Source organism: Dryas octopetala, chromosome 1 (genome assembly GCF_963921425.1).
Source record: "Dryas octopetala chromosome 1, drDryOcto1.1, whole genome shotgun sequence".
Taxonomy (NCBI): domain Eukaryota; kingdom Viridiplantae; phylum Streptophyta; class Magnoliopsida; order Rosales; family Rosaceae; genus Dryas; species Dryas octopetala.
In genome coordinates this window covers 30,434,252-30,505,931 of record NC_141366.1, presented here as the reverse complement: position 1 = coordinate 30,505,931, position 71,680 = coordinate 30,434,252, and the positions used below count along the sequence as shown (strand labels likewise).

The window sequence follows — 71,680 nt, the reverse complement described above, 5'->3', positions numbered from 1 at the left end:
ATGTTTTTCAGGTAAGATGACATTTAGGGTTGATTATGTAATCAACAATGCTTTTGCAAAGTTTACATGATCTAATTTCTATTGATTTTAAACATGGAAAATATTAAATTATTCTATCTTAACCATCTGGATACCTTTGACCTCTTCAACATGAACAGGAACAGGGTAGGCCTGAATGTGAACCAGATGCAGATTTTTAAGTTCAGACACAGAAAAAAGACAACCACAAAGATGTCATAAAATCATTTTTTAAAAAACATCATCCATACAGTGTTTGGCCTATTTATGCAATCAAATATGTTTCCAGCTTCTGAGAACCTTATCCAGCCCATTACCAACCTATAATGAGATAAACAGGGTCAATTAGCATTATGAGTTAACAACACATAAATCAGGATCATAGTGATCAAATAAATAAAAAAAGTACAATCGACTTGTTAACAATTTTGCCAACATCCAGAGAAAATTTGAATCATACTGAAGTAAGAGGGTGCAACAATGCTACCAGAGGGAGGCAGTAGATCTACCCAATATTAGTAAAAATGTCTTTTTAACAGACCAAGAACACACATGATGATTAGCATTAGTCATTTTTATGCAAAATCAATAAGCAATGTACACCATTATCTTCTTGTCGTTGAAGAATCCAATGAATTTTTCATGGGGTACTCAACAGACCAAGAACCCACATAATTCAATGTGAATGATGATTAGCATTAGTCATTTTATGCAAAATTAAACAGCAATGTACACTATGATCTTCTTGTCTTTGAAGAACCAAATAAATTTTTCATACGTACCCCTTTCCTACAGACACCTGCCAAAAAGAGGCAACATGAAGTAAATACCACAAAATATGTATGCAGCCTTATAAAATTGTTAAAAGGTCATGTTGCAATTTAACAAGTTTATAGGATACTATTATTTATCATACAAAAGTTAATTTCTACTATTTTCACCTAGAAATCATGCAGGGTTACCTCCACCATGCATAACACATTGGAGCATATTAATATACATAAAATAGCTATGAAATTAGAAGAGGCAAAAATAGGAGTACCCACCACATTCAGATTGTGGCGACTACACTGCAGAAGGATGCATATGTCATTGACTGCACGGTCTACAACTGACTGATCTGCATTGTAAATTAAGTACAGAATGTTTACTAATTTCTTGGAGATGCCAAGGACATAATGCCCCAATTAGAAAAGATCACATATTAACAGAAATACTATGTTCTCCATAAAATATTAGCATAAGCCATAGGCCCCAATTTCTCTACCCATGATAATTTGCGAAATATATTGCACTGCCACTGTTTAATTAATTTACAGAGAAGGATATCAATTATCATAATCCAAGTTGGAGGTCGCATAACAAACGATACCTTATAACCAATATAACAAGATTTTGTTCTGTTTTTATATTGAAAATGAAGAATAACTCAGATTCACCTGAAAATGTAGAAGGGTGCGTGTAATAGATATCTCTCTTAGACCCATGTCTATTTTCTTGCAGAAGTTGCTGAACAATTAATAGAACCCTAAGGAGAATATCTGAAACAGATTCAATGAACCAGATAAATCATTAACTCATAAATCAAATGAACCTCTTAGATAATTATGACAATGTTTTTACTATCCATGTTATGTAATCAGACTGTGAATTAGAACCACATGTTTACCCGACTTTCTAGCTTGTTATGTTGTAAATGATTGTCGATAAAAAATGCAAGATCAGTACTTATTTCAGTTCATAAATAATAATGCTGTTTGTTTATCATTAATAAAAAAAAAAATGCAAGATGTAAAACAGGAAAAGTTAGGTACCAAGCGAACACTAACCTACCTAATCTATGTACATGGCTTTCCCTTCGAAGTGTGAGAGTCTCCTTCCATTTTGGCAAATCAGAGCTACAATAGCTGCACATGACAATGTACCCGTTTGTATAACTAGTTATATCAATACTTAAACTTGGTCTTTTTGATATATAAAAATGAATGTGTTTGGGAAACTAGTTCTTATACAGAATCACGGTAAACTAAACATTTTCACGGAAAATCCGACCAAAAAAAAAAAATTGGAAAATAATGTTAAGAACTCTATGGCACTTGTTTGGTTGCTGAGAAAATTGAGGAAAGTCCGACCCGATCAATGAAATTCGAGAAAGTGAGCTTATAATCTAACCAATTTGCATTGGGATTCTTGCAGTAATTTCTGAAGCGATCGATGGGAATCTCCGGAGAGCGTCCGTTGCTGAGATCTTCAACCATAGCTCGAGTAAATTCTGGGCACCAAAAAAAAAAATTATCAAAATTAATAACTTTCAAATTATAAATTACAGGCTACTTTAGAAATTGAATTCGAATTGGCTTTGAATAATTTGATGCAATTAGAACCTCTGATTTTTCGTAGCAAATCGCGAGGCCGTGGCTGTGAGCTCAATCTTGAGTGCTTTCCCTCCATAATTCCTGCGTTAATGGAACTTTTTGAAAATACAATTTGGTTTTTGGGTATATTTATAAGGTTGTTAGTGAGTGGCCAAAAAAACAAAAGGTTTAAATATAAAAATGATCCATGAATTGTACAATGAATCTCAATTTAGTCAATTAACTATAAAAAGTGTCAATTTGGTCCATGAATTTTTCAAATTGTACCAAAGTAGTACAAACGTTAACTTCTATCGAAAATTTAACAGAAACTGGTTATGTGCACAACAAGTGACCACATTTTCAGGGACATTTTAGTCCATTTATCACATTTTCATGTAACCAATTCCGTTAATTTTCCGATAGAAGTTTACGTTTGTATTATTTTGGTACAACTTGAAAAATTTGTAAATCAAATTGACACTTTTTATAATTAATGAACCAAATTGAAAATTAGTGTAAAGTTCGTGGATCATTTTTGTATTTAACCAAAAAATAAGGTTGTTAGTGGGCCGGGTTAATTTTAGTTGGGTTTGTAATAAATTCTATTGTTATGTTCATAAAACTAAGATTGTTAGTGGGCCGGGTCAGTTTGGTTGGGTTTATAATAAATTCAATGGTTGTGTCTATAAAACTTGGGCATCCTAAATCAAAGGTTGTTACTATTCAGATCCAGCTATTTTATCACTAGCACTAACGCACACACTACCTTTTTCTATTCTCTACACCCAAAACCATCACCATCATCATAACCACCACCACCCACTCCTGCAGCCCTCCACCTCCTTATCACACACACACTCTCTCTCAAAGAAAGGCATAAACGAAAAACCCAAACTCATTTTCCCCTTCCACAGAAATGCGACATTAACCAGAAGGGATTGATAAACGAGACCAATTTGATTGGAAAAGCTCAAATTTCAAAAACGGTGATGTGGGTATTTGGGTATGACTCTTTTATCTGGAAGGCTGGGTTCAACTAAGATGACCGCCTTGTCGGTTTCATTAAACTGAATAAAATACAACTATACCCAACTTAAACTAGACACCTATATGACACCTTCATACGGTGGGAATATAAAATACATATTTAAAACTAGAGTGCAAGTGTAACACCCCAAATCTTGTTGATTTTGGTTTAGGAAGTGTTACCAAATTAATCACTTAGTTTAGAATGTTTACTTTTTACAACCATCAACATGGATTTGATCCACATATTTAGAACTATGGGAAGTTATTTTCTTTTATATACTTATTATGACTTAAATTAATTGCCTATGCTTACTTTCCATATTTGGTTAAATAGTTATGCATGCATGAATTGTCTTGTGGAAACAATTAGATTGTTTAAGTGTTTTATTGAGTATTTCCGGATCACATGTGCATTTGTACTTATGCACATGTGTAATTTTTACACTTGAATTAGGTTTAGAATGTTAAGGAGTTGACCAAAGGAATACCAAATGACCAACAAGTTTGACTTAGAAACTCTAGCAATGACCGGCCTACTAAAACCCTAGGTTATTTGATCATTTGGAAAATAGGATGAACCCTAGGTAAGGTGTAATGATGTTCATGGTTTAAGAGAGGTTGACTGTATTTTCAACAAAATGAAAATAAAAAGGAAAATCTAATGATGGTTTTTAATTAAGTGAATTAAAACGGGAAATGTTATGGATTGGTTAATGGGCTGCTAAAACCTAGTTCAATAGGCTAAATATTCACTTAAGGAGACCTTGAGGGATTAGTCAGCCAACCAAAGCCCTCTTGAAAAACTAAAAAGCCTGACAAAAGCCCTTTGTGAAACCTTTCCCACGCAAACCAAGAAGAAACTGAAGAGATGACTCTTCACTTTCCTTCCAACGACTACCACTCTTGCCCTATAAACCAACTTCCATTCAGACAACCTCTTTCCACATTTAATTCAGACTTCAATGAGAGAAAGAAAGAAAGAAAGAAAGAAAGAAAGAAAGAGGGACACAGAAAGAGAAAGACTTGGAGTGAAAGTTTGTATTAGGTGATTTATCTACCTAATTAACTTGATTAAAACCACTGTCAGTAATCGGATCCCAATTTTTGTTTTATATGATCACTCAGGGACTAATCAAGCAGACAAAACTCTGACGACACAGTGGCTAAAATCTGAAGACACGGATTAACTTGTAAATCAAAAATGACTTTTGTAAACAACACAAATCAAACACACCAAAGGATTAAGTGACAACCTATGCACTCAAAGGATCCATCAGTGTAGGCATCCCAGTGCTATCAACAACTAAAGTTGTGTGTGAGCAGATTTCAAACTTTCATTTAGCATTCAAAAGGTTAAGTTAACATGATAAAGTGAAGTGTGTGATCTTGTGATAGAATTTACAAATTAATAATAAGCAACACAATAGAAATAAACAACGAATAAGGCACAAGATAGTTCACCCAGAAAAACCACTAACGGTTAAAAAACTGGGGATTTTTTTCAACTGACCAAGCAATCCAATATCAAGGGTTTCAATACAAGCAATCACACAACAAGCTTAATCACTCTAATCCTAATACTAAGTGGCAGCTTCTTACCATTGTGTATCCTTGTGCAAACACCTTGAAGCTAGCAATCAGTTATTCATGTCATTGGCAGCTCCTCTTTGAGCTCTTCAACACACGACACTGATCGCAACTAAGCAAGTGGATTCCAATGATAATGTTGTGAAATGATATGCAAATTTGAATTCTTTAAAAATCAGTCTTCTCAAGCAAAAGACATGAAAAGGCTAATGGAGAATCCTTAATCTAAAATCTAAATGATAGTATTTATGAATATGTGAAAAGATTTAGAACAACACTCAAACTCATTCAGATTTTAGAGGGTGAAAAACAAGTTAAGAAATCATTTAGTTTTTGAAAATCAAAAGCATTTTCTTACTTGAAAGGATGAGCACACACCCAAAAAGCCTAAGCTAGAACACAGCAAGAATATCCACAGAAAATATGCTCCACAATTCACACAGAAAAAACTGGACCGATACACCCATATACACCGTACAACACACACACGCACTCACCATGTCTGCCCGTGCCACGTGGAAGCCAATTAATGGCTGTCCGTAAGAGACAAATAAAGGGTATATTCCTTTTGTCCTAAAGAGGTATCCTAGTACAGCTAAGGATAAAGATGTGGAGCTGTAAAATCAGATATTTCTTTATTTTGCAAAATTCAGAAAATGGGGAATAAGATGAATAGTGCTGAGGTGTGTGAGTGAGTGGCGTGAAAATGATGAGAAGCAAAATCTGATCTGATTGATTCAGTGAAGGAACCAATTCATGTGTTGTGCACATGCATGTTTAGAAAAACAGAAAATGGGCTTTAAATGAAATGAGCTTTAAGAAACAAATCTCGAAATGGCCCACTGAAGTGACACAATCATTTAAGTGTTAATACTGTATGTGAAGAACATTGTCCTTATGATCAGTGAATGACTAGTCAAATAGACACAAAACTGTTTTTTCATAAAATGCATGAAGTGCAGTATACTTTGAATCTTTTTGCATTGCAACTTCATTCTTGATTTTTTCAGTACAATTGATCTTACCCTTAATTCTAGCCTAGAGCTTGTGAGTGAATAATTAAAAATAAATACAATAATTTTGACAAGGAAAAAGCCAATATATCAAATCATAGAAACTAACATGGAGGATTCAAGAAGGAACAAAAATTAAAGAAAGAGGATGGAGGAGTGCATCCTACACTGCCTTCGAAGGAATTCCTGGTAAGAAACTCCAAACCAATCTTTCAAGTTCCTTAATATCAGTTTCTAGGATTAGAATTTTGATAAAATGGCTAGGATAAGTTGCATTTCGAAAATCAATAGGTTTCCATGTTTTAAATTCTTGTTTGGCTAAATTTCAAGATTTTGACCTCATTACCTTGTTTTCAATGTCTGCATTAATCCTTTTGGAATTTGGTAAAACTGTTATGAATTTATAGTGAATTTTACAAGTTATTACCATTTTTTGCATGTTTTCAAAAGAAAAGCCTTAGGTTTTTATGCACGAATTTTGATACATTTGAAATTTTGATTTGAAATTGTTACAGTAATTTTTAAATGTGATTTCAAATCTTTTCCAATTAGTTTTATTCGATTTTGTTCAATATACACAAAAATGAGTTTTTTGACCATATGAACAGTGATTATGCAGAAAAATCAGTTTCTGATGTGAGTTTTGGCTCTTCCCACTTCCAGAACTCCAAATTCTTTGAAAATTTTTGTACATGAGTACCAATGTGTCTTCTAACATTCTATGAAAAATCGTGTTCAAATAATTTTTTTACGATTTTATAAAAATCACAGAACAAGTGCTGCTCTTTTGGTATTTTCAAGAAAACAATGAGGCATGAATTTGACCTATTTTGATTTCAAGCTTTTTGACCTATACTTTTAGTTTGAACAAGTCACAAATCACTCTTGGGAATATTCTAGGAACAGGAGGAAGTCCAATTAACCTTGGATAAAGTTTTGGGTAGTCAAATCTCTTGGTTTTGAACTAAAAATCAACTTTCAGCTTACCCTTTTTATTATTCTGATGTCCTTTTGAACTTTTGGCTTTGAAAAAGATATTTTGTTATTATTTAAAACTTGTTTGAAGTAAAAAATGGTTATCTATGGATTTGAGATCTCAGATGCAACTTAACTTGTCTAATAAGTCATTAAACCCTAGAAAACCCAAATTTTATTTAAAGGATGTCATTTTTTATTTTGTTATGTTATGAATTAAGGAAACAACTTGTTGGGACAGCAACAAGGACAAAGACTACATTTGAGGTAGGGGGAGCTAGTCCACTTAAAACCATATATCTTCTTTATTCATATATGTATCTATATGTATATGTGTTTGTGTTTGTGTTACTAGTGCAATGAATTCTATATGTTCTGAAAATGTTATGTTATGCTTTGTTCACATCATCAATTGCTTTACACTAGGATAACCAAGTTACTAAAATAGGAAACTCAACATTACCTAGCCTATTTGGTTGTTGTTAGAATGTTAGTTGGTTTAACTAATTTGGTTCTGTGTAAGAGGAATTCAACATGTGTAGACATGTTGATGCCTTTAACATGTGTAGACATGTTGATGACTTCAACTTACTCTAAAATATAAACATAACATGAACTAATAATGCTCACGATTAGAATACACTTAGGTTGAATTAAGTGTAACTTGCAACCTTCTATATGCCTGAACCCGAGAGTAGTAACTAAATCACATACCTCATAATGAATTGTTGACACCCTACACAATTAGAATGGTTGTTTAAACCATTTACGATAATTGGTTACTTAGTTTTATTATTGGCCTTAGAGTTGCATGCCTTTAGGAATGAAAAACCAATTAGGCTAAGGATTAAGGAAACTAAAACAAGAAAGGTATTAGATATCTATCCTACTTTGCCTTGGAATGAAAATAATATAAGCCTGCTACTTTTGTGTTTTTGTTAGTGTGATTTAAAGATTTTTTATTCTTCAATTAAGAGCATGCTTGTATGATTTATCTAATGAACTAAACATGCATGTATGAAACTGTCATCACTTGATTACATATGTATAATTGATATATGGTTCATTAAGGGCAGAATCGATCACCTTTATGGAAACTATCATTGCATTACATTAGCATTCATGTATATTGAAGCAAGAATGTGTATTCTAATGTGTTTTGAGTGTTTAGACTTTCTAATTAAAGATGAGAGGGTAAAATGAAACTTTATCCTTGGGTTCAATCCCCTGAAAGTATGCATACAGGTTTTATCTAGAGTTGGTTATCTAGTTTAAGAATATGCTAGAGGGAAAGAGATAAGATTTTCTACTTTCAATGAAGGAAATCTCACTATCTAAACCTGCTTATTAATAGGATATGAGGATAGAGGTAATGAAAATTACAAATTAGGGACAAGTCCACTGTTTTTTAATCTTCACAAGTTTGCTTTGTCATGAAGATTAAAAGGTACGCATTACATTGTACTTTACTTTTAAACATACATTTGCATTTCATGAAATGATTCATAATTGATTATGATATTTGTTGAAATATGCAAACTATTAAGGTAACCCGAGACCAAGAAATGCCTCTTGAGCTAGAGTACAATTGATTTCATGTGACATTGGCCTAGGGGGAGGAGAAAGGGGTGGTGGCGGGGCTGGACTGTTGGTGGTGGGGATGGGACAAAACAATGGGTTTTGGTTGCATTTTTTTTATAAAAAAAATGAATAAATCTTAAAATATTAAATAAATATAAGGTTTGTTTATTAACTAATATGTCCTTTTTAGTCAATTTGTATTAAGATAAAGTGGGAGATTGTATTTAATTAAAGTGTTAGGGCTACTGATAAAAAAGTTGGTTCTAAATAGTGGCACCCTAAATTAAATTGGTACATATATGAATATATGATATATGGAGGTCATTACCAAAAACTTTTGGCCAAAAACAAAAATTACCAAAATTAACAATTTTAAAAAAAAAATGGTCTCTATTTGAATACTCCTCCATTTCTCACTACACACCATTTACTAACTACACACCCTTATAAATTTTGTTTTTATACAATTTCTCATTGACACCCATAGAGGTGGGTATCAACTCACCAAACCCGCCCGCCCCGCTAAACTCAAGTCGGGTCCAACACGCATAAATCAACATGTTGGATCTAACTAGCTCCACCCGATTATAAACGAGTCGGTTATGGGTTGAGTTCTTTCCCGCTCGTATGTAACCAACCCGCCCACTAATATATTTAATATTTTTTTTTTATATTTTTGATGATTTCTTTTGCCAACTTCCCACACCCCTCTCAGCTCACTTGTCGCACCCCAAACCACGGGCATGACACAAAGGCACCTTTTTTGAATTTCCCAATAAATTAATACCAATAATCCAACATTAATTCTCCAGGAAACTCAAGGCGAGTTAAGCTTTTTGTTTAAAATAGACCGGGTTAGATCATAGTACCCATTGCACAATAGGATCTTTTAAGTAAATAATAAGATCAAAATAGATAAATGAAATTAACCAACCCGCTAGGGTGAAATAGTTAAATCAACACCCCAAAAAGGGAATTACCAAAATATAGCGAAACCCAAATAAGTTTACAAATCTCATTTGCAATTTTTAGCAATTAGATGTAGGGCTGGATCGGTTTGACCGAAAAACTGGGAACCGGCCAAAATCGGGTCACCCGATACCGAAAATAACTGAATCTAGTGTGAACCGAAACTGAGACACTGGTTTGTCAACCGAACCAAGAAAGTCGGATCGGTTTTGATTCTCAAACTCCATAACTGTTGATAAACCAAACAAAGTATATAAATATATAATAAAATTAATAAAATTATTTTAATTGAATCATATATTTATTATGTAAAAATGTTGAATGATATAATTTTATAAGTTGTTATACCTTATTTCAATTGAAGCTCTAAACCCCAAACCCCAAAGCTCTAACCCCAAAACTCCAAACCCCAAACACCAAACTAGTAATGGGTATAGAATATACTAGTAAATGTAATGGGTATATACTATATATAGAGTATAATTGTATAGGGTTTAGGACTTTAGGGTTTAGGGTACTTTCAGTGCATATAGGTATAATAAAACTCTAAAAAGGCTAAAACTTTAAGGGTTTAATTAAACTAATTTATATATATTTTAGTTTGTTTAATTAAATTTTTAATACCCAAAAAAAAAAAAAATCCTTTTCTTTTCTTTTCTCTTATGCATTTTCTTTTTATTTTCTCTGTTCTCTTTCTTTTCTTTTCTTCTCTCTCATTTCTTCTTCTCCCCGACATTTCTCTCTTTCTTCTCTCTCTCTCGCGTGCGACTGCGAACTGCCATCCTCACCGGATTTTCTTTTCCGGCCACCCAGCAGCGACCCGAGACCATCAATCTCTTCCTCTTCGTATTCTGAGCACGATGGTGGGCTCCAATCGTCCATTGGAGCCTCCACGGCGATGAATCGACGTCGAAAAGCCGGCGGCTTCTCCGGCGGATTTTAGCCGATTCCGGCGGCTTTTGGCTATGACCCAGGTATCAATATTCATCCTCTCATCGTGCTCTTGCTGCTGGTTGGATTTGTTTGGTCCAATTGTTGAGAATTTCGAGAAACCAGATCGAACCCACCCCTGATTAGATGTATTTTTATGGTTACATTTAGAATTCTTTGTAGCAAGTCTGCTGTCACAGCTTAGGCTCCATCTGGTAGAAATTTGCATTACCCGATGATAGTTAACCATTGAAATTTTAAAAACAAACTTATAATCGTTAAGCTTCAAATCTTGCTAGTAAAGCCTGTAGGTTACATTTTCCAAGCCTTTATTTTGAGAACTTAGAAATATTAGCTTGTCCATAATCTTTCAGGTTGTTTATGACAGCAGGAACTATCTTTTGTAATGAATTATACTGAAAAACTCTAATTTTGTCAACCTTAGCTTAGTTTTGCAGTTGGATTTATTCCAGTTTACATCTTGCTATCATATTTGGATCTCCTTTTATAGCAACTAAGAAAAGTATTAGTTACCTTTGAGTTTTTTTTTACCCCATCAGATTATTTCTCTGAGTTGAATGTGCTAACTTGGAGAGTATTGGCTGGTAGTCTATTTTGGTGTTTTTTAGTGTTTAAAAGCTAAACTAGTAATCCACTTTATGTTGGCAAGTCTACAAATTTTGATAATTGTATATGAGAAATTGGGGACCTCTGCCATCTCACTTCTTCAAAACGAGAAGCTCGTGCTTCATTCACTGTAGTTGTTTCTTTATTGCCAATTTTAATCCTTTGATTTATCAGGGCAGTATATTTATTCTTCATGATGCCGTGTTCCCAACTTGATTTCTATTTGATTGTCTGATATTTTTCTTTTTATTCAAGACCATGCTTAAAATCCCAGATCATCAAGTTGCTGGCCACCAAGCCAGTGATGGGATACTTGGCCCTCTCATAGATGATTCAGGGCACTTTTACAAGCCTCTCCAAAGTGATGAACGTGGAGCCATTGAGGAGGCATTCTATACATCATTCTCTTCTGACACTAGGATTCCAGACCACATCCGCAACTTCTTCCCTGTCTTTTATGGAACTCAGCTTGTAGAGGCATCTGACGGTTCTGGCCTACAGCCTCACCTTGTCTTGCAAGATATTGTCTCAAGTCGAATCAATCCATCTATATTAGATGCTAAAATTGGTGCCAGAACATGGTACCTAGAAGCTACTGAGGATTATAAAAAAAAGTGTCTTAAGAAAGACAAAGAAAGCACGAGCCTGGCACTGGGGTTTAGGTTATCTGGACTTCGGGTTTATGGAAACAAAGAGACTGGATTTTGGAAGCCTGATAGGGACATTATTCGAAAGTTTACTGTTGAGGATACTAGGTTAAGTCTAAGGAAGTTTGTTTCTTCTAATTCAAATTCAGATATCAAACCAGATTGTTCTCTTGCATCAACTGTTTATGGTGGCTCTGATGGGATATTGGCACAATTGTTGAAACTGAAGTCATGGTTTGAGGAGCAGACCATTTTCCATTTCTATTCTAGTTCAGTTCTGATGGTTTATGATAAGGAGTCAATTCTGAAAGGGGGGAATCCAGGTGCTGAAGTTAAACTGGTTGATTTTGCACATGTCATTGAAGGCAAGGGTGTTATTGACCATAACTTCTTGGGTGGGCTCTGTTCCTTAATAAAGTTTATCAAAGACATCATCACCAGTCCTAATGAATAAACAATTGAACCAAAGCTTGTCTACAGCTCTGTGAGAAGTTACATTGATAACAGTATGGAAAAAAGAATGGAATGCCCTTAATGGCACCTCTCTTTTTTTGTTTTTGTTCTCTATGTCTCATCTACAAAGCTTCATTAGGGGATTCTGGATTCTATAACATCAAATGTATTCAATTTCTCTAACCATTATGATTCATTTTCTTTTTACTAAAATAATAGATTCGGCTGATCATTGCAGTTGTTGATTATGTTTGTTTCAGAACATATATTGATCATAAATTTATATGCACCATGTTTATTCTGAGAGCTGTGAAACATAAAACTGCTGGCAAACTTTAAAGTTGAGAAATTTTGAATTTAATTGCCTCCATACAGTACTATTACCAAGATCTTTGCAATCATACTATACTCTTGGTCTGAATTCCTGAGCAGCATTAGAATCCAATCAAATGGAAACAGAGCCCTCCCTTAAAAATTGACAGCACATCTTTATTTAAATTGAACTAATATGAATAACGTACTTGAAATGTCCCTTAAGTTTCATAAATTTTTTATCAATGTCAGATTGCTTTAAAAACCAGTGCAGCCATTTCCTTTCCTGTAATGGCAAGGAAGATTTCGGATTCAGGAAATGTATTAAACACAAAATAATGTCAAACACTTGTCTGGGGTCCATTATGTAATTTTCCATTGCCGACCTATGAGCTAAAAAGCATAATCCAATAATTGTCTTTTAAGCAATGCACTTCTTACAAGTTACACAACATAATCCATTCCAGAGCTCTATGAAGCTCGAGCGTGTTTCTTCGCCAATTGACTTCAATGTCATTGAGAGGACTCACTTGGGGTCTCTAAGCGAAGGTAAATGTTAAGCTTGAAGCTGAACATTTAATAGTTAGAACCTGAGCTTGTGACACTTTATATGAGGCTAATGCTTGATTATTCTGTTACTTTTCCATATTAAACCTGTTTTCTTTTTTATTTTTATCCTTTTTTTGTTTTTGTTTTTATTGGGTGACAAGAATATCTCCATTGCTTTGGTGTAGTACATTTATTTGTTGGACAATATGCAACAATGAGATGAATATGCATAACAGAATTAGGCACATTGAATTATAGCACTTCCCTACTAGGGAATTATTGACAGCCTGATTAGTCCTTTTTGTTTTTGCTTTCAGCATTGACCAAAAATGGGGGCATTTTTTTCACAGGTGTTGTAATGGGGGCTTCCTATGTTGTCATTCCGTCAACTTGCAATGAGATAGAAACTACTTCAGATGAGATTGATCAGTCAGAATTGAATACTCAACGTGCGTTGAAGGCTTCTTCTGAATATGTGGTTTGGGGTGTGTATGTCAGTAAGAGTTATTACCACATTAATCCAGGACAACCAAATTCAGAAACTTTGTGAATGTCTAATCAGAGGCCTTACATGAAGTCTCCGAGTTTGGTTTTGTTCTGGATTAATGTGTCAGTAACTGTATGAAGTCCATGTTTCTTCCTTTTCCTATTCAGGCTACAAAGTTTGCAGTTTTCCAAGGGCTTTGCAGTGCTCTACATTCAGTGGACCAGGGTTTGGTATGCTCTTCGAATTGCAATATATGAAACTGTCCCTGCTTGCATTCTTCTTCTGGAACTCTTCTGTGAGTTTTTTTTTTTTCTTCTTTTAAATGTTCCCTTTCATGAGAGTATGATGTGAATAAATATGTCTTTAAATAACTATTTGACAAGATTGTCCAGTTTTTCCATTGGATTTGGGCCATACAAAGCTGCATGCTATAAGCCAGAACTTACACCAAAATTTTCTTGAATAATTGATTGTTGCTCAATATCAATAAATTTCTTAATACACAGTGTTGGTGAAGAGATCAATGTATAGTACCAGATTCATGAAAGAGTGATTACAGACTTTTCTATCACAAAACATCTATTGTCAAGTGCATGAATTTAAGTAATTAGATAACAGTATCAAATTGTTGAATGACGGGGGTGACTTGACCTTTCCTTCTCTGATTTTTCTGCAGATTGATTTAAGAGACTATAATCCGATGCTGCATGAGAGGGGATTCCATCAGAAATTAAACTTGCTTGTAAAAGACAGCTTACAGTACGGGTAATTATTCTATTCATCTACCCTGACCTTGCATAACATAAAAAAATAATGATGCAGATAGATAGACATCAATGGATTCTCAACTTTTAGTGGCCTCTGTGAAAAAGGAGAATATGCTAAACATAGAAAATGCTCTTTGTGAAGCTTTTTAAACTTTTGTTAATATGCTATAATCCATTTTGTCTATCGTAGCATTCAAGTTGAGTGTATTCCATTGCAATTTAGGATAATATAAATGCAGGTTTCATTTTTTCTTTATTGTTATTTGAGAATTTAGGTACAATCTATTTTTCATGAACCAATTCTAGATTTTATGTACAAGGATAGCCTCTTTTTCATAAATGTTTATGCCTGAAACAGTAACTTTTTTGATTGGTTAGAGAATCTATTGTATATTTTGAACATCAGAACAATTAAGTTGAGATGAATCCCTGGGCTCTTGCACATCTCTAGGACTGAGTTTTTAGATTCGTTATTTGTGAATCAAGGTGTGTAGCACCCTTTGCTGAACTGATGGTGAAAGTTTCCTCTGATGCTTGCTTTGTTGATGTGAATATTCCAGGTCAATATCCCCTATATTAGAAGAGGAAACCTATGAACCAAAAGCAACCCAACCAAAATTTTGAGATGTTGGAGTCATCAGAGAGGAAACCCAACAGTTGGATCTGGCAGTCAGAGAAGACAAAACATCTGCATGCATTACAGAAGAGTGGGAGCAGCTGGTTGTCAATGAAGTACCCAAGATATATTCTCCAGCTTTCATTTCCAAGCCCAAGCTAGATCAATCACCTCTATCGCCACCAGATGGTAACCGGCAGCTTGATGCAAAAACCTCAAGGATTTTGGAGAGACTCGAGGTGCCAAGACAATTCAAAACAGAATCAGTTTCTCCAATCGCCACAAGCAATGTCATGAAGGATTCAAGTGTTCAGGTAGAGAAGCCTTTGATTCCGTCGCAGACTATTTGTGCTCCGGACCAATGCATGACTACCAGCCAACTAATGAAACCAAACTTCCAGGGGCTAAAAAGGAAACAAAAATAAAAAGAAAGCTGCCCTGTACAAAACATGGACTTAAAACCTCAAATATGTGTCTTTTCCTACAAGTTTGAAGTTGCAGGACCTGGTTGCTAGTGTCTATAGGTAACGACTGATGTGATCAATGCTACGTTGTGTTATGGGCATTTCCTGAGATTTGGTATACAAATAATGCAGAACAACTCAACAAGAAATGATAGCAGCTTTTTAGCTAGACTCTTTAGATTGCATGATAACATCGTTTATAGTTGTCATACACTTCTTACATGACACTATGATAATCATATAATGTATTAGCTTAAAAGAAAATAACTGGTATACAAAATTTATGCTAAACAGGTTGTCTAATAGTAATTGTAGATATTAGGGAACATAAAGGATTGTACTATATACTGATTACAAGACTTAATGAATAACACCTGTTAATTACTTAATTGATTATAGATAATACCTAAAGTTAACAGGTGTCCGGAAAAAGTAAAAAGGCCAAATTTTGTTTTTGGTCTATGAAGTTTGAGTCAAGTTTTACTTTAATCCATATAGTTTCGATTGTGTCAATTTGGTCCTTGTAGTTTTATAGTTGCAATTCAAAAATACATGCATAACTCGGAAATTTATCAACAAAAATAGTAAATAGCAAATCACACGATTGAAAGTAGCCATCATCTCTTTTTTTTTTTTTAGTTACATTGGTGCTTTTAGTTCTAGTAATACTAAACTCAGATCATCAAACTAAATTCAGGTTGTAAATATATGAAAGTCAATGCTTGGCTACACCATAGCAATTAGACCTCCCAAGGTGCAGGAGGAAGATTTACAAAGGCTCAAAATCCATCAAAAGAAATTGAGTTAGATGTAAGGCAGCATCACTTGAAACCTTTTCCATGCCTGCCCAAAAATGAAAGAAAAAGCAATTCAATTAAAAAAACAAAATTGGTAAATAGAAGTGACAATTGCTAAATTCTTCAAGTATAAAATGCCTTACAACAAAATTAATGCTGATACAAAGCATAAATCAATCAAGTTTCCCAATTGATTTGAGAAATTACTTTTTTGGCAAAATATTAGAGCTAAAACAAGCAAGAAGTCCTAGCTAACTGCAGCTCCTAGGTCCAAAAAAAGAAGACATGGATGAAGGTTGAGATATATATACATATACAAGTTCAGTCAGATCATGGTGGGTCCGGATACCCCGGCCCACCACGAACAATGATATTGTTAAGCTGGAATGTTCGGGGTCTCCGGAATCCCCGGACATTCGCCTCTCTCAAGCATCTATTGAGGGAAAAAAAACCGGACGTCATTTTTCTAATGGAGACAAAAATGACGAATAAACAAATGGAAAATTTATACTCCAAGCTGGGAATGAAAGGCTCAATTTTTGTGGGGCGTACTGGACTAAGCGGAGGTTTGATTTTGCTATGGCGTGTTGGCTTAGACATGAAACTTCTCTCCTACTCGCAGGGACATATTGACATGCAAATATTTCAGGATAGCGGCCCGCACTTCCGCCTTACTGGGTTCTATGGTAACCCTGTGGCAAATCAAAGAAGACATTCATGGGAGTTGTTACGGCGGCTTGGCGGGGCCCAAGATAGTCCATGGCTGGTCCTTGGAGACTTCAATGAAATCCTCAGACCGGAAGAAAAATGGGGGGGTAGGGAGAAGTTAGCGAGTCAAATGAGGGATTTTAGGGAGACCCTCTTGGACTGTAATCTTTCAGATGTGCCTTTTGCAGGGGATCCTTTCACTTGGGAATGCCGACGAGCTGGGGTTTGTTTTGTTAAAGAACGTTTGGACCGGGTGGTGGTGAACCGTGGTATGTTTGATTTATTTGGGGAAGTGACGACCCAGCACATTCAACTCCCTGGTTCGGATCACATCCCAATTCTGGCCAGTTTAACAACTCGCACCTCTAATTTTCAGCTGATACAGCGTCGACGCAGGTTCCACTTCGAACAAAGATGGTGTCGTGAGATGGGGTGTGAAGATATAATCCGAAATGTCTGGGAGGATCCAACGATGGAGGGGGCTGGCTTAATGCAAGGAATAAACAATTGTGCTAGTAAACTGAAAACCTGGAGCGCCAAGCTCTTCCGCAGCCGCCAAAAACAAATCTCAAAGATTCAATTAGAGATCGAGAAGGCCAAGGCGTCTGCCAACCCCACCATACGTTGCGGCAAGTTAAGGGAATTGGAAGTTTCACTGGAAAAACTGATAGAAGAGGATGAAATCTACTGGCGGCAGCGCTCTAGAATTTCCTGGCTGCGGGAGGGCGATAAGAACACCCGTTTTTTTCATGCTCATGCCAGGGAACGGGGCCGACGAAACCATATATCTGGCCTATTTGATGATCATCACGAGTGGATTACTGATGACACTGCAGTGGGTAGTATGTTTTGTGACTACTTTAACTCCCTTTTCACTTCGACTGGTGGCATCGAAATGCAAAGAATACTGGACACAGTGATGCCGAAGATTACAGTGGAGATGAATGCCCAGCTATTGCTCCCTTTCACACGGGAGGAGGTGGAGCGAGCACTTTTTCAAATGTTCCCAACAAAATCCCCTGGGCCGGACGGCATGCCTGCACTATTTTACCAAAAATATTGGCACATAGTGGGAGATCGTGTGGTGGATTTTAGCCTATCGGTTTTAAATGGTACTTGTAGTGTGGGCTGTGTAAACGACACTCTTATTGCGCTCATTCCCAAAGTCCCTAAGCCAGAACGGACCACGGACTTTCGGCCTATCAGCCTGTGCAATGTTCTCTATAAGCTTGTTGCTAAATCTTTTGCAAACAGGTTGAAAGGGGTGCTCCCACATGTGATCTCTGAGAACCAAAGCGCCTTTGTTCCAGGCCGCCTAATAATTGATAATGTGGTTGTTGCTTTTGAGACCACCCACACGATTAAGACACAGAATGTCACTGCATCGCCCAAGATGGCGCTTAAACTCGATATGGCTAAGGCGTATGACCGGGTGGAATGGAGTTTTCTAGAAGCAATAATGCTGAAAATGGGTTTTCATGAGCAATGGGTTAGAAGAATCATGGATTGTATCACCACTGTACAGTTTTCGATACTTTGGAAGGGGATTCCTTTGGGCAACATTATTCCACAACGGGGCCTGCGTCAAGGCTGCCCTCTATCCCCCTATTTATTCTTGCTATGTGCAGAGGGGTTTAGTGCCTTGCTCCACAATGCAGAACAAAGGAAGCTCATCCAGGGAGTTAAGGCGGGCATCTCCGCCCCCCCATCACGCATCTGTTCTACGCTGATGATAGCCTTTTATTCGCGGAGGCGACAATCGCGGCTGCTCGGGAAATCAAACAAATATTACAGGTATACGAAGAAACCTCCGGACAAGTGGTGAACTTCTCCAAGTCGGCTATCTGTTTTAGCAAGAACGTTGAGCATCTATACCGCACAATTATTTCCCAAATATTGGGTGTCCCGATCGTCCAATGCCATGGAAAATATCTGCGGTTGCCTACAGTTGTGGGTAAAGGAAAAGAACACCTGTTTCACCCATTAAAAGACCGTGTGTGGCAGCGGCTGAATGGGTGGCAAGAGAAATTACTTTCTAAGGCGGGGAATGAGGTGTTACTGAAGTCGGTGATACAGGCCATCCCCACTTACTATATGAGTTTCTTCCGCCTATCCAAGAAGACCTGCAGAGAACTCACTTCTTTAGTCTCGCGGTTCTGGTGGGGAAATAAAAACAAACAAGGTGTGCATTGGCTAAAATGGGGGAAAATGTGTGATTCGAAGCTAGAGGGAGGGCTGGGTTTCAGGGAAGTGGAGAGCTTCAACAAAGCTCTGTTAGCAAAGCATGGTTGGAGGCTGTTAACAACACCGAATGCATTGGTATGCCGGGTTCTCAAAGGAAAATACTTCCCGTTGGATCAGTTCGCAAATGCCTCCCTGGGGTCCAGGCCTTCATTGTTTTGGAGGTCCCTGCTATGGGCTAGGGAATTACTCTTGGCTGGTATGAGATGGAGAGTGGGCACGGGTGAGACCATTTCAGTATATGTGGATGGATGGCTACCCTCCCCGACCACTTTCTGAGTACAGTCGCCTCGCCTGCTTGCCACTGACCTCCGCGTAAGCGACCTCATCACCGATGGGAGCAAGTGGAACTATGATCTCATTTATGCGCACTTTGCTCTCCATGAGGCTGACATGATGGTCAGCATCCCTCTCAGTCGAATGAATGTGGCTGACACCCAAATATGGCATTATTCGAAGAATGGCTGCTACTCGGTTAAAAGTGGGTATTGGTTGGCAGTCAATGAGAAGCGGAGGGCAGGGGGTGCAGAAGGATCCTCTCATAACTCGCAGGAAAGTTTCTGGAGAGGGGTGTGGAAGCTCAAAATTCCAGGAAAGGTGAAGCTCTTCTTGTGGCATTGGTGCTCTGGAACTCTTCCTTGCAACGCTATTTTGTTCCAGCGCAAGATTCGGGCTGACCCTTCCTGCCCCTGCTGCCATCATCGGGCTGAGACTCCCTTACATGCTATATGGGAATGCAAAGGTGCCAAAGCCATCTGGAGACAATCCTCTTTGAGTGAGGCTGTAGGTTGGCCAATGGGGGGGTCGGTTCTCGAATTCTGCCAATATGCCCAGCGGGTTCTCTCCATGGACGAGCTGACCCTCTTCGCCTTTCTTTGCTGGGGTATCTGGAATTGGAGGAATAATTGGGTCTATAACAACATCAGAGAGGCGCCTGAGGATTTCTATCGCCGTTTGGTTCAATTTGCATTGGAGTTCAAGGATGCAAACTCAAGTTTGGTGGAGCAGAGTTGTGCGAGACCTGAGCCAGGCCGATGGGAAAAACCGCCAGAGGGGATAGTGAAAATTAATGTGGACGGGGGAGTTCTGAGCGAGCGCCGGCGCTGCGGACTGGGCGTCGCAATTCGTGACTGCTCGGGAAAACTTCTGGTGGCAGCGACCAAGCAGGTGCCGGGATCCTTCTCGCCACAAGCCACTGAACTTCTAGCCGCGGTGATGGGGCTCACACTGGCATTGGATTTGGGCGCTCAACGTATCATACTCGAGATGGATGCCGCGTATGCAGTCAGGTGCATTAATATGGAGGGCCCTTGTATGCATGCAGATGGTGTTTTAGTCACTACAAGAAAAAACACTTTGGGCGACGAACCTAGTTCCTCTCCCAAAGTTGATTTTCATCGCCCAAAACTTTGGGCGACGGAATGTGTTCGTCGAGTATTTGGTCGCCCAAAACTTGACGCCCAAGAGTTTGGGCGACGAACTTATCAATTTGGTCGCCCAAAGCTACCTAAGGGAGACGAATTTAGTTCGTCTCCTAAGGCATGTGGTTTGTCGCCCAAAGCATGTTTAGGCGACGAAATAATTCGTCGCCTAAACATACTTTGGGCGACGAATTAGTAGTTCCTCTCCCAAAGTATATTTAAGCGACGGAATTATTCGTCGCCTAAACATTCTTTGGGTGACGAATTAGTAGTTCCTCTCCCAAAGTATATTTAGGCGACGGAATTATTCGTCACCTAAATATGCTTTGGGCGACGAATTAGTAGTTCCTCTCCCAAAGTATATTTAGGCGACGAAATTATTCCGTCGCCTAAACCTATTTTATTTAAAAATTAATTAATTTTTTTAAATTTAATATTTTATATATCCAAAATATATATAACACAAAATTAATAAATTTATACAAAACCTATTTTATTTAATTTTATTTAATTTAATATTTTTTATATCCAAAATGTATATAACACAAAAATTAATAAATTTATACAAAATGTATTAATAAATTTATTCACCCGCTTCGACTTCAGTCCTCCGAATTGCGTAAATACGAAAGCCACACCGCATGACGCAGGAGCCGAGGTGCCTATAACTTGACTGTAGTGGTGAGCCGAAGAGGGTTGGACTATAGCATCGGGAGCCGAAAAGGGAGTAGCCTAGACTGCTGCATCAGGAACGGGTGAGGGAGTGGGTTGGACTGCGGCATCAAGAGCGGGTGAGGTATCGGGATCGGGAGTGCATGCCAGCTCGGTGGTCCTAGATGCATGCATTCGCCTTCCACCTTATAATCAAAAAAATTAAATATAACAATTTAACAATTAAACTAAATTCAACAATTTAACAAATTAACTAAATTTTATAATTACTCTAAATCACATATTTTACACACGGTGTTGTGCTGCCATCTAAGAGTACATTTTCAAGCTTAAGGTCTCTATGGCAGATTTGCTGCCACAAATGAATTAATTCCTTACTACAATCAACGCTACCAAAGATCATAAGGAAAAATAGCAGTATAACAACAAATTAACAGAAGAGTTCCAATTTACAGTGGTTCTACAACCAATTAACAGCAAAAGAAAAGGTTGGTTAGTTCTACATTAGTAATCTACATAGAAGAGTAGCATTTATGGATATACACATAATTCATTAGTAACCTCTTTGAATTGAATAATATTTGGATGCTTCAATGACCTGTGGTTCATGATCTCCCTTTGCACATGTTCGACTATCTGCAACACCAACGAAATGAAAAACAAAAAAACCCAATTCCCAGAAAAATTCAAACATCAAAAACAAAGGAAAAACAAAGTGAGAGAATTGACAAAAAAAAAAAAAAAAAAAAGAAGATAAGAGGTGAAGGAGATGAAACAGTCCTTCTGGCCTCTCTGGTCCACTTGTCTCCGACCAGCCTTGCAACCCCAAAATTTCCAGACCCTATATCCTTCAAAATCTCATAAATAAAACCATAAATAAAATAAAAAACAGAAAAACCCACAATTTAAAAAAACAAATTAGAAAACCCACAATCGGGTGGGTTTGCTGCAGGTGGGTTCCGGTTGGGTTGCTGGCCAGGGTGGGGTGGGGGTTGATGATGGGGATAAGTTGCTGGTGGGGAATCAAGGGAGGCGGAAGGGAAAGGGGAGAGAGAAAGAGGAGGCCGAGGAAGGTTCGATAGGGGTGGGGATTGGTTTCGTGGAGAGAGAAAGAGGAGGGGGTGGGGATGGGTTTCGGGGAGAGAGAAAGAGGAGGGGGTGGGTATGGGTTTCGGGGAGAGAGAAAGAGGAGGGGGTGGGTTGGGTTTCGGTGGGGAGGGCGGCGGTCACGGAGGGAGAGGGGAGAGAGAAAGAGGAGGCCGAGGAATGTGAGGATTGGTTTCGTGAAGAGAAAGAAAGAGGAGGGGGTGGGTATGGGTTTCGGGGAGGAGAAAGAGGAGGGGGTGGGTATGGGTTTCGGGGAGAGAGAAAGAGGAGGGGGCGGGGATGGGTTTCTGGGAGAGAGAAATAGGAGGAGCTGGGTTGGGTTTCGGTGTGTCGGGTGGGTTTCGGTGGGGAGGGCGGCGGTCACGGAGGGAGATGAGTGGTCGGGGAGGGAGAGAATGAGAGGTGGTCTGCGTTGAAGCAGGGGAGAGGAAGAAGACATTAGCAGGGGAGAGAAGGAAAAAAATAAATAAAGAAGAAGAAATACCAGATCTGGGGAGGGTTAATCGAAAAGACTTTAAGCGAGGAAACTAATTTTGTCGCCCAAAGAGAGTTTGGGCGACGGAATGTTCTATTTCGTCGCCTAAACTCTCTTTAGGCGACAAAATTAGTTTCCTCGCCTCAGTTTGTGAAATTTTTTGCGCGAGTTATCCCCGCCAATTTTTTAAGTAAAATTCAGAAAAAATTGAATGAACTGGACTTTGGGCGAGGAATATATATATTCGTCGCCCAAAGTGACTTTAGGCGAGGAATAGATAAATTCGTCGCCCAAAGTATGGCCCTAATGCCATTTTTTACAAATTTATAATTTATATTTAGTATTTAAAATTTATATATAATAAATCATTATAATAAAATTGTATACTTAATTATATACAATAGGATTCTAAATTTTAACTTAATCACTAAATTATATTTATAATTTTACATATTACAAATATAAAAAAATTTCATCGTTATTTAACTTCTACATCTCTGATTAAGCTAATTTTTTGCATGTATGATCTTTGAGTGTGAAACTAAAAATGAACGTTCCAGATCATTGAAAACACATCGAGATGTGATCATCTACATATAAATGAACGGTTTCGACAATTGAAGAGTATAATTTTATCAATTCTTTCATTGAAACCTTGTCATTTCAATAATTGTGAAGAACAATCAGAGCTGTTCATTTTCTATGTTCATACTCAAAGATCATCTCTGCAAAAAATCAGCCAAATCGGAATTCAGCTAGTCGTTGAATTATCATTATAAAACTCACGATCGTTCTTTAATTTGACCACTGTTACCTCATTTCTACATCTTCAATTGACCTAAATTTTTGCAGGGATGATCTTTGAGTAGGGTACTAAAAAATGAACGGTTCTGATCGTTGTAAACACGATCAAGATATGTCCATCTACATATAAATGAACGGTTTCAACACTTGATTAGTATAATTCTATTAATTATTACGTTGAAACCTTGTCGTTTCAATAATTGTGAAGACCACAATGTGATTTCAATGATCAGAGCTGTTCATTTTCTATGTTCATACTCAAAGATCATCTCTGCAAAAAATCAGCCAAATCGGAATTCAGCTAGTCGTTGAAATATCATTATAAAACCCACGATCGTTCTTTAATTTGACCACTGTTACCTCATTTCTATATCTTCAATTGAGCTAAATTTTTGCAGGAATGATCTTTGAGTAGGGAACTAAAAAATGAACGGTTCTGATCGTTGTAAACACAATCAAGATATGCCCATCTACATATAAATAAACGGTTTCAACACTTGATTAGTATAATTCTATTAATTCTTTCGTTGAAACCTTGTCGTTTCAATAATTGTGAAGACCACAATGTGATTTCAATGATCAGAGCTGTTCATTTTCTATGTTCATACTCAAAGATCATCTCTGCAAAAAATCAGCCAAATCGGAATTCAGCTAGTCGTTGAATTATCATTATAAAACCCACGATCGTTCTTTAATTTGACCACTGTTACCTCATTTCTATATCTTCAATTGAGCTAAATTTTTGCAGGAATGATCTTTGAGTAGGGAACTAAAAATGAACGGTTCTGATCGTTGTAAACACAATCAAGATATGCCCATCTACATATAAATAAACGGTTTCAACACTTGATTAGTATAATACTATTAATTCTTTCGTTGAAACCTTGTCGTTTCAATAATTTTGAAGACCACAATGTGATTTCAATGATCAGAGCCGTTTCATTTTCTATGTTCATACTCAAAGATCATCCCTGCAAAAAATCAACCAAATCAGAATTCAGCTAGTTGTTGAATTATTATTATTAAACCCACGATCGTTCATTAATTTGAGCACCGATACCTAACTTCTACATCTTCAATTGAGCTAAATTTTTATAAGGATGATCATTGAGTAGGGAACAAAAAAATGAACGGTTCAGATCGTTGAAAATACGATCACATCGTATTCTTATACCTAAATATAAATGCACATAAAAAATAAATTGGACTTTGGGCGAGGAATCTATAAATTCGTCTCCCAAAGTGAGTTTGGGCGACGAATTCATGTATTCCTCGCCCAAAGTCACTTTGGGAGACGAATTTATAGATTCCTCGCCCAAAGTATAGGCCTAATTAATACCATTTTTTGCTAATTTATAATTTATATTTTAGTATTTAAATATATATAATAAATTATTATAATAAGATTGTATACTTAACAATATATAATAGGATTCTAAATTTTAACTTAATTACTAAATAATATTTATAATTTTAAATATATACAAATATAAAATAATTTCACCATTACTTAACTTTTACATCTCTGATTAAGCTAAATTTTTGCATGAATGATCTTTGAGTAGTGAACTAAAAAATGAACGGTTCGGATCGTTGAAAACACGATCAAGATATGTTCATCTACATATAAATGAACGGTTTCAATACTTAAAGAATATAATTTTATTAACTCTTTCGTTGAAACTTTGTCGTTTCAATTATTGTGAAAACCACAATGTGATTTCAACAATCAGAGCTGTTCATTTTCTATGTTCATACTCAAAGATCATCTCTGCAAAAAATCAGCTAAATCAGAATTCAGCTAGCCATTGAATTATCATTAGAAAACTCACGATCGTTCATCAATTCGACCACCGTTACCTAACTTCTACATCTTTGATTGAGCTAAATTTTTGCAGGGATGATCTTTGAGTAGGGAACTAAAAAATAAATGGTTCAGATAGTTGAAAACATGTTCGGATTGTATTTTTATACCTAAATATAAATGCACATAAAAAATGAACTGGACTTTGGGCGAGGAATCTATAGATTCGTCTCCCAAAGTGACTTTGGGCGAGGAATTAATATATTCGTCACCCAAAGTAACTTTAGGCGAGGAATATATATTCGTCGCCCAAAGTCACTTTAGGCGAGGAATAATTTCGTCGCCCAAACTCTATTTGGGCGACGAATAATATATTCGTCACCCAAAGTCACTTTAGGCGAGGAATATATATTCGTCGCCCAAAGTCACTTTAGGCGAGGAATAATTTCGTCGCCCAAACTCTATTTGGGCGACGAATAACATATCCGTCGCCCAAAGTAACTTTGGGCGACGAATATATAGATTCCTCGCCCAAAGTATGGTCTAAGAGTATTTTGGGGCGTAATTTGAGGCGACGAATACAATATTCGTCTCTCAAAAGTGCTTTAAGCGACGAACACTGTATTCGTCGCCCAAAGTCACTTTGGGCGACGAAATTATTCCTCGCCCAAACCTTTATTGGTTTCGGCGACAAATGTTTGAATTCGTCGCCCAAAACCTCTTTGGGTGACCAATTTGAGTTCGTCGCCCAAAGTTTCGTCGCCCAAATATTTTTTTCTTGTAGTTAGTGGAAGAGATTAAGCTCCTTTTGGCCTCCTTTGCGGGAGCTACTTGCCAGTTTCGCAGTCGCAAGACCAATTTGGTGGCTCATCAATTAGCTCAATTTGCTAAGACCCACATGGGTGTTTATTTTTGGACTGATGTAATGCCTTTATGGCTTAGTGAAGCAGTGTACACTGATCTTTGAATAAAAATTGGCACAGCTTCTTCTCAAAAAAAAAAAAGTTCAGTCAGATCATGAGCTGGAACTCAACATAACTAGCTAGGCAGGCATAGCATGCTCAATGTATGCAATTCCAAACCCAAACCCAACTGCTACTTTTGCAGTAAAAATAGATAATTTCATAGGATAACAATATATTACCTACAAATATCATTATATTTATATTAAAAATTATATTAAAAATAAAATAAAATAGTCATAAATATTACAATAGGAAGAGTGCTCTAAAACTAATTGGTTAGCAAGTTATTATGAAGCTAATCATGTTTTTGGGCCCACCACATAACTAATTTCATAATCCGAACCGTGTACATCGCATATCATATATGTAAGTCTCTAGTTCATCGTCGAGTTCTAAGAGTTGGGATAAAGTTGGGCAAGGCGAATCAATTTTTCTTTGTTGAAAGCAGAGAAAGTATCTAGTAGACTCAAACACGCCATACAAAGAAGCAGCTCAGTATTACTCTCCATGAAGCGACTATTTAGCTCTTGAAGTTGCATATCTATGATAGCATAAAATAACTCAACCTTATAATTATGCAAATTTGTGATTTTTGGAGCTCTACGTCGTGATTTTCCTGGAGGTACATAAAAATCATCCATGTAAGGAACATCAATGTCATGTTTTCCAAAAAAGAAGCAACCTGATCGAGTAAAGAATCTCATCCACTGTCTCTCATCTTTTGCAGTTGTTGCTAATTACACAATGTAACCAAGGTCATCATGCGGGCTCTGTGTATAGCTGCTTTTGATTCTGAATGCTTTCTTTAAATTTGAATTGGGTTCTTATTAGAACTCAGATTTTCTAGAATCAAGTTTTGTGAAATTTGATAGTACCATGATAAGTAGAGTAAGCTTTTTCTTTAGCTTTTTGCCCCCTTGTTTTGTGTATAAAAATCATGTCAAGTTTAGGAATTTTGAGTTCTGTTCGTTGGTGAATTGTTTTACACCGCTTTGCAGTAATTCACTTAGCGGTTACTCTATGTTCTTCTTTTTTCTTTTACAGAAGCTTTCCTTTTTGGTTTGTTTAGATTTGATTACTTGTTTGAGCAATTGTTCGGCCGAGAGAAAACCAAACTCGGCCTAGGTTCTTTCTTTGCTTAAATGATCTTAGGACTTCATTTTGTGTGTGGGAAATAATCGAAATTAAAAATACTTGGTAAACAAAAAATGAACTAAAGAAAACGAGAAAACTAGATCTGGAATAAAGGGGAAAAGAAATAACTAGGAATAGTGGATTTATTCATGATAAATGTTGGAAATAGACTTAATCTCGAAGAAATCGAAAAGAAAATGACATAACCTGAGACATAAAGATTTAAAAAGTAAAAATCCTACCAATTGTAGAAGTAGAATCTTTGGCAAGCAATAAGCACTTAAATAATACAATTCGAGTGTACCATCTTTTTTCTCATTTCGAGAAAAAGGTGCGGGAGGAAAAGGAAACAATAGAGGGATCCGAATCAGACCTAAATGTAAAAAAATGCATAAACAAGAAATAAATGCTCAATAATGGAAATATCGGGATCTTGGCCCATAAACCATGATAAACAAAGCACTTTTGAGGTAATTAATAGTCAAAATAAAAAAACAATTCAAAATGCATTAAATAAAGCCAAAAGACTCATATTGATGGAGAAAAGACAAGGAAATACAATAAATAAAGTTGAGAAAAGTACCAAAGCATAGAAAAGTACCTGATGACTTTGTACAAGAACAATTTCTAGTCTAGAATGGAAATTGAAAGTTTAGAAACAGTACAAATCGATGACGAACAATACATGAATTGTAAATATGAAATTGGAATAAAACTCTGGGTTTTTGTGTGGAGGCGAGGGCCTTTTGTACTGTACCATTGCTTGCTTTATATAGTCATCAAGGCTGAGCTAGGGTTTTGATCTTTGACATCCACGTGTAAGGCCTAGATACATGATGCCAAGATATTTTGTTTTGTGCTATTGTCAGCTCTGGGTTAGGTAATGAGCTGTCCTTATCTCCAGATGATGCTTTGTCCTTATCCATTGCTATACTGGTAAGGATAGGAGTGGATTGAATTGATTTGTTCCGGCCACCAATCTCACTATTTTCGACAATCGTATGTAAAATGATTTGCTTTCTGGTGATTATCTTTCCTTCGGTCTAAAAGTATGTTGGGCCGAAAGTAAGTAACAACTTTGACTTGTGTTGAATTGGCATGGCACGTGGCAGCTTGTGACTGGTAATCCAATCAACACGTGGAATTTTCAAAAAGGGTACCAACAAGTACCATGATAAGTAGAGTATGCTTTTTCTTTAGCTTTTTGCCCCCCTTGTTTTGTGTATAAAAATCGTGTCAAGTTTAGGAATTTTGAGTTCTGTTCGTTAGTGAACTGCTTTACATTGCTTTGCAGTAATTCACTTACGGTTACTCTATGTTCTTCTTCTTTCTTTTACAAAAGCTTTCCTTTTTGGTTTGTTTAGATTTGATTACTTGTTTGAGCAGTAAATGGGTATTTCGTTCAGGTCCTTGAGAAGCTTCTTGGGCGCAAATGCTTTAAATGGTTATGGTGAATTCATGATTGCAGACAATGAAATCTTTGGATTGATGATATGGACTGCTGTGATTATGTTGCTACTACACTTCTTCATCTGCTTCTATGAGTTGTGCTTTGTTGTTTGATCTAATCTTGATCCAAATGTAGAACTTATTCAAAAGGATATTATAACTTTTGTCATACATGGTTTGCTGAAATAGAGATTTATTTCTTTGTCGAATAGATGGCAATACTTCCCCTGTTTTCTTTCTATAACTGTCTTTGCAGTTCTTTAGGCAGTAATATATGATGCTAGCGGTTTTATTTATGTGATAATTTGTGGATTTACATTTATAATTTGTTCATGATAACTTCTACTTTCAATCATTATTTACAGTAATTATTGCATCTCACTCGTTCTTGAATTTAAAATATTTATATTTATTTGGAAAAATATTGAGAAGTAGTTCATTTTCACTACAGCCACTAGTTTACCTTCTAGATACATAAATCAAACCTTGGTTCTTTTTCTATATAGCCCATGACTTCCTTGTTTGTTTCATGATTTGGTTTTATTTGTTGTCAATTCGATAGTCCAAACTGAAAAAGGCTGCAGCTTAAGCAATATTTGATATTAAGTTTACATTTTGTTATGGAATCTTTTAGTATTGTACTTTGGATTATAATCCCTTTGTTTTTCTTCTATCCATTTTAGTTTCTTGGAGGAGTTTTTTTGTTTCTAATACTATTTATTAATGAGCACCTTTTTGAGATATTCTAATATAATTTTTTGAACTTGAGGTAACAAGTTAAAAAGTGGTGTACAATTAAAATATATAAATATAATTAACCCTAAAGAAAAATATGGAAAGATAAAAAAATTTAAGGGCAAATTACAATTTAGTACCTCAACTTTACCTCGGATTTTAAGTTAGTACCTCAAGTTCAAAAAGTTTCAATTTCATACATCAACTTCGATTTTGTCACAATTTCATACCTCCGTTACTGAAACCGTCAATGGCTCCGTTCTCCGCCTATGTGGCCACCACATGTCAGCGTAAGGTTGGTTCCCGCCCAATAGAGCCAAGTCAGCGTCGACCATGTCATTTCCCTCCAAGACTTGGACTGACACACATCCACATGGCATAAAAATAATAAAATAATAATTTTTTAAATTGAAAAACTCTGATTTTGTAATTTACCCTTTTAATTAAAAAGACTTCAATAAATTTCAAAACACAAAACCCAAAGAACATAATGATTAAATCCAACAATAATTCTCATTTTCCATTTTCATTATCGATTTGAAAACCAACCCATCTCTATCTCCTGAAAACCCTAAAACTCCATATCCATATATCCTGAAATTGATTTGAAATCCAGAAATAAAGAAGTGAAGAACGTGATAACTTGAAGATTGCGTACCTGATTTTGTCACAATTTCATACCTCCGTTACTGAAACCGTCAATGGCTCCGTTATCCGCCTACATGGCCACCACATGTCAGCGTAAGGTTGGTTCTCGCCCAATAGAGCTAAGTCAGCTTCGACCATGTCATTTCCTTCAAGACTTGGACTGACGCACAGCCATCTAGACTGACACACATCCATATGGCAAAAAAATAATAAAATAATAATTTTTTAAATTGAAAAACTCTGATTTTGTAATTTACCCTTTTAATTAAAAAGACTCCAATAAATTTCAAAACATAAAACTCAAAGAACATAATGATTAAATCCAACAATAATTCTCATTTCCCATTTTCATTATCGATTTGAAAACCAACCCATCTCTATCTCCTGAAAACCGTAAAACTCCATATCCACATATCTTGAAATCGATTTGAAATCCAGAAATAAAGAAGTGAAGAACGTGATAACTTGAAGATTGCGTACCTGGTTTGGGACGGAATCGAGATAGTATGGCCTGGAGAATTCGTGCCGACGATGACTTTGATATTCCCATATATGGTAAGTAGCAAATCTGTGTGTATTGATAATGAGTTTCTGTGGGTTTCTCTCTTTTGTAGTTGTAACGAAAAAGTTGTTGGTTGGAATGGGTTATTTGTATGGGTATTGAACTATGCTTTGAATCACTTATTTATATTGTTAGTTTCAGTGAAATGGGATGGGTTGTTTGTATGGGTGTTGAACTCTGCTGTGAATCTTATTTATACTGCTAGTTTTAGTGGAATGAAGGGTGTTTGTCTGGAAACGGGTGCATTGTTTGGGTTTTGTGTATTAATAAACTAGTATGTTTGGTAGTGTGATAAATTGTTTGTTGAATGTTTGGTGGTCCACGAAAGTGTATGCATTTTAATATGTATGTGTGGTCCTAACTGTTCCCTAGAAAGACAAATGCACAAGTGGTTGAAAATGTCAAGAATACGTACTGCTCAATATTAAAGTGCATGTGTGTGTGTGGTCAAAGTAGGAATTTCAACATTGGTTCTCACAGTGTGTGTGCATGCCTTAAATTTATATGTCTTTTTCCTTTTTGTACAGATATTCCTGAAATATTCTCAATCCGTTTACATCATGATGAGGAATTGACAAGTGAATCTTATAAAGGTGGGAAGGTAACATGGATTGATAACCTGGACAAAGACTTTATGTCTTTAGAACGAATTGCTGCCATAGTTGATAAATTGGGTTATAAAGGTACATTTGTTTTCTACTATTACAAAGAACCTTTGGTTGAATTTGCAGAAGGAGTTAAGTGGCTGGAGTGAGATAGTGATGTTATTGAGATGTGTGAATTTGTTGGGGACCACTCAATTATTGACATGTTCTTTGAACATTTGGACCCAATGGAGGCCTATGAGAGGCATAAAGAATATGTTGATAGAACTACAAGGGTGCCTAGTACTGTAAATATTGAAATGTTGGAGGAGGATGAAGATGGACAAATAAGAGGGACTAATGTGACAGTCAATACAAGCCAATTTCAAAGGAAGTCAAACAGGCCAAGTGGCACATTTACAAAGATACAAGTTAAAAGATGCCCTGATGAAGAGGTGCAGGACTCTAGAGTTGGCCTAGAAGCCTCTAATGTTCAACAAGCAGCCACTGAAGAGAATGTTCAAGGTGGTCAAGGAGATGGTCAAGGTGCTTCTAAAGAGAATGTTCAAGAAGATGGTCAAGGTGGTCCTGAAGAGAATGTTCAAGAATTTAATGAAGAACTAGCCACTGACATTGAACCACCTGCCCATGATAATGACTTAAATGAAGCAGGTGGCGAAGGAGATGGTGACTTAAATAGAGCAAGTGGTGAAGGAGATGGTGTCTCTGCTGCAGCCAATGAATTGCCAGATGACTTTGTTGATGAAGACTATGGCCCAGATGATGATCATGTTACTTTCAGGAGGTTTGTTGAAGAGAGTATATAGGTGCAAGACAGGGCTGAGGTGCAAGACAATTCATCACACAGAGATGGAGATGAGAGAAGCCAACAGAGGAATCAATCAAGATTTGAATGTTGATGAACTAGCAGATGAAGATGAAGAATATAATACTGAAGAGTTGGACAGTGACCATGGTTCTGATGATGAAGGAAACCGTCAAAAATGGCTTGTGTTCAATGAAGAGATAGATATGCAGGATCCTAAGTTTGTTCTTGGGTTAATATTTTCTGATGCTGTTGTGTTTAGGAAAGCTATCAGGATGTATTCAATAAAACATGAGTTTGGGAATATGAGGTTTGTCAGAAATGAAGCATGGAAGTTGAATATCCTGTGTGATAAGGGTTGTCCTTGGAAAGTCGGGGCTAGAAAGATGCATAAAGAGGATACCCTCCAGGTGAAGAAAATCAATAGAAAACATACATGCACATTCCTTCATGACAACAACAATGTTTTCAGCAGGTGGATTACAACGATGTATGTTGAAAAGATCAAGATGAACCCTACTATTCCAATGGATTCCTTCTTACATACAGTTGAGGCAGAATGGAATGTCAATGTTTCAAAGATGAAAGTATATAGAGCATTGAAACAGTCTCAGAAAATCATTGAAGGTACTTATCGTGAGCAATACTCAAGAGTTAGAGATTATTGTGCAGAGATCTTGAGGAGCAACCCAGGTAGCACTGCTAAAGTTTCTGTGGATGATGGAAATTTTCAAAGGTTATACATGTTTAAGTGCTTGTAAAGAGGGATTCAAGAAAGAGTGCAGACCACTTTTGGGACTGGATGGTTGTCATTTGAAGGGAGTGTTTCGTGGCCAATTGCTCTTTGCAGTTGGAGTTGACGCTAATGAGGAGACATGGGTTGTGGCATATGCAGTAGTTGAAATTGAGAATAAAGACTCGTGGACATGGTTTCTCAATTTGCTGGCAGATGATCTGGACATTGTGAGCCATCCTAGATTCACCTTTATCTCTGATCAACAGAAGGGTTTACTTCCAGCTTTGAGGGATGTTCTTCCCAATAGCCACCACAGGTTCTGTGTGAGGCACATGTACACCAACTTCTGCAAGGACTACAAAGGATTGGCTTTAAAGAATGCCTTGTGGAGGTGTGCAAGATCAACCACACCTGCATACTTCAAGTTGGCTATGGAAGATCTGAGAAGGCTGAATGACAAGGCACATGGATGGTTGGAGGAAAGACCATCAGAGCATTGGAGTAGGGCATTTTTTAGTACATATCCTAGATGTGATATGCTACTAAACAACTTTTGTGAGTCCTTCAATGCAGTGATAGGGAAGGCCAAAGACAAACCAATATTAACAATGTTGGAAATGATTAGAACTATGCTCATGAAGAGAATTCAGGTTAGGAGAGATAAAATGGGGAAGCATGTGGGAACCATAATCTGCCCCAAAGTTATGAAGAAAGTTGAGGCAAATAAAATAGCAAGTGCTGAATGCCGGACCATTTGGAATGGAGGTCATTGCTACCAAGTGTGTGCTGGGGGAATAAATCAATACACTGTGGATTTGAAAGAGCGTACCTACACATGCAGGAGGTATCAATTGACTGGTATTCCATGTGTTCATACAGCTGCAACTCTTAGATTCACTAGGCAAAGTGAACTCTTTGTGCATCTATGTTACACCAAGACCAAGTATTTTGAGACATACGAGTGTCTCATTAACCCTGTGAATGACATGAGGCTGTGGGAAGTAACTGATGGATCACCAATAGCTCCACCTCAGTATAATAGACAGCCTGGAAGGCCAAAAATGAAGAGGAAGAAGAGGGCTGATGAGATGGCAACTATTCAAGAGAAAACAACCACTGGTGAGGCATCAACATTTGAATGCCTTGGGAGAAAGGAACAAGCAACTATTAAGTGTAGCAACTGCCATAAAACTGGGCATAATTCCAGGACATGTCACAGAAATCTGCCCCCCAGGGAGAGGCCTGCAACGCGTAGCTCACAAGGTGGAACTGTTGAGGTATGCCTCTAGTGATCACAATTTATTATCTTCCAAGTGTTTCAATTTATGTTTTATTAATATGCCTAAACCCTATACTTTTTCCATTAATTTAATTGCCTACAGTCAAGCACATCTGTCCCCTCTTTAAGGAACACTAGAAGAACAAGGGTATTTTTCAATTCACTGTGGTTTGGTTTAGTTGTTTTTATGTTTTGTATATAACAAACTCCAATGTTGTGCTGGTTTGCAGGCTAGGAATACTTCCCAATCAACACCCATACGTGCAACAGAACCACAGACTACACAGTCCTCTCAAGCAACAACAAGTTCAGCACCACTGCCCACACAACCTTTCCAGTAGCATCAGTGATGAAGGGAGTGGCATATTTTGGACCCATCTGGACTGACTTTGCATTTTGTTGCTAACTATGTTGGTTATTTAGGATAGAAATTGGACATATTTTGCAAAGATATGATGGACAAAAATTAGCACATATTTTGGACAGAAATTAGCACTACTTTATATGCATTTTGGACAGTTAGAAGAGAAGAATGCATTTTGGACAAATTTTGATTATTTTGGATGTAATTGGATATGGTGACATTTTGATGATTTAGTATTTTGGTGAATGATGATATTGGTTGTAATTTGTATTAGAATGATGTTATTGACTTGATGGTATTTAAATGAAGTTATTGGAATGATAGAGCAACATGCTTTGGTACTTCTATTTGGTACATGGTTTGCATTTTTTCAACATGATTTTAGGAGCAGATTGATTGATTATTTTTTAGCATATTAATATTGTTGTTGTTCTTGATTTGCAAAATAAACCACCCAAAATTAAAGCAACAAATAAAAAAGCAAAACCCCCATTTCTAGGTACCATAAGCAAAAAATAAGCAAAACAAAGCAAATAAACCATCTTCAATAATAAAACAGATACCACAAGCCAAAATGATAATCGCTGCAACTACAAAATCCAAAATGAAAACCACCACCATCTGCATTAGATTACAAAGCTTCCCCTTACCAGTAGGGCTGAGATTTTATGCCGAAAAATCGAAAATTACCGACAACCGACCGAGAATTATATCGAAAAATACCGAACTAGTCGGTTACCGATACCGATACTCGGTATTCATACCGATACTGATGATTTCAGTAACGGTATTGGTTTACAAAATACGGTACCGACGGTATGCCGAAAAATCGAAAATTACCGACAACCGACCGAGAATTATACCGAAAAATACCGAACTAGTCGGTTACCGATACCGATACTCGGTAGTCATACCGATACCGATGATTTCGGTAGCGGTATTGGTTTACAAAACCCGGTACCGACGGTATACCGAAACCGACCGTATATTAAAAAAATATAATTAAAATAATTCATTTTTATACATTTCTATACTATATCGATATACCCTAAATAAAAAATACTAAAATACTACATACCTTTCTATATAATTTCTAATTTTCTATAATTTATATAAAACATATATAAATTTATAAACCCTATAACTTATTAACTTATATGCTTTTTAATTTATATAATACATTTCTATATAAAAATTAATTAAAAATATCCTAAACCCTAATATTATACTAAATTATAAACCCTATATAGTAAACGTGTATGATATCTCATACTAAATTACTAATTTGTATACCCTAATAGTCTAATACTACAAATTTATACTTTATAGATTCATAGTTGGTAACTTAGAGTTTGGTATATAGTATATAGTATAATACTATAATATGGTATAATATGGTATAGTATAGTATAATATGATAATACTAGTAATTTAATTAGTATATTGTATAATATGATATAATATAGTAAAATATGGTATAAATATATTAATATCAATATGTACTATGGAGTTATGGACTATTTATGATTTATGTAATTACCTCAATCATAAATGTATAATATGGCATAATATATTATTATTAGTATATGGTATTAGTCATTTAGCCTAACAGCCCTATTAGATAATATACTAATGTAGTATACTAATATACTAATAATGTAATATACTAATATAGTATATACTAAATAGTAAATAGTAAATAATATATAGTTATATAACTTATATTATATACTATATACTAAATAGTATATAGTATTTACTAATCTACTATAAAAGTATAAAGTAGTAAAGTAATATAGACTATATAGTATTAACTATTAAGTATATACTATATACATTAATACATTATAGAAGTATAGAGTATAGGCTATACTGCTATAGTGCTATACCATAAGGTTTATGATATAATTAATGATATAAATTAAAAAACATATTGACTATTAAGTATTAACTATATACTATAAAAATTTAAAAAACATATAAATTATAGGGTTTAGTATTTATAAGTTATAAATTTATAGTATATACTATATAGTAAGTTAGTAACTAGTAACTAGTAATTAGTTAACTATATACTAACTATAAGTATAAACTATAAACTATAAACTATTAAGAATACTCTAAAACTAACTTGTTAGTAAATTAGTACAAAACTAACTATCATGTTGGGCTCACTGCACAATGTAATCTTAAAATCTGAACCATTTATTTTTTAGGCCCTACTTCAAAGATCATCCCTGTAAAAAATCTCCACAATCGGAAGTCATTTAGTCATTTGATTATAACAACAACTATTTCTATGCTTTTATCGAAAACACTAATCGTCTATTTATTTGATCTGAATTAGATGACTACATAATTTCCGATTTAGTTGATTTTTTGTAATAATGATATTTGAAATATGAACTAAAAAATGGACGGTTCGGATTATAAGATTTTTTATGTGGTGGGCCAAAAAACATTGTTAGTTTTGTATTAACTTACTAACTAGTTAGTTTTAGATCACTCCTCATAAACTATATACTATAAATTTAAAAACATATGTAATAAAAATAAAAAACTTCAAACCCCAACCAAAACCCAATTGAAATTTGACCCCAAAAAACCCTAAACCCTAAACCCCAAAGTCCAAAGTTCAAACGAAACCCCAAAATACTCTAATCCTATTATTCATAAATTTCTAATTTCATAATGTCTAAACCCCAAAATCAAGGGGCATTTTAGTAATTTTGTAACCTAGGATTTAAAACCCCAAAATCAAAAATCAGAAATCATTCATGATTTCTCCAAAAAAGCACCCGCACTGTAGGGACGCACCACCCTTTCTCTCTCTTCTATCTCTCTTCTGGCTATTTCCGGCGAGACCTTCATCGTCCAGAGGCCAATGCCGGCGAGACCACTTCCATCCTTCTCCTCTCTTCTCCCTCTTCCTCCCCATGTCTATCACCCATCCACAAAACAAGCCACCGCGCCGAATCGGCGCTTGACAAAGCCGACTCTTTGCGGTGGCGATCCGCCGACTCTGACAGATTTGAGGTGCCGGATCACCCTAGGATCGTTTCCCTTGATGCACTGAGTTCAGTGGTGCCTTCAGATGTCTCACCCGACCTCCAGCGCTGGCAATTCGAAGGAAGAAAGCCGACGGCTTGCCGTCGTCGAGTTTTGGTTTCCCAGCGCCTCTCTCTTCGATCTGCTGCCCTCTGGCAACGGCTGGTGACAAGACCGAGCTCATCATGCTCGACTACTCGCCTCCTCCTCCCCTCTCTCCCTTTGGTCTCCGCCCACTCGAAACCCCCTCTGTCTCGCCGCTCCCTTTGGTTTGCATTTCTGGGTTTTGCTGCTAGTGGGTTTGTCGAGTACCGTTCCGACACCGCCTAGCTCCGACCGATGCCGAATGCATCGGATTCCGACTACCGTCGGCACGGTATCGGGGTCCAAAATACTCCTTCCGCTCATTCTCGGTCGGAAGTCGGTATGTGAGTTTCGGTACAGTTACCGTGCCGAACCCACCCCTACTTATCAGTAAATAACAAACCCATATTTTCCTCCCTTAAGCACATTTGGCATAAAAAATCAAAGAAATTAGCCAAGAAACCAGAGACATAGCGCATAACAATTTCTTTGTCTTCTGAACTCTCCTCAGATCATTTTCAACCTTTGTCTGCTTCCTTAAAAGACCTGGTATGATCATCCTTGAACGATCGCACATGGGAGGATCCAACCACTCAAAGAACTGACAACTTCTTCTTTGTTGCATATTAAAGAGTAGAAAGCAATGGAAAATCGTGAAATTACAACAGAAAATCAAACATTCAAACAACAGGGATTATCATACCCCATATCTGGCACAATGAACGAATCGCCTCCCCGGATTCAGGTTCGTCCAAGACGTGAGCATTACAACTTTGGTGCGACATCCACAAGTTACCCAATCCATTTCAATTGATGGGAGAGCCAGCGGCAATTTTCAACAAACTAGATCTGTGGATATGGAGTTTTAGGGTTTTCAGGAGATAGAGAATGAGTTGGTTTTTGAAATCGATAATGAAAATGAGAAATGAGAATTATTGTTGGATTTAACCATTCTGTTCTTTGGGTTTTGTGTTTTGAAATTTATTGAAATCTTTTTAATTAAAAGGGTAAATTACAAAATCAGAGTTTTTTAATTTAAAAAATTATTATTTTATTATTTTTATGCCATGTGGATGTGTGTCAGTCCAGATGGCTGTGCGTCAGTCCAGGTCTTGGAGGGAAATGACATGGTCGACACTGACTTGGCTCTATTGGGTGGGAACCAACCTTACGCTGACACGTGGGGGTCACGTAGGCGGATAACGGAGCTATTGACAGTTTCAGTAACAGAGGTATGAAATTGTGACAAAATCGAAGTTGATGTATGAAATTGAACATTTTTGAATTTGAGGTACTAACTTGAAATCCAAAGTAAAATTGAGGTACTAAATTATAATTTACCCAAAATTTAATTTTCTGGATGAGAAAGAATAATTCTAATTTTTAGTTTAGGAATATGAATTTCCTACTTTTACCTTGAAACAGACATTGGCCCAAACACTTGGTAGGCACAAAGTTGATAAAAGATCAAACGCTGTCAGCAGGTGAAGAACAAAACCACATATCATAAACCATGGCCACCGAAGTAGTAGAAGTAGTAGAAGAAGAAGAGAGGGAAAGAGTGGTTAAATTGGGATCATACGGAGGGATGGTTAGGCTGCTGACGACGACGGCGGAAGCAGAACAAGAAGAAGAAGATGATGAAGAAGAGGAAGACAAGTCATTTGCTGCTGCAGAGGAGATAATGTTGCTGTGGGCAATCCAACAGCCAACTCTCTCCAAACAAAACGCATTCGTCTCCCAATCCTCTCTTCAACTCAAACTCGATGCCTGTGGCCACTCTCTCTCCATTGTCCAGTCACCTTCCTCCTTGGTATCTAATATCTATTCCTCTTTTCTTAAACAACTTTCATTCACCATTATACCAGTCCATTGCGTGTACGTATGCATTTGTACTTCTTGTAAATCAAAAGTTGGTTTTTAATGTGACCCAGTTCCTAGAATTCTTGAAAGCTCAACAACAGCAAATCCTAGATATGCAAAGAGAAAGAATGAAAGAAAGACAAGAACAATTCTAGCTAATAATCCGGATCCTTTATTAATGTTGTAGCTATTTTTTGAAAGTAATTTGTTTTTCCTAGTCATTATTGCATTATGGGTGGGAGAAATGTATGATTGATGATTTTTGAGCCACAGTGTAATTAGCTATGATTTTCATTTCTGAGTTGCATTTCATTACTACCTTAGTAAATTTCAGTCTGGGTTGTCAATTCACAACATGGTATACTTCTATTACACAACACCAAATTTAGAGCTTTTCTTAAATTACTTTTCATTATTGTTTATTTTTCATTTCCGACTTCTAGAATATGAAAGCTAGTGTAAGACCTTCATAGATTTTCAAATTTTTGGGGGGCACAAGACGTACTCATATGAAAACCTGTGACAATTTTATCGCTTGTAGACAAGTTGTCATTATGGGCCGTAAAAGAGCTTAACCCCATTGTGCCACATTTAGGGGTAGGTACGTATTGAGTTATGCTCCCAGTCCTGTTCCATGTACAATAAAAAATTGTTACATGTTCTATTGAGGGGTAAGGAAAATTATATACTATTGAATGCAAGGTCAATAGTAAAACAGAACTTGAGATTCCATTGAATACCTAGCTGAGAAGTGAGAACCAATTGAGGTGGGGTTACAGGTGTGATACTGTGGCAGGTTGGATTGTTTTTCCCTTGACAATTAAATAGTGGCAGTACCTGGTGGCACCATGCTTCTTTGTCAATGGGAAGAGCACATCATCGGCGAGATACAATAAAGCTCTAGATTAAGTGGACAATGACATTAGAATCATTGTATTGTCAATGTTAGGGTGCTCATCAGCATGCACTTGATAATAAAGAATAGAGTTGTAGTGTTGCTATCATTATACAATAGTTAGCAGCATAAAGGATTGCTTGGCTATGACATCTACAGAACAAATGTGGTTTGGCCATAAGATGAGCTGTTGTCATGAGTCAGATAGGCTAAATGTGTGAATATTGTAATACACAAGTGTTGGACTATCTGTAGTATCATATTATGTTGGGGCAAAAATTGTGGTGAGGGTGGGTAGGGTAAGGGTAAGGATTAGGCTAGGTCCAAGGTTCGTTTCCCTCCAATGTATCAAAAAAAAATAAAATTGGGTTGATGTGATGTTCTTAAATCTAGGACAACCTTTTGTGAAACTCACCTGCAGGTTAGCATAAAATTAAAACAGGAATAATAAATCTTGGCTTACTGTTATGAAGTAAGATGGACAACTGGAAAGTGTCTTGCAACTTACATATTAGCATGCACAGAAAATCAATGTTAATAGTGGGTCATTGAAAAAATTAATTGAGTGAAGATGTGTTTTAATTGTGATGCACAGGCAAAATCACATACCAATCCTATTTAGTGCTCTCCAACATCTATTTTTTGTTTTGCTGCAGAGGATGAGACAATTGAATCGGAATAGATATTGATTAACTGAATTTCAAAGTTTTCATCATCGTTTTATTTCAGTTTGTCCATGCTGTAAAAGACATCCTGTCGGTAGACTCATTTCAACTTCTAGTATTTTCATTGTTCATTCAACTTATTGTTCTGAGTAATTTGACTTATTGAACTGCAGAACACACCTGGAGTAACTGGTGCAGTCATGTGGGACAGTGGAGTTATATTGGGGAAGTTTCTAGAGCATGCTGTGGACTCAGGGTTGCTACTTCTCCAAGGCAAGAAAGTTGTTGAATTGGGCTCCGGCTGTGGATTAGTCGGGTAACCATAATTGCAATTTCTTTCTTGACATCTATCCTTTTGTTTTCTTCTTATTTTCGTGTTTATTTATGAGCCAGAATATCTTACTGGACTTTCCTATCGATATTTTTACTAGACTGCCTTTTGAATGGATACATTTGGAACTTGTACTATTAGATCACCTTATCCAACAGACCTCTACTTGTTTGCAGTTTGGGTTGATTGATAGGTCATAGTTAACAAGATATAATTGGCCTTTATATGTCCACCTCCATGGAAATGTTTAACAAAAACCTGGATTTTTCGCTTAGACTTTTAATTTATAGGCCAGCCTGAAAATAATGGCACTCTTACTCAGTGTATATTATTAAACTTTGTTCTTTCAGCTGCATTGCAGCTCTTTTAGGTGGTCAAGTCGTCCTCACCGATCTTCCTGATAGACTGAGGCTACTGAAAAAGAACGTTGAAGTCAATCTGAGACATGGAGATGTGCGAGGTTCAGCAAAAGTGATGGAATTCATATGGGGAGATGATCCTGACCTGGAAGTGATAGAACCTCTACCTGAGTTTGGTAATAAGCATTGGTTATCTCTTCTATAGAGCAGCATGTACTATTTCATTTGTAGTGCTGCACATCAAATCTTCGATGGTGAACTGTTGAAAAAGAAAAGCAACATTAATGTCACAAATCAAGGTTTGGTTTTGAGATTAAAGAACTGAAAATGGAAAGAAAAAGAAATGAGTACGTCTTGCAAAAGGAAACATATTTTGATGGTCAGCATGTTTTTGAAAGTCAAACTGAGAGTTTTTTGTTGTTCTAGAATCATTTTAAAAATTATCTTAATCAAGCATTATTCTGATTGCTTAACCCAGACTTTAGGCAACATAACTTTCCTTGAATACCCAAGAAGGTGAACCCAAAGTGCAGTTGAGTCATTGAGGACTGGATCATTGTTTCTCTAGACAGGTGAGGCTCAAGGCTGGAAGCATTAGATGGAGTATTCTGAAACAATTGGTGTAAAGGCATAAAATATTAGGATTCTGTCCTCTTGAAGCATAAAAGCATATTCTGTCCTTTTTTATTGCATTTGCTTACATGAAGTCATCTGTATGGTCAGCCGAAAGGTGTCTCAGTTTACTGCATGCTCCACTGCTCATTTCTTGATCCTTTGGGATAGGAATCTATCTCATCATGTCATTTGATATTCAACCAAATTTTGTTAAAGTTGTTCTTTTACCAAAATGTTATTCCAGTGCTAGGATCTGATGTAATCTATAGTGAGGGAGCGGTGTTGGATTTGTTGTCTACACTACGGAAACTCTGCGGGTATGAAACAACAATATTTTTGGCAGGAGAACTTCGAAATGGTAATAATTGGCTTTTCAATTTTTCTTTTACCTTTATCTATGTTCTCAAATTCTTCTTCCTACGGCAGATGCTGTCCTTGAATACTTCTTAGAGTGCGCAATGAAGGATTTCAAAATTGGGCGCTTGGACCAAAGACAGTGGCATCCAGACTATTGCAGCAGTCGTGTTGTTTTGTATGTTCTGATCAAGAAGTAATGGTCGGGGATGTAGAAGTAAAACCAATGATCAATGGGTAAGAATAATTTGGACCATCTATCCGACTACATTTAGCTAACCATATGATGCGACAGATAATTCAAAAAATACCGCATACTTTTTTTGATAAACGAAATTCTTTTTATTAAGACACTTTTATCCATACATTTTTTTTTTTTGGTAAGATAATCCTTACACTTTTTACCTCTGCTCTCTCATTCTTGCTGTCACTCTTTCATCCCACCGGCTAGATTTTTCACCAGTGGTGAACTTCACTAATTTTTGAAATAGTTTGAAAGAAAACATCCTGCTTCTATGCAGTTATGGGCACGCCCCTTATGAGCATTCAAATGCTGCCCTTTATCATTTATTAATTTTTGTTTTCACTCACTAGCAGAACTGTAACTCTTACTGATTGTAACTCTATAAGAGTTTACAATTAGGGGTTTATTCTAGTAGGATTTATTATTGTTTTAGAGTTTAAGGTTTGTGCATCAACAGGGCATGTCATTTTCTTGGCAAAGGTAAAGTATTTTGGCTTCCTAAATTTATGTTTTTGCTTCTTGAGGCTGTGTTGAAGATATCTCATAACTTATAGAAGAATCTTGATTATGCGTGTTATTTTTTGGTGTTGGCTAAATGTGTACTGACAGTCTTAAGTCTAATTCGTTGATGCTTTGTCCTACGAGGTAAAATTGAGTAAATGAAATTCATGGTGGACATGTTGGCTCCAGGAAATATTTATTACTTAAATAATATACAAACTCCCTTAATATTTCTCAAATATGCTTGTTCTTATCATCATCTGTCTTTTTATATTCTTCCTCATGGCTTAGTATATTGACGGTCAATGTGACTATGTTAGTTGAGCCTTAAAATTTATTATATTAAAACTAAGGAATAGGTTTTGTTATAGAAATTTGTATCAGAACTCTCTCTCTCTCTCTCTCTCTCTCTCTCTCTCTCTCTCTCTCTCTCTCTCTCTCTCTCTCTCTCTCTTCTCTCTCTCTCTCTCTCTCTCTCCCTCTCCCTCTCTCTCTTTCTCTCTCAATAACGGCATGCAAGACTATCATTAATGATCATGCAGGTTACCTATACTATATTATAAATTTGACTGAGTTTTAGATTGTGTTAAAACTGCATTTGCATTTGATTGTCTGAGTTGGCCTTCGTTCCTTTTAATTCTGTTTTTTTTTTTTTTTTCAGAAATTAATGCCTGATTTGTAAAATGGTAAGAGAAGACTTGTTTGATTGACACCTATAGTTGCATTTCAAAATATTATTGTTTAATCCATAAAAGAGAGAGTGATGCGGACATCTTTGACAACCCATTTAAAGTTTACCAACGAAGAAGATGGAAGAAAAGATCATCTAATTCAACTCTATCTTTGTGGTTGGATTAGTTTTCCAAATTGTTTGCTTCCTGTGTTGTTTTTAGTTTTCCTATTTTAAGAAGGATTTGGTTTGATTTCCTATTTTTATTGGAATTGACTTTATGTTTTCTTTTCCTGTTTCTAGTTGGATTAGGTTTGCTTTCCTATTTCCGTCGGGTTGAAGTCTATATAAAACCCCCTTTTGTACCTCTTGGGGGACAGATTATGTTCTGAGGTAAATTTCCTGTGATAGGAGTATTTTTGGTGTGAAGCCAATCCTTGGTGTGACACCAAGATCGGGTGTGAAGCCCCTGGAGTGATTCCAGTTGTCTTTTGTTTCCGTTTAATTCAAGTTTTCTGTGTTTTGTTTCCTCTAATTTATCTAAACCCTGCTGCCCAACCCCCTTTCTACATCAGAGAGCTCTTTGTTTTTTTCTTTGGCCATTGAGACATAGTTCATTCAGCATACTTTGATTGTGTTATTGGTTATTTCTTATATAAAATCTGGTTTTATCTATTCAAGTGTAATGCTCGTTTCATTATTGCAATTCAAAAGGAAAAGTAATTTGCACTCTAGAAGTAGAAATTGATGTCGTATGTTGTGTTGATTCTTTATATGTCTTTAATTTAGTACAGTGATATTCAGATATAATATTTCAACTCAGTATGCATTAGAGTTTCTCATGTTTTGAGTAATAGCATTTGTTGTTCCTGATGTACCCTTTGTAGAGAGTTTGATGTACAGTTCATGGTTTATGCTTATCAGATGCCATGGATTATGGTGGCCATGATCCATGTTGTTGAATACACCTAGATCACACATACAGCTTTGTTCAAACTTCTGTTTCTTATATGAAGCAAGGTTGGAAAGACTAGTTGCAACGTGAAGTTTTTTTCCCCATAAATTTTTTTTAGTTAAATACTTTAGGTGAAAACATATAATGTTGTGACTGTTTTATGATCACAAGAGTTGTTTTAACCTTGGAGAGAACTACTGTCTTTCCCCAAATTTAGAAGCCAAAAACTGCTTTCTGGGGTCCAGTCATTTCAATCATGTAGCAAAATAGTCTTAAAATAGAGATAAAGGTGGTTCTTACGCATATTTTGCATGTCTACTTGAGACCTTTGAGGTTATTGTTCTGTTGAACCATTTGTTTAGTTTTCTTATTTATATAATTATATATCGTTCTTGCATTCGTTTGCTCTCTCCCCAATATATATATATGTGAAAGGTAACAGTTTTGAACATTCTTCGGATTGTAGATGATGTTTCCAATGTTGTGCTTGAGCTGGGCAACTGGTCAATATATGGATATTGGAAAAACCAAATGAGGGGAAATAGGCAATTATTTGATCAGTTGAGAACATCATTGTACACTGGAATGTACTTGCATCTGGGGGTGGCGAGTTTCCTGATGCCCATTTGATGTAACAGCATGGTGGTGAGTGGTGAAAACAATGAAATAGCTTTGCAAATGGGCTGTTGATGAACATTAGACATATCTTTTATTCATAGTCATTTAATTTTTATCACATACTAATTTTATTCGGGTTAATGCATTATTGGTTCATGAATTATTGACTTCCAATGTATTATTTGTTTAACCCAAGAGTCATATGAATAAGACTTATGGGCTTGTACCCTGGTTGGTAATGATAAACTGTTATCAAAGTATTCTAAATCAAAATATTCTAAAGTTCTCTTGTTCAGAGTGTTTCTTTCTCTGTGTACTAAACATAAATTATTTTATAAAATAAAATAGTGTATTAGCAAAATACTCTATTATGAAAATTACCGCAAGCAACATATGAAGTGAAAATCATAGAATTATTCCCAAAAATGTTGGAAGGCTTGATGGATTTCTCTTTCAAATACTGATGCATGGACTTTTTGTCCTATTTAAGGTAAATTATTTTTTAATTTGTTTTTACAATCATGTTAAAAGTCTTAAATTATTTTTCGTTTTCCAGTATAACATGATAATTTTACTTTGTCCAGCGATTAGCAAGGATTAGTGGAGGCCAGTAATTCTAGAATTACGCTTCCAAGAATGCTTCTAAAATTCAATTGATGACCCAGAGGAAGTGTTAAACATGTTAGTTAAAATCACTAATGTGTTTAAGCACTTTGGTTCATCAATTATAAAAGCATTTTCGGAAGCATTATTTCAAAATCACTCCGTTTGCACTAGTCCTTTTAATCTTTGAAAAAAGTAAAATCATATTGTCACGTATTGAAAAATGAACTATGTTTTCAACATGATTTTGAGAACATACACAAAGAATTTTAACTCAAATGGGACAAACACAAAACAATATTGACGGTATATTTGGAAAAGAAATAGAACAATTTTTTGAGAATAATTCCTTAAAGTTATTTCCGCTACACTTTTTTCATGCAATAGTTTTAATATAACCAGGGACGAACATAGGATTTTATAATGAGGTGGGTTGGACTTCCAAACTAGTTCTCAATTTTCTTAGTGAAAATTTTTTCTGAAATTTTTTCTGAAATTTTGGTAGTATTTTGTTTGTTTTTTTTTTTTATATTTTCTAAATTTAAATAAACTGCTAAATACTTAATTGATCTAAAATAAAATTTATATAAACAAAACTCGACGGTATGAGTGAATCTCATTAATAAACAACAAAATATACACTTAGTTAAGAAGGAAGTAAAGAGCCCTAACCCTCAAAATGCATATTCATAAAAAATAATAATAATAATAATAAAATAACAAATAAACATTCAATGCAAATACAATATAACACTACTTAAGTTGTATCATACGTTTCTTCACAGCATAAAAATAATCAATTATAGAATCATAACTGAAAGTATCAACAAGATATTTTTCAATGTAGATAACCATACAGTCAGCAAGAAAATTATCACATATCTTATTTCGAAGTCAAGTTTTAATAAGTTTTATATATGAAAATGCTTGCTTGATCTGTTGTTGTCGTCAAAACAGGAAGAGTCAACACTAAACGAATCAATCTCTCCACCAACTAGTATGATTTTTTTGTTCTAACAAATTCTTGACATAATTCAGAAAGGGAAGAGACATGCTGAAATTGTGAAAGTTCACGGGCCTCATACTCATAATTTTCCAATTGTTCTCTTAAAGAAAACAATTCATGCTCATTAAAATCTTGAGGATAAAATTTTTCAGCCACATTGCATATTTTATCAATGTCAAAGGATTTGAACCCATCATGAGGATCCAATATTGAGCTAAGGGTAAGGAGTTTCATTGTCCCCTCATTGAATCTATTATCTAACTCCATCATGTGAAAAATTTATTACAGCATTAAATATGTCAAAATGATAATAATATTCAACTGTAATAAAATTTGGTTGCTGACAAGGAGTAAAATTTCGACAGAAATTTTAGCGGAAATTTCGATTTCGACAAAATTAGACAAACACGACAAAAATTGCTATCAAAATACGAAAATTTTGAATGAAACTTGACCATATGTTTATTTAACATATTATCTACTACATTAATGAAAAACATTGAATAAACCAAATTATATAATAGGTTTCATGTTATATAAGATGAATATAATACGCGCTGGAGCCAAATACTGTTAAATAAAATTAGTATAATGAATAAATGAAATTAGTATATTCTTTATACTCTATAATATATACACTAACCCTAATCTAAACCCTATATACTCTATATATCCTAATACTTTTTATACTCTATAATCTATGCACTAAATCTTATATACTCTATATTCTTTAAGATATGGTATAAGATATTAGAGTTTAAGCCCTTTAGGGTATTTTTAATTATTTTTTATATAAAAATGTATTAGGGTTTAGGGTTTAAAAACAACTAAACGAAACCATAAAAAAGCCAAACAAAACCCCAAATCTTTTTTTTTCTTTCTAATTGCCTAAAGATCCCAGACCCCAATCAACCCTAAAATTTTTTTTTTTTTAATATTTTTATTTCCTTTCTTTTTTTCTTTTCTTTTTTTTTCTTTGCTTCCTTTTCCAGGTGATGGAAGTGTTTTCCAAAGTAAACTTCAAACATATCAAGTAGGGGACCACTAATACACTTTTCTGTTTATGCTTGCATAATATATGCCCAAGTGTCAACTGCATAACCAGTCACCATGTAGATTTTAATCTTCCAATAAAAGGATAAGGTTTAGAGTCTTTAGACTCAAAACCAGCCTCAAGTTTTGCAATGCTCATCTTCATTTTTTTTTTTGGCCAGTCAATGCTCATCTTCATTTAGAGAGGAAAAAAGAATAAGAAAACGAAAGGGTGTTTCAAGTTGCTTTCCACATAATTCAGAAACCCAAATCCCTCTGTTCTACAGCCCGTGAATCTCTCTTCCTATTTCTCTCTCCTAGCCACACAGTCTTCTCTCTCACACCCCTCTATCTTCTTCCTCACCCAGCACCAGCCCCCCCCCCCCCCCCGCGCCTTTCTCCCCTTAACCCAGCCCATCCTCGACACACCCTCCTCACCCAGCCCCTCCCCGCCCCTCTCCCTCTAAACCCAGCCCCTCCCAGCCCCTTTCCCCCCAAACCCAGCCCTTCCCCCGCCCCCTCCCCCTAAATACTTAAATGACGGTCGAAATTTCGCCAAATTCTTCGAAATTTTGCGAAATTTTCAAAATTTCGCCAAATTCTTCGAAATTTTGCGAAATTTTCAAAATTTCGCCGAAACTATTACGAGAAATAGTCGGATGTATGATAAAATCTCGGTGACCCCAAAAAACGAAATTTCATTCCTTGGTTGCTGACAACAACAACATGTACCCTCCATATGGTGAGCACTCAAATCTGGGACATCAATGTCCTTTTCACAAAATGATACCACATCCCTAATGAAATTATCACAACCACTGTTTCTCATTTTTTTAAGAAGAAATTTTGTACTTCAAACTAAGTTTATAGCAATGTATGATGTCTTGAGATTGATTTTGCAATGCTTTAAAATGAGATCAGTGATTCTCATAACTTTATTCGTCAAATACAAGTGAAACAAAAATTGAAATGACCTCATACCATTATAAGCACATTTAGCTTCTCCACGTATTTTAAAGTTGAGTCCATTTTACTTCATGTTTTTGAGAACTGCACTAGTTTCACTGTATAAACAATTAAGCCTTTAATAGAACAAAAATGAGAGCTCTAACGAGTAGCTTCAGGTCGTGACAAACTACGAGTATGATTAGCCCCTATACCAGATTAAAGTTCTCCCTCTTCCAGTTGTTTTGCAATTTATTCTTCTCGAGTAGACCTTAACTCTGAAACACGTTTGGAAGAAGAATTAACCAAATTCACAATATTAGTCAGCAATGAGAAAAACAAATAGACATCATGCACACCTTGAGTTGCATGTCGAACCTCGAACCCCGGGTATGCAACAGAGGCACCCACCTTGAATGCCTCAAGAAATTAATTCCACTAAATCAAGTATTAGTCTCCCAAGTTACCCAAGACGGGTTAGGCCTTTTGGTTTAATACGGGTTGGATAAGAGATAATAAATAGCGGAAACATGAGAAGTAAAAGTAAAACTTTTTTATAAAACTAACCCCTAAGGTTACAGTAGTTCATTGCAACCTTGAAGAATTAAATAAATTCGAAATACATAGTAAGAATAAAATAAAGATTCTAAAACTACGCAACACGTAATATCAAAGTAGATAGCTCAAAACCATCTCCAAACAATGGAGGAAAAATCATTTAAAACATACTCGACATGAGAAAACAATTAAATGACATCACTAATTGAATCTAGGAAGTTAACAGGTCTCACGATGCTACTCTGCTCGACCCTCGTCTAAGTTCGTCTATTTATCGTACTTCGTACCTATAAAACATCTAATAAACAAAGAACAAAAAGAATGTAGGGGGTAAGCATCACATACGATCATAGCTTCCCCTCAGGGGACCCTGCTAAGTTTGAAAACCTCTAAATCTTTTTCCAGTGAAAAGCATAGTGGAAATCATTTTTTATCGGATCCTTAAAATCATCCAAAATAAGTTCTTCAAAACCTTCCCTTTGTAATCATTTCAAAACATTTATGACTCGGTTGTACAACAATATTATAAACATGCAAATCCATAACAAATCATTCATACCTGATAGTCGATACACGTTAAGTACAACTACGACCAGTTATAATCAAAAGAAACAACTACTATAGTGAGAGTGCCAAGGTCAACAGAGGTAGAGACTCTCAATTAAATAACCATATCACCTGCCACCTATAAGTTATGAGCATATGTTAGTCCAAACCCACATCGCAACGTAATGGCTTGGCTTGACTAAGCCATTCACAACCTTAATAACAACACCGCTTCTAGAAGATTTAGAGAGTTAAACCCAAGGTCACAAGTTATGCAACTCTTACTCTCAGACCCATCATAATAAACATAATAATAATAGCATGTTATAATAATTTAAAATCACACACACACACACACACACACACACAAGAGTCCATAGTCAGGAATGTAGGATAAATCCTCCTACCTGGAATCAAATGCTCTTCTTGCTATGCATCTCCATCTGTCTCGAAATCCTTTTTCTTTCTTGTCACGTCACAAAGAAATCCTTCGGTAACTAGTGTTCCTAGTGTCCGACAAACGACAACTTAGTCAAAAATTAAGTTTAACAAGATCTCGTCATGACCCTTCCTTTTAGGTCACACGTCCCTAGAAAACTCTAGGAATTAGTTTAGGATAGGTCAAACCTAAGTACTATCCAAATATCTTAATTAATTAGCATAATCTCCAAAATAAGCCACTAATTAATCAAGGTTGAATAATAATTTAAATTCAACTTAATCTCTACAATAGAGACATGCTAAGCCTAGCATGCCCTTAGCCTTTAATTAAATCTCCAAATTAAGGCTACAACTAAAGTATGCTTAATTAATAAATAAATTCAACTTAATTAAATATGCAAGACTAAAATTAAAAGCCTCAAAATAAATAAGAAATGTTAGAACACTTACTCGGTTGTAGACCTCCTTAGCTAGACTCCAACTAAGCTTTCCAACTTGGGACTTCTCCTCCAAGAGAATAGTTCAAAATATTTTACTAGGAAGAAGCTTTTAAAAAATATGAGCTTGCTCCAGAATAAAAAGAATAATAATATTTTTAGAGAGAGAAAGAGAAACCAAAGTTAGAGTGAGAAGTTCTCGTCTTTATTTATAGGCACAAGAAGTTGGGAATGAGTTGTAAGTTTTTAATGTGCGACCAAATGCACAAAAGGTGCAAAAACAAAGGAAAAACACGAATTGGGTCAAGGAATAACTGGCAGGTCACCTGGTTTGTGAGCCAAAACGGGCCGGGTTCCCGAATGGAGAACAATCGGGTCAAGAGGACCCGGTTTGACTGACCGGTTCCTTACACGAAACGGACTACTGAGATCGGCTGGTCTTTAATGATCTCCAACAGCCTAAATTAAGACATGTGAGAGAGATTTGGTGTAGCGCGTCTCATCGTGAGCTTGTGAACTCACTTCACTCAACGCCACAGTGGCGCCGCATCAGCCTGAGCGCCCAATGACAGCGCACCACGTGTGCGCTGTCAATCCTAATCAGCTCTCTTTTCCTTTTTCCTATTTTTTCTAATTTCTCCAAACTTCGTAAATTCACCAAAAGTAGCTTGGGACACCAAATAATTCTCCGAAAAATTCTATAGACTCGTCTCACTGAGTACTAATTTTCTATGACCTCAAAATAGTCAAATCATTTCCAAAAAAAGTATGAAAAATCTTCCTTTCATAATTTAATTCTGAAAAATGAAAATAAACTTAATAATCATCAAACTCTTGAATTTCCTTTTCCAAAATTCAATTCCACAAAACTAAACTCTAGAGCCACAATCAAAGGTGTTGGTTAGTTAAAACAAAATTTAAGGAAATTAGTAATTCCTTTAAACAAACCTTAAGAACAAAGTTGAAAGACTTAAGTAACAAAATTACCATAAGCCAAAAATTCAAGTTGTTACATTCTACCCTCTTAAAAGATCCTCGTCCTCGAGATTTAACACTCTAACGAACTTATTGACAACAACTTTTTATAAGTGTCGGATTCCAGTTACCGTGAAACTTGCATTACCTTCTTGTGACAAGAACTACTTCAATGAGGACAATGCATATATAAAAGCATTGTGTGTGTAATGTATGGTGTGATAAATTATTAATGAATGCAAAAAAAAAAAATTTAATTTTTCCTGTACAACCATTTAATGAGTCACACTCATTTCCCTTACTAGAACGGTCCAATTTGAATGTTACCCTTCGTGCATCCATCTCAGTTTAACTAAACTGAGGCAACACAAGGGTTTACTTCATTAATCTCAAGTCATTGCCACAAAACCCAACTGACACATTATTACTTCAATCATCTCGATTCATGTATCATAGTGGGTTATTTTGAAGTCTCAATTTACTGTTACAAGCCCAACTGACATATCTCAACTTTTACCCCTTTAAATTTCCTTCTTAGTACTTATACGGGTCTTTCCTTACATAGCACATATAACATATCTTAATCTTACCCTTTCCTGTTTCCCTCTCGGTACTTATTCGGGTCTTTTCTCACACGGCACATCAGGCTCTAACGACACTTGAATTTCAATACATTATGAGAAAAACTTAACTTTTTCATAAAATCAAATCATCAGTAGTACATCTTGATTCTTCAAGCAAACATATCTCAAACCATCCATTTTTTTAGTGCTACTATTCCCACCCACAATCTTATTTCTCCACCCTTTTTTTTTTTTGTTTTTAAATTCACTAAATTTCACTCTTTTATGAAATTACTGAAAAGGACACATTTAAATTAGAAGAACTCATGGTTTCATGTCAGCGATGATAGTCCATCTTTCATGGCAATTGATCAGCCCGGCACTATACATTGATAGATCATCCACCTTATAGGAGCATTGGATTTAAAAATAATCATATTTTTAATGTAATAATAATAAATCTCTTAACAAATTCATGACTAAAAATCCTAAAATATCCTAGCCATTAAACAAATCCATGAAGCAATTACCACTTTAAAAAAAATTAATCATTAAGATCCTCCAATAGATCCGCAAAGGAGCTACAGTAATTGCAACAGCCATGATTGGTTTCTTTCATTTTCCCTTTTCAAGGTTAGAGTGTGGGAGAAGGGGAAGATGATGGGGAAGGGAAAGAGATAAGGGTAATTTAGGAAAAAAAGGGGTGAAATAATTAAATTTATATTTTTTGAAAATTCAAAAAGGGGGCAAAAAATTGGTGGGTGAGAAAATATGAATGGGGGGAGGGAATATCACCACTATTTTTTTTTTTTTACACAGGATTCGCACCTCCCAATTTTTAATATAGATTAGAAAATTTACTATTATACTCAGTGACAATAAAAATGTAATCCTGCTCCTCTTTTTAAAAAAAAAAAAATTATCAAATCTCCTTTTATTAATGGCAATGTCAAAATTACCCTCAATTACCTTTTAATTCATGCTTCTTAATTACTTTGCCAAATACTTGTGGAGGCGAGCAAACACTTGGAAGCAAGAATTATGGGACAAACACTTTTTTGAGATCTTAGAAGATCCAATAATCTAATATAAAACTAATGTATACTCATTAAATGACGTGGCATTTGATTTCGATGTGAAATTACAATTAATAAAACAAAAAACTAAATAAGAGAAACTGAAAAAAAAAAAAAAAAAAAAAAAAAGGAAAGAGTGAGAGCTCGATCACAAAAGAAACAAAGCAAGAGGGAGAAGGCCCACACGAGAGGGAGGGACAAGGCCAACACGAGACGGAGGGAGAAGGGCGACGTGACCTATATGCTTTGGTGTTGCCATTATCCCCTTTGTTGATATTCCTTCTTGGGATCTTTGGGCAAACGAATCTTCCTTTTAAGTTTTTTTTTTTTTTTTAATTTATTAGCAACTGATTTAGATGATTAGGAAATTTTGAGTTTTTGAGTTACATGTATTATGGGTTTACAATTTAGTTTTTTTGATATTTGAGTTGGATTATAGTGGATGAGAAAGCAAAAATTTTTGGTGTGTGTATATGTGTGGTATGGTGAAAATAAAGGGGATGAGAAAGCAAAAAATTAAATGCACAGTTTCACAATTACATGTTTCCTATGATTCTTTTTTTTTTCTTTTTTTTTTTTTCTAATAGAAAGTGAAGAAGTTTTTACTAGTTGTTCAGGAACATAAGGATGCAAAGCCAAGTGACAAGAAAGCTTGATTGCATTTTGTGTTGATATGGTTTCCAGCTGAAGTCTTTTGTCGTATTGGTGATTCCTTTTTCTTTCAATTTTATGGGCGACTACTGCTGAGGTCATTTGGCTCGCTTTGTATTTGATATTGGAAACCCTCAAAATATGATGTTTGCAAAAGTTTTATTCTCATCTAGATGTACAAGGTTTTTTGTTTGGAATGTTTGATTGATGTCACACTTTTTTCTAGCATTTGATTCCTTATGAGAGGGCCAAACCTTTTCTTTCTAAAAAGTGTGTTTCATGTTGGTGGTGAAAGGAATTGTGGTTGAGGCTGCCACTTGGAGCATTTAATTATTAGTTCACGCGCATTCTCAGCATTGGCATTGCTTTTGCATCCAATAGTAGTTGCCTCTGAAATCTATTTGATTTTGTGTCACATTCATTACAGGAGTTATGACATGACTTTTCATTTATTTTGCTTTGAATTTTTGTCAACCATTCTCATCACCACTCAGGGATATTAAATCAAATGAGGCAAGTAAGTTTTTCTTATTAACTTAATTATCAAGCCCTGATTTCAATCATGCCTTGGTTTGAAGAATGCAAAGACATCAAAGTGATGGTCCCATAGAAAGCCATTTCAATACTCAAATTATGCTTCTTCTTTTTTGTTCTTAAGAAAGTGAATTAGTCATGGCAAAAAAGAAAAGAAAAAAAAAAGGTGTATTAGATTGCCATCAAGTAGAGTTGATATAAGACATCAGCAACGCGACCACCAAAGCTAGGCCAACAACAACGATTTGTAAAAGTCGGAATTGTTCATGCACGCCCTAGAAATCCATAACACATGAGCATATATAATACACAACCATCTATCTTCCTTGACTAAAAAAACCACCTATTCTTTCCAAATCTTGCTAAACCAAACAACTCATAACCCTGAATTTCATCTATTCCTTCATTCATTGAGAATTTAGAAGCCAAGAATACATGCACCATGGATGATGTATGTGAGCACCAGAGCCAGAAATATGAGCATGTATGGCTTCCTTTGGTCAACTAATGTATCTGAAAAAAAAAAAAAAAAAAAATTTAAACAACCTCATGAATATGTTATATATACACTAATACACCCCATGCCAAAAAATGCATTGATTAATTATCAAACCAACTAATCGGCTTTTGAACAAAGTAATTGTCCAACAGTTAAACATCTCATTCAATATACGAATATATACATATACATTAGACATATTATTCACCAAGTATTTAAAGCTCTTGAGTGACACTAAGCTATGTTTTAGGCTTACCAAAATTAAATAGATTATTAGAACCTATTCATTTGTAGGTACAATTCGATTCAGTCCATTTATCCTTTAGTCTCACAGTGTCTCGATCACATATGATGTATGAATATTATACCCTACTAATATAAATATATCATCCAATAATACTATTATATGTTGGATTTGTTACACCACATGACGGTGTATCGGATACACCTAATAATTTTTCATTTCACCCATATGCTTCGGCCAAAGTCATTGACTCACATTAGATCAATCGCATAAAACACATTTTCCTTCCTCTTTAGGATAAGGGGCGATAAATCCATTGTTGACCACTCATATGTTTTCGTACCATTTTCACTATACCCAGCGATACACACATTGTACATTGGCACACATGCATTATATCACCAAATATAATGAGCAGAAATACAAGACAATCCTGGTGTCTCAAGTTAAAGGACTAGTTCGAATATGCTACAACCTTATGAAATCTTGATTGACGTTTGTTTCATCCCATACAAGGATCTCATTTAGTAGGATCAGTTTAGTGTAACTATGCTTCGATAGGCACCTATACTCTTACCCTAGTGACCCTCACATGCACAGTTCGAGACTAACTGTCTCCTCAATCGAGCATGCTAAAGAGCTATGATGATCTATCTTGGGTGCATTGTTACCCAAAAAGTGATCCCTCTGGTCAGGAATAATTTAAGAACAATCAACAAAGATGTATAGGCCTAGTGGATAACAGCTTTTATCCATTTATACTCTCCTTTTAAATAGCTCTAAGGTATCATTCGTCAGTTCATGAGTTTGGTTGACGAATGATGGCCCAAAATGTTGTCCTCAAGACCACTCTTGATTAGCCATAGAACACACATTCGGATTTGATTTGGGTGTGTAATTTGGATTGGAAAATCCAATTCCAACCGATTCCAATCCGCAAATTTTCAACTTCAGCACATCAAATCAAATCCGAAAAACCAAATTCTAAAAATTTTGAAAAATATTGGATTGGAAGTGGAATGCTTTTGTGAATTTCAATATGATTCGAATTCCAATATGAAAAATTCTAAAACTTTTTTGAAGGCATTCTAATCTAATAATTTTGAAATATTTTGAATTTATATGAATATTATATATTCTAATTTATTTGGTCTTCCACTATATGTTCATTATTTTTTATTTGTTTTAATACATATATACTGAAAAAGAAGACTAATACTTATAATTATATGTTTTTAAAATATAAATATTTTTTTATTCTATAAAGATACATGCTAATGAACACACCCACACACACACATATTCTTGGTATATGTTTATGTTCTCTATATTCAAACGTTATATATATATATATATGTAACTAGTAATTATGAGTTTAGTAATATTCTGAAAATATGAAAATGTGAGAATTCCAATTATTGAAATCATCTTTTTTCAAATATTCCGAAGTATTACCCAAAAATTTTGAAAATTTCGAATTGGAATGAGATGATGAAATTCTGATTTTTTGGAATAGGATTTTGAATAGAAATTGCTTTTCAAAAAATTTTGGATTATAATTGGAACACCCTATTTTCTATCCTATTCGGCCAAAACATACACCTAATATGGCTGCATAGTTAAAGGACTTAAATTACAATTCAAATATCCATCAAATTTTATATTAGAAAATTGTTGTGCAAAAAACCGTAAAAAAATAGTTTTAAGCCCCTCCCCTTCAAAGACTAAACAAAATATGGTGTTACTAGTTTACTGAAATTTCAACACACATACAATCATTATGGGTAAACTAACTGTCACACCTCGAACCCTAGGTATGCAACAGATGCACCTATCTTGAATGTCCCAAGAGATTAATGTCACTAATCACGCATTAATATCCCAAGATACTCAAGATAGGTTGAGCATTTTAATTTAATGGGACCGGGTTGGATTAGAGATAAAAAATAGTGGAAAACATGTGAAGTAAAAACAAAACTTCTTTATAAAGCTAACTCCCAAGGTTACGGTAGTTCGTTGCAACCTTGAAGAATTTTTTAAATTCGAAATACACAGCAAGTATAGAATAAAGGTTTCAAAACTACGCAAACGTAAAATCAAAGTGAACAACTCAAAACCATCTTAAATCAATATAGGAGAGATCAACAAAACATGCTCGATACGAAATATCGAATAAACAACACCAATTGAATCCAAGAAGTTGACAAGTCTCAAGATGCTACTATGCTCAACCCTCGTCCAAGTTCGTCTCTTTATGATTATAAACATGCAAATCCATATATAATGATAATTCAAATGGTCAATACACTTTCGGTACGACTATGGCCAGCTATAATAAAAGAAATAGCATCCATAGCGAGAGTGTCACGGTAAACAGAAATATCAACTCGCAATTGAGAAACCGTATTTACTGTCACATGATCAATCATAGGTCCCCGCTTCACACAAGCACATGTAGCCACGTATTGGCTTGGCTAAGCTTCCCATAATATACTGATCAATTCTTCTAGAAGGTTTAGGGGTTTGAACCCAAGGTCACGTACTACACTACCCAAACTCTCAGACCAATCATACAAATATAGCATGTTATAATAATTTAAAAACACAAACACACACAAAGTCCATAATCAGGAATATAGGATAAATCCCCTACCTAGAATCCAATGCTCTTCACGTATTCTCTTACATAGCCTATGCATTCTCATTCGTCTCGAATCAATCGCCTTCTTCTCACATCACAAAGAAATCATTCAGTAACTGGTGTTCCTTTTGTCCGACAATACGACAACTTAGTCAAAGTTAAGTTAAACACAATCTCGTTATGACTCATCCTTTTAGGTCACACACACCTAAAGATTCTGACTAAACTCTACTCCTTAGGGTTTATAAGTTTCAAGTTAATTTCAAAGTCAAACCACTTGACTAATTGCCTTGGTTTAAAGCAATTCCACAAATTAAGTTAGGTTAGAATAAATCAAACCTAAGTATTATCCAAGTTTTTAATTAATTAGTATTTTTCCAAAATATTCTACTAATTAATCAAGCTTAAGTAATAGCTTAAATCGAATTTAATTTCTAAAGTCCATTGATTTTAACTACTAAATTTCAATAACTTTTTAGTTTAGGTACCAAAATTAAATAGCATTTTAGAATAGGTACTAGTTGAAAAGTTAAACAAAAAAATAAAGTAAAAGGTATTAAAATTTACAAATATTACATCACATGCCACTACAATAAAAAAATAAAAGTAATATTACATCACAAATATTACACTAATTTATATTATATTGTGTTAAAAAAAAAATCAATCTAGTCACAACTTAATTGTGACTGTCTTGGTAAATTGAAAGAGACAACTCACACCACTATACTATGTATTATTTGAGTAAAAGTATTGTTTTGACCTCTATTTATACTATATTGTAGTATAATTTCTCTAAAAAAAATTCAATCAAATCACAACTTAACTGAGACTATCTCACAACTTAGATGTGACTGTCGTTTAGTCACAACTAAATTTGAAGTTGTGAGTGTCGTACAGTCACAACTAAATATGAAGTTGAGACAACATTAACAAATTTCAAGATAATATAAAAGCCTCAAGGGCAATTTTGTCAAAATCTCATAAATTTTAATTAACACCGATCATATGTGGGCCAAATGACAAAAATGTCAAATGGAAAAAGCTCAAATCAAAGGGGTCAACATATTTGTGACCTAATTTAAAAAACTACATTTAAATTTGGTAGTTCAATTGAAATATTATATAGTCTTCATGCTATACCAAAAAATTATTGGAATTTGATATTCAATCCTAATTTTCTATAATTCTACAAGTTAATAACCTTCAATTAATTTCCAAATTAATGTTACAACTAATCATGCTTAATTAACCAAATAAATTAAGCAATTAAAGTCTCCAAAATAAACATAGGCATGTTTAATAAATAAATCATACTTAATTAATCTAAGCATGCAACATAATATTAAAGCCTAAGAAAAATAAATAAGGCTGAAAAATAAATAAAAGACTTACCCAGTTGTAGACCTTCAGAGACTCCACTCCTAAGGGACTCCTCCAAACTTGGGTCTTCTCCTCCAAGGGAAAACCTCAAAATATTTTACTAGGAGAGAGCTTTTCAAAAATATGAACTTGCTTCATAATAGAAAGAATAATAATCTTTCTAGAGAGAGAAAAAGAAACTAAAGTTAGAGTGAGAAACTCTCAAACTCTATTTAGTGGTGCAAGTGAAAATGAAATACAAGGGTCCTTATTTATAGGCACAAGAGGGTGGGAAGAAGTTGTGAATTTCTAATGTGAGATATGATTGTCAAAAGTGTCAAAAACAAGGGAAAAACACTGAAAAATTCGAACTGGGTCACTAATACTCTGTCGGATCATCCATTTTGTCTCACAAAATGGATTCGGGTCGACCCATGGTGAGACACGCGGGTCAGGAGAGAGAGATGGCTGACTGGTTTTTAATCAAAATGGGCGGCTGAGATTAAGAGGGTTTAATGATGCGGAATGGCTGAGATTAGAAGTTGGGAAGGTGATCATGTGTAGCGCGTCTCGTTCTGCTCCCTTGAGCTCGTCTGCGTCAGCTCGTCAGCGCCTCGTCAATGCCGCTTGAGGCAATCACGTCGCGCCACGTCGGCGTGTGACAGCCCAGTCAACCACCTTTTCACTTTTAATTCTTTTTTCCTTTTTTTCGTATTTTTCAAACTTCGTTAAATCACCAAAAATAGATCGGGACTCCAAATAATTTTCCAAAAAATCTTACGGACTCGTATTGATGAGGACTAATTTCCTATAGCCTCAAATAATCAAAACACTTCCAGAAAAATTATGAAAATTCCTCATTTCATAATTTAATTCTGAAATATGTAAACAAATAAAATAATCGTCAATCTCTTGAATTTCTTTTTTCAAGAATTCATTTTCAAACAACTAAACTCCAAGGCCATGACCAAAGACCTAAGTTAGTTAAAATAAAGTTAAGGAAAACTTCAATTCCTTTAAACAAACCTTAAGAATAAGGTTAGAGACTTAACTAACGAAATTAACAAAAGCCGAAAATTCAGAGTGTTATCTAGCCTTTTAGCATGCGCTTCGCATGTGTTAATTGATATTTTTATTGTGCGTTTTTATTTTTGCATTTTATTTTTAATTTTATAACTTTTCATCACTCTCTTCATGTTTTAAGGTGATTGAGTGTTTTTTTTTATGTATTAAATTTTATTTTAATGGTTGTATTTTACAATTATGCCTTAATTTATTATGTTCTTTTTATGAGACTGTTTGTTAAATGAAGGGTAATTTAAACAATTCTATTTTTAGTGAAGCGTGTAACACCAAAATCTTCTTTTGCCTTTATAATATAAAGATAGGTTAAATACAAAAATGGCCCACCAACTTTATAGTGAATCTCAATTTGGTCCACTAACTATAAAAAATGTCAATTTGGTCCACGAACTTTTCAAGTTGTATCAAACCAGTACAAATGTTAATTTTCATCAAAAAATTAACGGAATTGATCACATGAAAATGTGATGAGCGAACTAAAATATCTTTGAAAATGTGGTCACTTGTTGTGCATATGACCGATTTTCGTTAAATTTTTCAATGAAAGTTAACATTTGTACTGCTTTGGTACAACTTGAAAAGTTTGTGGACCAAATTGACATTTTTTATAGTTAGTGGACTAAATTGAGATTCACTGTAAAGTTCGTGAACCATTTTTGTATTTAACTCTATGATCAAAGATATTTAGGGGTTCATTGCTGTGTTTTTGTATTGAGGTGACGAGGTGAGGGGTTCATTGCCGCATGTTGTGGCGTAGTATCCGACACGTCGCACACGGATCAAACACGGCGCCGTTTGGACTTTGGAGTACCAGAGTAATGTACCGACTAACAGCAAAAGTGCTTGTCTTATGCTGTGTTTAAAGCACCTCCTCTTTCCAATATCGACGCGGCGAGTGACAAAATCAGTAATGGGAGTCGAACGGCTCAGATCTTTCAGAATTTTCAAGAATTAAGGACAAAAAAATTCGAACTTGCTTATCCTGGTGAGTTTTCTCTTAATTTTGTAGTTTTATTTCCGGTTTGAGAGAAAGAGAGTAGAGTGTTTACTGTGGTTAGATTCAAATATTTACTGCTCCTTGCTGGAATGGAACGCTATAGTAAGTTATTTCTGTTGATCTGAAAGCAAGCTCTTAATTGCAAAAAAATTACTGAGCTTCTTCTGTCAGTACAGTTACTTAGATTGATCATTCATTGTGCAGCCAATTCTTTACTAATTATGATTTATAGAAAATGGTGGTTTTGGTTCATGGGTTTCATGTTTTTTTTTTTTTTTTTTTTTTGCCTTATTAAAATTTGGGTTGTATTGAAATGAATCTAGTTTTCTTAAACTTTCTTAATTTGATTTTTCCATAAATTTTGGAAAAGAAAATTCAATATTTTGATGAATCTGTATTGGGTATTTGTAAACTTTTTTTGGAGATGAAAAATGAGGTTTACTTGCAATTGATGATGGTACATGAACTAATTAATTAATATGCTTCCTGGTAACTAATAGAAGAATTAATTGATTAGAGATTGGAACTTAAAAGCTGAATCAATATTGTTGAATTGAGGCTCATCTTTCACAACCTGGCTAAAGTTTCTGGTTATGCAGGTCTTCTAATTTGCTGAGATCAGAATCATCCTAATGGGTAGCAATGGTGTGAGAGAACCCTTGTTTTCAGGACTAATTGATCCTTCACCCCAAACACATAACAAGAATGCTTCAAAGGCTGGAAGATATCGGCGTACTAGAAGTGCTCCTCTTGCTGAAAAGATACCCCTAAATACAACCGGCATTGGTTCAGTTCCACATTCTTCATCCATTTTTGGAAATTTACACCCAAATTTTCGTGAAGTAGCTATATTCTTGACTGTCTACTTAAGCATAGGGACTATATGCTTCTACCTCGTCAGGAACCAGATCAAGGGAGAGAAGACAAATGAACTTCTTGATGCTGTTTATTTCTGTATTGTGACAATGACCACTGTTGGATATGGAGACCTAGTACCCAACAGCATTCTTTCGAAACTACTGGCTTGTGCTTTTGTCTTCACAGGCATAGCTCTCGTTGGGTTGATCTTGAGCAAAGCAGCAGACTATTTGGTAGAGAAGCAGGAAATATTGCTTGCTAAAGCCTTTCATATCCATCAAAAAGTTGGTCCCTCTGAAATTCTTAAAGATGTTGAGACTAACAGCCTGAGGTACAAATGTATTTTGGTCTTTATACTTCTTTTGGTACTCATAACTGCTGGCACGACCTTCCTAGCTACTGTTGAGAAATTGGACCTTGTGGATGCATTTTATTGCGTTTGTTCTACCATCACAACCCTGGGGTATGGAGATAAGAGCTTCTCAACTAAAGCAGGGCGTGTTTTTGCAGTATTCTGGATATTGACAAGTACCATTTGTTTAGCTCAGTTTTTCCTCTACGTTGCTGAGCTAAACTCCCAGAGCAGACAAAGGAAATTGGTCAACTGGGTTCTTGCTCGTAGGACGACCAACGTAGATTTAGAGGCAGCTGATCTTGATGACGACGGGGTAGTTGGGTAAGTTGAATGTTTTTTTCAGAATTATATGTGAATTATGGGCTTATTTCTGAATTCTTATTTGCTGATGCATGGTTTCTAACAAGCTCTTTCTTCTCCTTCCTTTTCCATAGGGCTGCGGAGTTTGTCATATATAAGCTCAAAGAGATGGGGAAGATTAGCCAAGAAGATATTAGACTTGTAATGGAGGAGTTTGAAGATCTTGATGTTGATCAGTCAGGAGCCTTGTCAAAATCAGATATAATGCTTGCTCAATCATCTCAAACAGAGGGGTAACTCGGGCATCATGCTGTGGCTTTCCACTTATACCCTTTTGGAAGGATATTCAGAGTAATCTGGGAGGTGTCTTGTAAGTTTGTAACATGTGTGATTGCTTACCCTTTGTATGATATAAATTTATATGCATAAGGCCATATCAAAAACAATCCAACATCTCTAAGCTGAGCATTTTAGTGATCATGGTTCATCTTTGTCACACTTCTCTGTTAATCCCAATTGTCATATTTTTTATTCTTGTTAACCCGATAACATAACGATTGTTTACTGGATTAATACCATTTGTGAAATCAAAGTATACAGTGTCAATTACTGACATAGGAATTTTTTTGTTTGAAAGCAAAGCCACATTTCAGTCCTTTTATATTCAAGAAATTTTTCCAATGGGGATAAATCATTTTGTAATATGAGAGACTAGGAGGTTGTGCAATGCATGTGCAATGCGGTGAGAGTTGGGAGTGAGAAAAAGAAGGTTGGATGTATTGAAGGATAGTGGGTTGTTTTAAAGATGAAAGATGAGAGTGGGGTAGTGTACTATGATCATATCATCATAGGTTTCTAAACAGTACTGATAAAAGACAGTTTCTTAAATAATAGTAGGCATAGATTATAAAGATGATAGATGTATAGATTAAAATTTGGGTTAGATATTGCAATGCTTTAATGACTGGAAATGCAATGTGCATGTTGATGAACTTGTACACATTTTATCTTGTGTTGTTTTTCAGTTAAGACATTTATTTACTCCATGAACGGGAAGTCGTGTACAGTAACTACACGTAGCATGATTCTTTGGGCTTTTGAGTTGGGCCTGGCAAGCACATGTTGGCAATATTGGCCTCTGATGTCAAACTGAATGATTGTGGCTGTGGACTGTGAGGCGCACTAAGATGTGGTCCCCACACCTTGTGGATAATCATGCAACTTCTTGAAAACTCAGGTAGGGTTCATGCCTTCATGGGGCCATAATTAATCCACTTGATCCATTTTTAGGGGCCGTCACATCATGGCATCTGTGCCCACTTAAAATGCACAGATGTTCCTCATTATTTAGTAGTTTTGACGGCCAAAGACCTAGTCGGCTTATAGTAAAAACTTGCTGTGAGATGTACATCAATCAACAACCGTTAATTATGCAATTTACCCAAGACTGTAGAGTGAGAATAAAAAAGGGTGAAAGAGAGAGGAAGTGTACAACTTTCAAGTTTCAAAAAACCTCTATTTTATAGCACAGAGATTGGTACTTGCCTAGACTTTAATGTATTACGTACCAATACATTAATACAAGAAAAATGTATTGTTGGTATCTGTGCATAGTACACAAATCTAGGGCTTATCATGAACTGTAAAAGATTAGAGAGGTAAATATTATATATTTATTTAAGCACAAAAAACAAATAATTAAGACAAATTAAACCCACTAGAGTCATTCATTACACGTTAAACACAAACGTGGGTGACTTTGGAAAGTGGCCAGACGCAGTCCAGTCACCACTCACAGACTAGATCGCACCCTCACACCCCTCACTTCCACTCTGCCACCAAATCAAAACATTCCCAGATTTCTTTATAAACAAAAATTCTATTCAAATTTCAAAAAATTATTACATTTTGAATTTCAAAGAATCTTTTTTTTGGTCAAGAATTTTAAAGAATAAGACTCAGAAAAAGTTGTAGTAGGAATAGGATACAGAGTTACAGACATCCCTGACATTTAATTATCTTTTTAATTTTAAAATTTTGACATATGCTTATATGCTTTATATGTCATACGAAAGTTGGTAATTTAAACAAATTACAAATCAAGCATATGTGTAGATCGAGATCTCCAATTTTCATTTCAGTCAACATTTCAATTTGATTTCAAATAATGCACGAGTTTACATAATATAAAACTACTAGTTTTTCTAATTTTTAGAATGAATTTAATTTTCTAATGGACCTGTTATTTTTTCCAAGAAAATAAAAAAAAAAGGCTTAACTTTCCCAGCTACTTTTTCTGGATAATAGTAATAACAAATAATATATCAACAAAATAATTTTCGAGATTAACTAAAGAATAATTTAAGAAATTTACCAAAAATATATTTAAAAGAAAGCGAAAATGAAAGGGACCCATATGCCATTAACGAGATTATTCTTCCCGGAATTTACAGTTCACTTTTTGTCAACTACAAACCAAAGGGAAGAGACAGAAAATAAAAGACAAAAAAAGTTAGAAATTAAAGAGACAAATATTACATTCCATTTCTCTTTCCTCAACTAGTAACTGACTGCTCCTCGGACTTGTAACTTTCTACGGCGTGTTCCGGTTGGCCGGCGACGTAATCCAGGAGGCCTTCACCGGCTTTGTCAGCGCAAGCGTCGGTAGCCGGTAACGAGGTCTTGCCGAAGACAAGCACAGCAAAGAGGAAGAGAGCGGTGGAGAGGAAGAGGGGCCAAAAGTAAGCCAAAATGGTTAGAAATCTGGGGGCAAAGAGGGTTAGAGAGTAGAGGGTGAAGCACAAAATGAGTGCAAAGAGGAAGTGGAACTTGAACTTGAGCAGCTTTTCTGGGATCTCCATGAGTTGGGTCTTGCTTGGATTTTCAAGATTGAAGATTTGTAAGATTGGGGTTGGATTTTGGAGAGAGAGAGAGAGAGAGATTGTGTGAGGTTTTATCTCTCTCAGTGCAGAGATTCTCTGAAGGACAAATGTATTGGTTTCCTGAGCTTTGTTTTGGAGGAGTGCATGATTGTGAACTTGTTTATTTTTTTAATCTTTTATGGTAAATTGGTAATTAAGTTGCAGTTTTACCAAAATGCCCATCAAGTCTCCTTTTCTAGGGGTTTCTTGGTTCATATGACATCAAAAACGCCAAGCAAATAATTTGGCAGGCTCTATATGCACACCTCACTTTCTCTCATTACACACCCCTCCATATGAATTTTTTAAATTACAAATTTAACCTAATATGAAATTACAATAATGGACAAAAAAACAACAGAACATCAAGGTTTTTCAGATCTTACCCCGACCTACCCTTAGCCACCCCCATCACGGGCAGTTCAACCAGCCCCTTTCCCTTCTCTCTCTTTGCACTCTCCTTCCTTTTGCCTCTTTCCCTCTCTCTCTCCTCTTTCCCCTTCTCTCTATCTTTTGTCCCTCTTGGCCCAGTCTATTGTAGAGTTAGGGGTCGTCAATGGGCAGGGCTGGCCCTAATCGAGCCCAATAGGGTTTTCGGGCCGAGCGGGGCTGGGCTTGGGCCTTAATACACAAGTCCAAGGCCCACCAGTTGGGCTCGGGGCTTGTGGTCTTGGAGGCCCAGAATGGGCCCAAAGTCCATTTATACACATATATCTTCAATAAAAAAATATAGGATTTTGACTATGTTGTAATTCGAACATAAGACCTCACATTAGAGGTCGGCAATGAGCCTAAATTTTTCGGGCTTGGGCTTGAGTTAGAGGAGCCCAATAGGGCTTTCGGGCCAGGCCGGGCTAGGGTTGGACCTTAATACACAAACCCAAGGCTCGCCCATCGGGCTCGGGGCTTGCAGGCCCGAATGGGCGGCCTATAATGGGCCCAAAGCCTATTTATACACATATATATCTTCAATAAAAAAAAATATAGGATTTCGACTATGTTGTGATTCGAATATGAGACCTCACATAACAAGCTTCAACTCTTAATCAACTAAGCTGACTAGTCTATTTGTCTAGTTTGTGAATTATAACATATTTAATAGCTTTTTCGTTTGTTTACTCCAATAAATTATTAATATGTTTATTAAGTTATTATATAATACCATTATGTTAGTAATAGTGTAATATCATAAATAATAAACTTTTAAAATTATATACAATATTACAACTATAATAAAACATAAATGTATATGTGTATATACAACTTTTATAATACAACTATAATTAAAGTTATTAAACCACGATCGTTCATTAATTCGACCATTGTTACCTCACTTTTATATTTCCGATTGAGCTAATTTTTTTGCATAGATTATCTTTGAGTGGAGAACTAAAACAAGAACAATTTGGATCGTTGAAAACACGATTGAGATGTGAGCTTCTACATATAAATACATTTGAAGAGTATAATTATAATAACTTTCCTATTGAAACCTTGTCGTTTCCATAATTGTGAAGACCACAACGTGATGTCAACAATCTGAGCCGTTCATTTTCTATGTTCATAGTCAAAGATCATCCTTACAAAAAATCAGCCAAATTAGAATTCATTTACCTGTTCGATTATCATTAAAAAAACTACGATCGTACATAAGTTGGACCACCTTTACCTAACTTATACATATCTGATTGAGCTAATTTTTTGCAGGAATAATCTTTGAGTGAAGAACTAAAAAATGAACGGTTCAGATTGTTGGAAACACGATTGCATTGTATGTTTATAAAACATATGTAATAAAAACTCTAAACCCCAAACATTCACCAAACCCCAAATAATACTTTTTAAGTTTTAAAACAATCTAAACCCCAAATAATCCATTTAAATATTTAATATAAAACTTGAGATTCCTTATATATTAAATTATTAATACATTATATAAAACCTAATTTATTGGAGTAAACAAATAAAAAACATATTAAATATGTTATGATTCACAAACTAAACAAATAAAATAGTCAACTTAGTTGGTCGAGAGTTGAAGTTAGTTCTGTGAGGTCTCATGTTCGAATCAAAATATAACCAAAATCTTATGTTTTTTTATTGAAAATATATATGTGTGTAAACGGGCTTCGGCGGGCCGTGGGCTTCAAGGAAAAGGCCCAATCCCAGCCCAAGGGACTTTTGGGTCGAGCCGGGCCGGCCCAAACTTCGGGCCAGATTAGGCTTCGGGCCTAATGGGTCGAGCGGGTTTCGGGTGGGCTTCGGGCTTTGGGCTTTTTGGTGAGGCCTACCTCACATAACAAACTTCAACTCTCAACTAACTAAGCTAGCTAGTTTATTTGTCTAGTTTGTGAATCATAACATATTTAATATGTTTTTCATTTGTTTGCTCTAATAAATTATTAATATGCTTATTACGTTATTATATAATACTATTATGTTAGTAATAGTGTAATACCATAAATAATAAACTTTTAAAATTATATACAACATTACAACTATAATAAAACATAAATGTATATGTGTATGTACAACTTTTATAATACAACTATAATTAAAGTTATTAAACCACGATCGTTCATTAATTCGACTACCGTTACCTCACTTTTACATCTCCGATTGAATTAATTTTTTGCATGGATTATCTTTTAGTGGGGAAGTAAAACATGAACGGTATGGATCGTTGAAAAAACGATTGAGATGTAAGCTTCTACATATAAATATACTTGAAGAGTATAATTCTAATAACTTTCTCATTGAAACTTTGTTGTTTCCATAATTGTGAAAACCACAACATGATTTCAACAATCTGAGCCATTGATTTTATATTTTCATAGTCAAAGATCATTCTTACAAAAAATTGGCTAAATCAGAATTCATCTACCCGTTCGCTTATCATTAAAAAACCACGTTTGTTCATAAGTTGGATCACGGTTACCTAACTTCTACATCTCTGATTGAGCTAATTTTTTGCATTGATGATCTTTGAATAAAGAACTAAAAAATAAACGGTTCGGATCGTTGGAAACATAATTTCATCGTATGTTTAAAAAACATATTTAACAAAAACTCTAAACCCCAAACACTCACCAAACTCCAAATAATACTTTTAAAACAATCCAAACCCCAAATAATACATTTAAATATTTAATACAAAACTTGAGATTCCTTATATATTAAATTATTAATACATTATATAAAGGGAGGCAATTTTCGCACTCCTTTTTTTTTCATTTGCACTCCATCTCTTTTTTTTAATGTATTTTGTATATTTTTATTATATATTTTTCCAAATCTACCCTTTATGACTTTTGAATTTTTATTTTAAATATCTTTGGGCAATGATTTTCTCTCCTCCTTGACGTATCTTTTTTATATTGCATCTCTTTACCTTCTGAGCCACCATGATTTCTTTTTTTCTTTTGTGAACCAATCTTTTGCTTTTAATCATCATTCTATACTTCATTACGAAAATATTTAGTCTGTCATATTTTTATGGGTTTTCTTCATGAGGGTTATGATTTCTGTATCTTTTTCTTTAATGGTAGGTTTTGTATTATAAAATTGGGGTTTTCAATTAGTTTACTCCCCCATTTTTGGGTCTTTTGACACTGCCAAGAAAAATGTTCCCATGCCAAGCAACCACTCATTATTTGTAGCATGTTTGATTCTTTAATGAATGAATGTCACATGATAGCTTACTAAGCAAAGTGGACGCACAGAAGGGGAGAGAATTACATAAGTGTTTCTTTCTTTTTAAAAGAGAGTTATAGAAATAGAAATAATTATGACAATTTAAAAAAAATTAAATGTGTGGGATTTAATTTTGTATAGGTGACATTATATAATTAAAAGCTAAAGGGTATATGTGAAAAACAAATAATAAAAATATTTATATGCATTTAAAAAAAGAAGAAGGAGTGCAAATGGAGAAAAGAGGAGTGTGAAAATCGTCTCCCTATATAAATTATATAAAACCTAATTTATTGGAGTAAGCAAACAAAAAACATATTAAATATGTTATGATTCACAAACTAAACAAATAAACTAGTCAGCTCAGTTAGTTGAGAGTTGAAACTAGTTCTATGAGGTCTCATGTTCGAATTAAAACATAGCCAAAATCTTATATTTTTTTATTAAAAATATATATGTGTATAAACGGGCTTTGGATCGGGGTTTGGGCGGGCCTAAGCGGGCTAGGCTTCGAGCGGGCTTTGGGCTTCAAGGGGATGGGCCAAGCCCAGCCCAAGGGACTTTCGGATCGGGTCGGCCCAAATGTCGGGCCTAATCGGGCTTCGGGCCTTGGCCTTTTGGTGAGGCCTATGTAGAGTTGCTTGCCTCCAGATCGGTGGACGATATGGAAGGAAAAAAGGAGAGGGAGAGAAGGGAAGGTTCAGTAGAAAGCCGCCAAATGTACATTCGATGGGTACCAACTGAACAATAAAAAGTCGTTCAGCGACCAAACCACTTTTTTTATAAGAAAAATTCATGAATTTCATTCGACCGTGCTCTGCCAAACCTAAAAAAACTATTTGCCAGATTGCTGCCGAATGAACTTAATTGGTTCGGCAAACCATTGTCGAACGACCCGCGAACATGTTCACCCCCTAACACAAAATTTCAATCTTAAACCTTAGACACCCGCAGTCCAAATCATCTCAAATATAATTTTTTTTTTTTTTTTTAAGGGTTGGGATTGATTAAACAATTGAAATTAGATGGGAAAACCTTAGATTTAGATTTGAATAAAAAAAATTTAAGTTAGGGCATACCTCTAAGTGTTAACAATGGCTATGGTTGTGTGGTGGTTTGGAAATGTGGAGTGGGTGTGTTGTGAGAAAGTTTTGTGAGAGAACTTACTTTGAATATATTAGGGATAGTTTGGTAATGTGAGAGGTGTATTATGAGAAAATACAAATTTTAAAAAGTAAGAGGAGTGTCTAATGAGAAATGGGTATGTAGTGAGAGAAAATGATATAACAACACTCTGATTTGATCTTGCAAAATTGAACCTTGTATGTCTTCTTACATGACTCATTTTTCCGAACAAGTTAGTTAGGATTTGACAGGAGTTAACTTATAAAAAATATTTGGTCATTAACAATATAAAATTTAAAAAGTAGACACTAGTCAGATTTTTTTTTGTTTTTTTTTTTTGA

At 35.4% G+C, this 71,680-nt stretch overlaps 6 protein-coding genes and 1 pseudogene across 11 annotated transcripts in view; 5 read left to right on the top strand and 2 right to left on the bottom strand.

The window, feature by feature from the left end:
• The window catches only part of ATSPO11-1 (Spo11/DNA topoisomerase VI, subunit A protein), a 3,946-nt gene extending 1,442 nt beyond the window's left edge, over positions 1-2,504 (bottom strand). The window contains exons 1-8 of the mRNA XM_086227853.1: positions 2,403-2,504; positions 2,191-2,290; positions 1,852-1,925; positions 1,458-1,559; positions 1,065-1,138; positions 801-817; positions 270-339; positions 135-171 (exon numbers count right to left, since the gene is read on the bottom strand). Coding sequence (XP_086083979.1) covers positions 135-171; positions 270-339; positions 801-817; positions 1,065-1,138; positions 1,458-1,559; positions 1,852-1,925; positions 2,191-2,290; positions 2,403-2,469 — 541 coding nt within the window. The 5' untranslated portion in view covers positions 2,470-2,504. The remainder of the gene's footprint in view (positions 1-134; positions 172-269; positions 340-800; positions 818-1,064; positions 1,139-1,457; positions 1,560-1,851; positions 1,926-2,190; positions 2,291-2,402) is intronic.
• Positions 2,505-10,252: 7,748 nt separating this feature from the next.
• Positions 10,253-12,434, top strand: LOC147299684 (inositol polyphosphate multikinase beta-like). Its single transcript, XM_086256404.1, has 2 exons — positions 10,253-10,503; positions 11,342-12,434. The coding sequence occupies exons 1-2, from the start codon at positions 10,495-10,497 to the stop codon at positions 12,185-12,187; spliced, it is 855 nt and encodes a 284-aa protein (XP_086112530.1). The 5' UTR covers positions 10,253-10,494; the 3' UTR covers positions 12,188-12,434.
• A 492-nt stretch (positions 12,435-12,926) lies between these two features.
• On the top strand, positions 12,927-15,635 carry LOC147299683 (uncharacterized; annotated as a pseudogene). The gene is made up of 5 exons (XR_015120344.1): positions 12,927-13,047; positions 13,365-13,496; positions 13,718-13,782; positions 14,211-14,299; positions 14,862-15,635. The product of XR_015120344.1 is annotated as an uncharacterized LOC147299683 (transcript).
• Positions 15,636-32,357: 16,722 nt separating this feature from the next.
• On the top strand, positions 32,358-34,669 carry LOC147299682 (uncharacterized). The gene is made up of 3 exons (XM_086231714.1): positions 32,358-32,940; positions 33,050-34,326; positions 34,559-34,669. Exons 1-3 carry the CDS (start codon positions 32,358-32,360, stop codon positions 34,667-34,669), a joined length of 1,971 nt encoding a protein of 656 aa, XP_086087840.1.
• A 4,596-nt stretch (positions 34,670-39,265) lies between these two features.
• Positions 39,266-46,120, top strand: LOC147299681 (S-adenosyl-L-methionine-dependent methyltransferases superfamily protein). 3 transcript variants are annotated; one of them, XM_086251764.1, is made up of 6 exons: positions 39,266-39,637; positions 41,421-41,520; positions 41,940-42,113; positions 42,797-42,910; positions 42,979-43,143; positions 45,743-46,120. In XM_086251764.1, exons 1-5 carry the CDS (start codon positions 39,338-39,340, stop codon positions 43,104-43,106), a joined length of 816 nt encoding a protein of 271 aa, XP_086107890.1. In that variant the 5' UTR covers positions 39,266-39,337; the 3' UTR covers positions 43,107-43,143; positions 45,743-46,120. The 3 variants fall into 3 exon arrangements, with proteins under 3 accessions (XP_086107890.1, XP_086107883.1, XP_086107878.1); XM_086251757.1 differs by lacking the exon at positions 45,743-46,120 and adding an exon at positions 44,313-45,736 and having other exon boundaries at positions 39,270-39,637; positions 41,421-41,563; positions 41,929-42,113; XM_086251752.1 differs by having other exon boundaries at positions 39,271-39,637; positions 41,421-41,563; positions 41,929-42,113.
• A 15,790-nt stretch (positions 46,121-61,910) lies between these two features.
• KCO1 (Outward rectifying potassium channel protein) lies at positions 61,911-64,096 on the top strand. Of its 3 annotated transcripts, none has more exons than XM_086228650.1 (3): positions 61,911-62,075; positions 62,672-63,621; positions 63,735-64,096. In XM_086228650.1, exons 2-3 carry the CDS (start codon positions 62,720-62,722, stop codon positions 63,895-63,897), a joined length of 1,065 nt encoding a protein of 354 aa, XP_086084776.1. In that variant the 5' UTR covers positions 61,911-62,075; positions 62,672-62,719; the 3' UTR covers positions 63,898-64,096. The 3 variants fall into 3 exon arrangements, with proteins under 3 accessions (XP_086084776.1, XP_086084774.1, XP_086084775.1); XM_086228648.1 differs by having other exon boundaries at positions 61,917-62,075; positions 62,687-63,621; XM_086228649.1 differs by having other exon boundaries at positions 62,059-62,189; positions 62,687-63,621.
• A 155-nt stretch (positions 64,097-64,251) lies between these two features.
• On the bottom strand, positions 64,252-66,664 carry LOC147299679 (uncharacterized). Its single transcript, XM_086228651.1, has one exon. It carries the CDS (start codon positions 66,459-66,461, stop codon positions 66,156-66,158), a length of 306 nt encoding a protein of 101 aa, XP_086084777.1. The 5' UTR covers positions 66,462-66,664; the 3' UTR covers positions 64,252-66,155.
• Between the last annotated feature and the right edge of the window lie 5,016 nt (positions 66,665-71,680).

Excerpts from the sequence above, each read along its gene's own strand:
- LOC147299682 (XM_086231714.1), top strand. The coding sequence starts at position 32,358 with ATGGAGATGAGAGAAGCCAACAGAGGAATCAATCAAGATTTGAATGTT. Across the intron at positions 32,941-33,049 it reads GTCTCAGAAAATCATTGAAG|GTTATACATGTTTAAGTGCT; the intron begins GTACTTATCGTG and ends AAATTTTCAAAG. Across the intron at positions 34,327-34,558 it reads CACAAGGTGGAACTGTTGAG|GCTAGGAATACTTCCCAATC; the intron begins GTATGCCTCTAG and ends GCTGGTTTGCAG.
- LOC147299679 (XM_086228651.1), bottom strand. The coding sequence starts at position 66,461 with ATGGAGATCCCAGAAAAGCTGCTCAAGTTCAAGTTCCACTTCCTCTTT.
- LOC147299681 (XM_086251752.1), top strand. The coding sequence starts at position 39,338 with ATGGCCACCGAAGTAGTAGAAGTAGTAGAAGAAGAAGAGAGGGAAAGA. Across the intron at positions 41,564-41,928 it reads TCCGGCTGTGGATTAGTCGG|CTGCATTGCAGCTCTTTTAG; the intron begins GTAACCATAATT and ends TTGTTCTTTCAG. Across the intron at positions 42,114-42,796 it reads AGAACCTCTACCTGAGTTTG|TGCTAGGATCTGATGTAATC; the intron begins GTAATAAGCATT and ends ATGTTATTCCAG.
- KCO1 (XM_086228650.1), top strand. The coding sequence starts at position 62,720 with ATGGGTAGCAATGGTGTGAGAGAACCCTTGTTTTCAGGACTAATTGAT. Across the intron at positions 63,622-63,734 it reads GATGACGACGGGGTAGTTGG|GGCTGCGGAGTTTGTCATAT; the intron begins GTAAGTTGAATG and ends CCTTTTCCATAG.